The sequence below is a fragment of the Amphibalanus amphitrite genome, unplaced genomic scaffold, assembly GCF_019059575.1.
Source record: "Amphibalanus amphitrite isolate SeventyFive unplaced genomic scaffold, NRLGWU_Aamphi_draft 000007F_arrow, whole genome shotgun sequence".
Classification (NCBI taxonomy): Eukaryota; Metazoa; Arthropoda; class Thecostraca; order Balanomorpha; family Balanidae; genus Amphibalanus; species Amphibalanus amphitrite.
Window position 1 is genome coordinate 1,840,767 of NW_024881503.1, and position 59,856 is coordinate 1,900,622.

General features: G+C 49.5%; 4 protein-coding genes across 11 annotated transcripts; 3 read left to right on the plus strand and 1 right to left on the minus strand.

The window, feature by feature from the left end:
• Positions 1–1,173: 1,173 nt before the first annotated feature.
• On the plus strand, positions 1,174–19,217 carry LOC122379033 (nascent polypeptide-associated complex subunit alpha, muscle-specific form-like). Its single transcript, XM_043360892.1, has 9 exons — positions 1,174–1,285; positions 8,216–8,282; positions 8,488–8,626; positions 9,165–9,352; positions 9,761–9,863; positions 10,193–10,318; positions 10,702–10,858; positions 11,532–11,710; positions 15,116–19,217. The coding sequence occupies exons 2-9, from the start codon at positions 8,217–8,219 to the stop codon at positions 19,033–19,035; spliced, it is 4,878 nt and encodes a 1,625-aa protein (XP_043216827.1). The 5' UTR covers positions 1,174–1,285; position 8,216; the 3' UTR covers positions 19,036–19,217.
• A 6,019-nt stretch (positions 19,218–25,236) lies between these two features.
• Positions 25,237–36,240, plus strand: LOC122379038 (prenylcysteine oxidase-like). 2 transcript variants are annotated; one of them, XM_043360912.1, is made up of 10 exons: positions 25,237–25,356; positions 26,015–26,095; positions 26,615–26,753; positions 27,777–27,844; positions 31,376–31,550; positions 31,723–31,836; positions 32,239–32,336; positions 33,494–33,628; positions 33,959–34,152; positions 34,505–36,240. In XM_043360912.1, exons 2-10 carry the CDS (start codon positions 26,026–26,028, stop codon positions 34,946–34,948), a joined length of 1,437 nt encoding a protein of 478 aa, XP_043216847.1. In that variant the 5' UTR covers positions 25,237–25,356; positions 26,015–26,025; the 3' UTR covers positions 34,949–36,240. The 2 variants fall into 2 exon arrangements, with proteins under 2 accessions (XP_043216847.1, XP_043216840.1); XM_043360905.1 differs by having other exon boundaries at positions 25,261–25,278; positions 26,013–26,095.
• Positions 36,241–38,510: 2,270 nt separating this feature from the next.
• LOC122379052 (dynein intermediate chain 3, ciliary-like) lies at positions 38,511–46,392 on the minus strand. The gene is made up of 15 exons (XM_043360925.1): positions 46,222–46,392; positions 44,885–45,032; positions 44,538–44,647; positions 44,006–44,167; positions 43,695–43,844; positions 43,136–43,250; positions 42,578–42,831; positions 42,041–42,289; positions 41,577–41,680; positions 41,132–41,267; positions 40,763–40,909; positions 40,491–40,584; positions 40,229–40,350; positions 39,841–39,967; positions 38,511–39,473 (listed from the first exon to the last, which is right to left on the minus strand). The coding sequence occupies exons 2-15, from the start codon at positions 44,955–44,957 to the stop codon at positions 39,058–39,060; spliced, it is 2,259 nt and encodes a 752-aa protein (XP_043216860.1). The 5' UTR covers positions 44,958–45,032; positions 46,222–46,392; the 3' UTR covers positions 38,511–39,057.
• A 386-nt stretch (positions 46,393–46,778) lies between these two features.
• Positions 46,779–58,860, plus strand: LOC122379057 (probable ATP-dependent RNA helicase DDX47). 7 transcript variants are annotated; one of them, XM_043360948.1, is made up of 12 exons: positions 46,779–46,832; positions 49,930–50,053; positions 50,485–50,578; positions 50,899–51,063; positions 51,320–51,486; positions 51,810–51,929; positions 52,957–53,073; positions 53,423–53,539; positions 55,860–55,966; positions 56,528–56,700; positions 57,645–57,733; positions 58,019–58,860. In XM_043360948.1, the coding sequence occupies exons 2-12, from the start codon at positions 49,973–49,975 to the stop codon at positions 58,163–58,165; spliced, it is 1,377 nt and encodes a 458-aa protein (XP_043216883.1). In that variant the 5' UTR covers positions 46,779–46,832; positions 49,930–49,972; the 3' UTR covers positions 58,166–58,860. The 7 variants fall into 7 exon arrangements, with proteins under 7 accessions (XP_043216883.1, XP_043216874.1, XP_043216892.1 ...); XM_043360939.1 differs by having other exon boundaries at positions 46,799–46,870; XM_043360957.1 differs by having other exon boundaries at positions 46,799–46,842.
• Positions 58,861–59,856: the final 996 nt, after the last annotated feature.

Genomic DNA, 59,856 nt, shown 5'->3' on the forward strand with positions numbered 1-59,856 from the left:
AGAAGGAAGAGCGCGCGGCGCAATGATTGTGGAGCACAGCACACGATTAATGTGAGGCGCATTTAAGCGAGAAATAACTTCATTGAACAGAAATGAGCAGAGTACCAGCATTGAAACTGCACCAGTACCAGCATTGAAACTAAATATAAGATATCTCAGAAGGTTGCGCTTTTGGGGCCGAGTTGTGGTGCTTTACGCCGTACATCATGCTTAATGAATGTGACCGTCGTGTTTGTGGGATCCCCGTCGGTACTAGTCAGCCCCACGAATCGTGGTAGATCATAAAGATAATCTTCGCCTCCGGTTATGATTTTGATATATCTACGAAACGGGTGCTGGGTGGTACACGAAAGCAGCTTTTTCAGGTGAGTTGAAAGGGGAAGAGGTTCTTTGAATTACCATTTCGGACCATGGTTCTAAAAAGCGCTAGTTTAAAACTATTGTTATAATTCCTATCGTAAACCATCGGACGCTCGACGCTGCATTGGCATTGGTACGGTGTGCCGGTAATCGCTTCGCTCGCCGAGAATGATAGCGTGGCAGGTTTACTGATATGTAGGATTATCAAATAAATGTAATAGAAACGATATTAAATCCACTACCTCTTTAGAAGCTCTTGAAATAAACCTGGCTATCTGGTTGTCGAAGCCAGGCAAATTATATGCTTGGAATGGCTAAATGTCCATTGTCCATGACATCATTAAATTGAATTATTTTCCTTCTTAGCACTTAAAATACATTTCAGCGACACAAAACTCCCAAAAGTCTGATATCTTGCCCGTGGTATCTTGGTACGATCGGCGAGAACCTAAACCTTCCTACGCAATGTCCATGGCTATGCGAAGTCTAAGGTTGGCCTACATAAGCCTTGGGTTGGCCTGTTTATCCTGTTTCATATCGTATCTATGATAATAAAGTGTTCACGATCGCATAGCCAAACTGAGAACAAAATATTTATTTGCAAAACTCCAGCAATACCCCTCGCTTGATACTATAAAAAAATATTGCACACGATCATGCGAAGCCGTGAATCCTACCGCCTTTATTTAGCGCCGGCGTTCCCGCGTTAATAATTTCTCCTGAATCGGAGGACCAATAATCAGCTGACGCACCGTTGTTTTGATGTCGGCGGACCGTGCCAGCCTGCATGCGCCATGCATGCGCGCTCTGCTTGCACATTTTTTGAATTTTTAGTTATTTTGGGAACTAATCCTCAGAGCCCTCAGAGGATGGTTCTCGTGTAAAAGGGAGGCTTTAGGAGCGTTCAAGTTGAAGTGTGATGGAAGTGAGTACTGCATGCTAGGGAGTGAAGCTGAATAGGTACCTTACCCAAGCTGGCTTACCTTAGGTGTGCACGGAATTTTGAGGCCTATATATAGGTCTCAGTCACTCTCAAATAGCTTTCGCGCTGATGCCAATTTAACTTAATTGACTTTCATTTAATATTTTTATGTAGCAAGCTAGCCAGACTGGAAAAAAAAATCCATACCTACACTACGCTAGACACCCATGAGACCCTCATGCCCCGAAATTCGGCGCAAGCAATTCTGCGCTAAAATTCCTGCATAATTTGCGCCAAAAATTGGGTGCTTTTTTGCGTTAAAATTAAGCCACTTTTATGTAAAGCACATGTGCACATCTACCCACCGACCAAGGCTCAACCAGATGGAGCGTCAACCAACCAGATAGAGAGTCCCAGGGCCTTGGACACTCCCCTTGTTTGAGCGTCTGAATAAGTTTTATTTTTGCGGAAACCCAATACTACAATACGCTTAGTGTACTGTAGAGTCATGCTGTGAAGCAAGGCCCTTGCTGGAAATTCCAGGCCCACAAAAATCGGTGGAGCAGGAGCGGTGAGTATGAGGCTGGCGGGTGCCAGCAAGGGCTGGGCAGCGGAGTAGCATGTGCCCCAGCACATCAGCCTTTTCTCAGCACACGGCGCAGGGCAGCGGGCACCGCTTGTCTGGGCACTGCCGACACGCCTCAGGGGGGAGACGGCCGATCCGTTGCAGGTACTGGAGCGAGCGGTGCCAGTAGCCTGCCCTCACCTGGTGCACCGAAACGGCGTCCTCGGACCCCTCCGGGGATAGGGAGCGGCGGCGTGCTCCCGAGGCGTGGCTTGAATAGTGACTCGGACCAGTTGTCGCGCCATTGATGCGAGGCCACACAATAAACCATCCGGGTCAGCGTGCGGGCGTCAGAGGGCAGTGCGGCTGCTTGTTTCGCCAGGTCGTCCGCGCTCTCATTCCCCTCGATACCACAGTAAGCAGGAACCTGACTGCAGCATTATTTCATGACGCTCTGCGACATTAGCGTCGCCACGGGGGGCAAGCGGGGCAGCTTGCCCCCCCCCCCCCCCAACCTCGGACCGGGCACCCCCTGAGATCGATACAGATCCGATGAGATTTTGGAGTCGGGAAAAATGGGGGTACATTTCTGAGAATGCCTGTGAGGTCAGACTCGGTTGGAGCGTGAAGTTCAAACCAGAGTCGGAGTCGCAATTGCCAAAATCTTCAAGACTCCGACTCCAGACCCGGAAATGTCAATGCTGTGATTCATTCCTTGTTCCTAGTTAGTTCTGTATTACATTTTTTACTTGATTTTCCTAAGTTTTGGAGTTCTGGCACATAATTTTCGTTCAAAGCGTGACACGAAATCTTCAGGACCTTTCTAAACTCTCGTCAAATGTCTGCGACAGGCTCAAGTACCGTTCAAGTGCCGCATGGCTCATGAGCTTGCTTTTCCCACAGGCTCCTGAGGAGCTCCACTGAGCTCTAAGAAGCTTTCAGAGAGCCCAAACTGGCCTCTGAGAGTCCCACTGGTGTCCATGTTCTCTGAGGGCCCATACAGGAATCTTTGAGGACATTATATATACGTAGACCTCTGAAGGGCCACACGAATCTTTGAGGATGCTTTCGAAAATTTCTGAGAACCTTAACTGGCCTCTGATAGTTCAGCCAAACTTTTGAGGCGACAGACTTTGCTAACCCCAAGCCGGCATCTGAGGGGTCACAGCTCACGTGTCCCTCTGAGGGCCGCGAAACACGTTTCTTATGTCCCTACGTAGGGTCCCGGACCCCGAGGGTTCACAGTTCACACTTCACACTGTTATCCGAGGGCTCCAGGCTCAACCTGGGCCTAGTCTCCTAGCGCCCGCCGCCCACACTGGGTGCTGAGGGCCCCACCTTGGGCTCGGAAAGCCCTAAAGCACCACATACACGTAAATATTTGGGGTAACCCACGCCGATCTCCGGGATCCTAAGCAGGCTTCTGAGAGTCCACACTGAGCCTGAGTGGCCTGAAATGGCCTGGAAGCCCCAAGCCTATCTCTAAAGCCTGAAACAGACTCTTTTCGCAGTCAGGAAATCGCATGCGAGAGCCTATTCAAATACATGGAAGCACGCTCGCATCAATCGCACGCACTTCCCGCAAGCGATTGATGCGAGAAGAATTACAGGGTGGGGCAGAAAGATTTACCTCTTGATTTTTGAAAATATTTCGGTCCAGAACTAAGATATTCAAATGATTCTTGATACACGTATTCAGTAGCATGTACACATCTCAGCAACGGCACTATGAACCAATATGGCCACCTTTGGTCTTCACCCCTGCCCCGAAACCTCCCCCTGCGGAGAGGCGCGAGCGCCGCACGGTGTCCTCGTCGAAATTCGACCATACCGTCTCGATGGCCAGTTTCAGAGCGGCGATGCTGCTGTGTGGTGTTGCGCACATCTCGCTCTCCAGGATGGCCCAGGTGGTGAAGTCCATCGGGTTCAGGTCTGGACTTGATGGTGGCCACATGTCCTTGTCCCAGAATCCAGGCATGTGGGTCTTGCACCACTGTTGAGTGAAGTTGGCCGTATGAGACGACGCAACGTCCTGGACGACGACGTATCCGTCTCGGAACGACTGAGGATCCAAGGCAGAGCATGTTCCTCTAGCAGATGGACATAAACGTGTGAACTGACTTTCACACCCGCCTCGATGAAGATCAAGCGTCCTTTTGAGCCGTCGGATGCGACGGCAGCTCAAATCATGACACCAGCAGGGTTGTGGCGACCAAAACTGGCCTGGATAGCAGGATTAATGCTGCATGCACCATCTGCCCAGATTATGTCGCCTTGAGAGTTCATCTGGGGCTGAACCGTGGAAATATTTTTTATCAGATCAGAGGAAGACCTTGCTACCGGCGCTTCTGATTTCCTCCAATATCTTTTGGGCCCTGTGAAGCCGCCTCTCCTTGGATGCCGCCGAAATTAGGTGTCGACGTTGCATCGTGTACGACTCAAGGCTCAAAACGTCGTTTATGATTCTTCTGATCGTTTTGGGCGAAAAATCGAGGTCCTTTGCCAGTTGCGCATGTTTCGCCAAGGATTTCGAGAGGCATCTTCTGTACGATATCAACCAGCTTTTTGGTGCGGACATGTCTTGTTCTGCCTGGGATGGGCTTCGTCGACACTGTACCTGTCCCTTTAAGGCATTTCATTAGATTGTTAACAGTTTTCATGGCAACACCGAGCTGTTTTGGAACGCTTCGGACGCTGTGGCCAGCCTGCATCGGCGCCGCAATTTGGGCTCTTTTTGTAATCTTCGCCGTAGCTCATAAACAACCACGACGGAATTAAAACCGATCAGAACAATTATACACGTGTCAGTTGGGAAGCCGCATGCAAAAGCTTACTAAAATCTGTCCAAAACTTTTTGAGTTATGGGCTAAAAACAAACAGGTAAATCTTTCTGCCCCACCCTGTATAATGTATTTGAATAGGCTCTCGAATGCGATTTCCTGAACGCGGAAAGAGTCTGTTTCAGCCTTAAGGGATCCCTTGCCGCTATGCCGTGCGCAACTTTTGGTTCCGTTATACATTTTTTGTTCGCGTTTGCAGCGCTCCCCTTCACACGAAAAAAAACGAGAAACTTTTTGTTCACACTCGAGTGAACAAAACACTTCCTCTCACTGGAGCAAAGATGAATTACTTCCGATTCACACTTCCGACATTCACTCTCCGCCGAATGCCCAACTTAGCTACAATCGGTGGCTGTTGTTGTTGTTGTTGTTGTTGTTTGTTCCCCACGCAGCGGTCGCTACGTAGCCTCTCGGCTCTGGAGGTACCTGGCGGCTGGCGGCGGCCCCCAGGGCCGCCACCACACCGCTGCCTCGGACCTCCTCCTCACTCGGGTGTATGTTGCCTAGATGTCGTAGGCGTAGTCGCATCAGTGCTGGGCAGCGGAGCAGAATGTGTTCCGGCGTGTCTGCCTCCTCTTCGCCACAGCAGCGGCAGCCGGCCGCCCGGCACGTCAGCGAGTTGCACTGCGCGCAGTCCCGGCCGGGGTTCCTGCCGATCCGATGCAGGTACTGCGCAGATCCCGACCAGTGACCAGCGCGCAGTTGGTGCACATCAACCGCCACCTCTCGTGGAGTAGTGCTGGGCAGCGGTGCGGGTAGGTGGCCGTCCATCAGCCGCCTATACCAGCCGTCTGGCCAGTCGCTGATCGCCTCCTTTCTGGCCATCCGGGACGCCGCACGGTACACTGTGCGGACGTCAACCGGGACTCCCTGCTGTGGGAGGGCGGCGGCTTCCTTGGCGATAGCGTCCACCCGCTCATTTCCCTCCAGCTCACAGTGGGACGGCACCCATTGGAGGTGGACCCTTCGGTCCCCGTCAGCCACCAGTGCCGCCATGTGCTCCCAGATGGCGGCACCTAGAGGGGACGTCTGGGCCGCTGGTCCTCCTCTCAGCGTCGCAAGTGACGCCTGTGAGTCGGAGCATATGATTATATCCTGTTCGAGGGGTGGGTGCTCCAGGAGATGTCGCACTGCCGTCTTCAGCGCCACCATCTCAGCCCGGTAGCTAGAGCATATTTTTTCCGCCGCCTCTCGCAGAGCTTCCGTCGTTCCGTCTGGGTGCTCGATTAGGACCCCGGCACCGCCATTCGCCACTCCGCCGGTCGCCGACCCGTCGGTCCAGGCCCACAATCGGCGGCTCGGATAAGCCCTATGCATTTCACGTAAAACCTCTGCAATCTGCATGCATGCGTGATTGGAGGTTTTAGCATGGTGATCCGATTAAATGGAGTGCTTTTCACCTTTTTCTGGGTGATGATCATGAGCGACGAGCGTCTGCAGAGGGGCCCTCTGCAGTGCGTCGCATAATGTCAGCCACTGTAATTTTACCGGTCATTTTGTCCAGAAATTTCAAAATTTCGAATTTTTCTGTAAAAAAGCTATATGTCATAGCCAGAAGGAAAACTTTGCCACCATCGGATTCTTCGCACCATTGCGCGTCGAATGATATGTAAAACAAGTGAGTACCGACTGGGGAAAGGCAAGATTTAACACAAAACTTGGTTTTGCCCCCCCCCCACCGAAAATCTCTGGCGACGCCTATGCTCTGCGATGTTCAATAGGTCTTTCATACCCACATCCGTCCCGAGTGTGGAGGCCTCACCTGGGCCGGGGCGGCCGCTCCTCCGTTGAGTAGACTCTGGGCGGCTCGCCAGTTCGAGGCTCAAGCAGTCGACGACCGAGGCGGAGACGTCTTGTCCCGAACCCTCTCCAGACCCGCCCGCAGGGCGCATCTGCTGCTAGATTGACCAGCGTGCCGAGTGACTAAATTCGGTGACCGTCATTCACCAAAAAATTATGCGGCCGCCCTGTGCCGAAAAATTCTGTTGCCGCCATGCGCTGAGTTCGGCGCATGCAAAGTTACGCCGGACGTGCGCTGAAATTTTCGGCGCAATCCCGCCACTACGCCGGACATATTCGGCATAACGTGTATTTTTTCCCAGTCTGGCAAGTTAGTCTTTCCTGGTTCACATTCCATGAAAATAATATCAACCCATTTCAAGATTTGTATCCGAGCGAATCGCATATTTGGATGTATTCTTGTCATGAGTGGAGTTGCTATGACCTGCTATAGATAAGCAAGCAGGGCACCACATGATTGGTAGGTACACTGTACTTTATAAATCAGCACTACTACCATAAACCAGAACTGCAGTGGAACCATGAGGATCCACACTACACCGGCTGAGCGACTGTCTTTTTTGCAATGGTGCACTTCCCATTGAAGCTGTAACGAATGCTAGGTCACGTCGCATACTTTTACCACTGCAAAATCAACAATGTCAAAGTTCTTGGGTCAATCGTTTGCGATGCCCTTCTACAGCACATGAGCACAAGTGGGCTGCTCAACAGCACTCAGCACGGGTTCCTCCCCAAGAGATCCTGCGCCATACGCCGGCTGATATTCACTACACCATTCAGCCGGGCGCTAGTCCAAGCTTGGTGCCAGTTACGCCGGCCAACATTCACCACACCACTCAGCCGTGCGCTGGTCCAAGCTTGGTGCCAGTCACGCGCAGACAGGAGAGATTCAAAATTAAGAGAGGCCAACTGGTCTTCACCTCTTCAAAGTTGTTAAATGGCCATGCAGTCTTGTCCTTCAGACAATAATTATTTAGGCCTATGCACCACCCGGCATTGTAGGGTGAACGCGACACCCGGCGTGAGAGGGGGTGTGGGGATTGCCTCCTAACCCGCACGATAAAGAACCCATGGTGTAGTTCGTGAAGAGTAGGCCATGTGCCGGCACCATGGCAAAATTAATCCCAAATCGAATTTATTGTCTTGATGGAGGACAAAGTGGTATCTTAACAACCCTTTAAAGTAACTATAACGTAAAACTTATTCTAACAGTAGGTAAAGTAAGTCCCAGGATCCCACTCACCTCCCAAGAAAGCCACAACGCGTTACCGAGCACTTTAAAGGTCAAAATTTTAGAACTCACACACTTAATTAAAGTAAATGAGCACTTGCAATATCAAAATTCTAGCAATTCGATATTTTTCTAGCAAACAGATTCTTTACAGGCGGCCGAATGTCCAATGGACAGGGACGCCTTAAAACCTCATTTTCACTCACTCACCATCCTGCGCCACTCAGCTGATGGAAGCCTTTGAGGAATGGAGCTCTGCTCTCGAAAACGACGAAGCGATTGACATATACCTGGATTTTGCAAAGGCCTTTGATTCCATGCCACACAATCGTCTGATTCACATGTACGCTTACGGTGTCAGGGTAAACCTGCTGAATTGGATAGCGGCTTTTCTGGTCGATCGTCGACAGAGGGTTGTAGTTCATTGTTGAATTGTATTTCATTCCAAGCTTGTAATTAGCTGATTCTGATAGCATATTTCTCGTTCCCTGTTACAGAATGGCGGAGGATCAAGCAAGTCTGAACAGAAGCAATAGTCTCGAACACTCGGGTGGCTTTTCGGAGGTGAGTCAGTGAGAAGGAACGACGTATGTGTTGTGTTTGTATGTGTGTGGGAAGGGCCGGAGGGGGGAGGGGTTCGCATAATCTCTGCGAGAATATGCGATAATAATATGCCTTGCGTACCTTTTGGAGATAAACCCAACAATTTGTAGTTTCGGCCGGCTTTCAACTCAGCGAACGTTTGTGTAACCGACATCCGTTATTTCAGGCAATGCTTCACTTTAAGAGGGCAGCAGTGTTCAAACGGAAGCTGGAGCCCAGCTACAGTTTCTGCCTGCACAAGCACTACTGTAAGGCTGCCAACCGAAGCAACAAGATCCACTGCGACTGCGGCGAAACTGAGGATGGTAAGCTTTTCACGAATTAACGCAAAATCCTCATGATGGCTGAATTATGTCGTTGCTCATGTGAAACCGTCTGCTACGTAGCTTTGATGGTAAAACATCGGATTCCTGGTTGTGCGAGCCCGAGTTCGAGCCGTTCTGTTGATGGATATATGAAAACTTCAGACGGAGATCGTCTGCACTTTTTTAGATCAGCTGCAACCAGTTGAAATCAGTTGAAGTGGATAGGCCACGTCCTTTGGGCTCCTTCGTTCTTGGCATCTAAATTCCCCCGTTACCCGGCATGGCCCGATCCGACGATAGGGAGAGGACCTTCGCAGCAACCGCTGCTTAGGATGGGCTCCGGCGGTGTTAATTTGTCCATAATTGAAACATTAAGCCATATTTACAAAAAGCTACTAGTTTTAGCGAGGTGTTTTCTTTATTTTTATTTTCAATGAACTCTGACAGTAAAGGCTATGATCAGGGTCTAGTTATTGATCCCCGTGAATTCTGCCGCCCGCTACCCCACACTGCTGACCGGTATCCGTCTATCTCTCAGACCCGCTGGCGTGGCACTGGGACCGCGGCCGGTCGACGCGATCGGCCACCTTCCGTCCCACGCACGTGGCGTGCCACGAGACGCTGTCAACGGGCACGGCGCTACTGGTGGGAGACACACCACTGGAGGCCGGCGGTCACCACTACTTCGAGGTCAAACTGCTGACCGACCTCTACGGTACAGATACGGTGAGAGCCACACTGCTGACCGACCTCTACGGCACTGACACGGTGAGATCAAACTGCTGACCGACCTCTACGGCACTGACACGGTGAGCAGGCCGCATGGCTGGAAATCAATTCGCTTATTGGGCGTCGTGGGTGTGCTTTACCTTCTACTGATAATGATGTTTGGTGTATGGTGATGTGTTTTTCATTACCACTATACTGTGACCTTGATTGTAACAAAACCGTATTTTTTGTTACAGTCTTGTTTTCGTGTTAATAGTTAGTTTCGATGGCTCATCCAAACAATATTTTCAAGGCATACTGAAGGCGATGCAAACAAACTCCGCTACCCAGTACCCATTATCTACTCACTCACTCACTCACTCACTCACTCACTCACTCACTTCTCTCCCCTCTTTCCCCCTGCAGATGGTCGGTGTGTGTACGGACCAGTTGGATCCGGCGGCGGGCGAGCAGCGCTTCGTCAGCCTGCTCGGAGCCGACAACCACTCCTGGGGACTCTCGTACCACGGTAAGTACCCCGGCCCTGATTCACTCTCTTGGTGGAGCCTCGTCCTTAGGAATAAGTCGTGACAGTAACTGATGCTCGGTGGATCATGCTATATAGTGATCCATCGTCTGTGTGATACATGAGTCACAGCAGTGACCCTTTCCCATGACCGTGGCTGCGTTATCCATTCGCCAGACACTCGGCACCCCTGTCGCATGTTGCGTGACCTCCAGGCTCCAACACGTTGTCGTGACGTGTGACGTATTTCCCGTGACCCTTGCTCGTGAGATCTCATAACCCTAAACCGTTCTTAGCTCCCTGACCTGGGAGTGGGACCGCGTGTTCCTCAGGTAAAGCGCAGCACGGCGGCACCGGCTGGTCGTACGGACCAGAGTTCGGCAAAGGCTCCATAGTGGGCGTGTATGCCAACCTGCGCTCCGGGCAGCTTGAGTTCTTCCTCAACCGGCGCTCGCTCGGTGAGTGCTTGCTTCCTCCGAGATCAGGGTGGGAGACCGAGCCTCTGCTGTTGGCACTAAGATGGTCGCTTGGTTAGGGAGGGTCGGTGGCACATGGTGTGGAAACAAATCAAAGGAAGTCGAAGCATTGGTAGTAGGGATATTCTGGATGAACACATTGTGGTTGTAACGAGAGTCGTTTGTTGTTTGAAGTTTTATTGGTTCGTTTTATTTTTATTACCTTATGTTTTGTTCTTCATATATAAGAATTAAAGTCCTATCTGTTATACAGTGCCATGAGGATAACTTAGTCAAATGAAAAATTTTACCGATAATGTGCAGTTAACTAGCGCTGTGTCTCCGCGATGTAACGATCTCTGACACTGTGCGCCTCACGCCCTCAGGTGTGGCGTTCACCAACCTGCCGTGCGGGCCCGGCTCCGGCGTCCGCCTGTACCCGGCCTTCTGTACCACGGCGGCCAACACGTGTGTGCGCCTCGTGTCGGCCGCCTCAGTACCCGACTCGCTGCAGTTCCAGGCCACGGCCGTGGTCACGCGCAGGTGAGCCGGTTGAGTAGCATTGGGAAGCAACTTTCTGTGGGCTATGTATTTTTTTATGTGTGCTTGATTGCGTCACCATCCCCTTGTATTTACTTTTTCACCTACTATGACACGAACTCAAGAATAGCCATGTTGTATGGATGAGTAAGTGTTCAATAAACAATAAACAATAGCACCGGGAGCGCACTATCCTCAGTCAAGTCAAGGCTTACCCCTTCCATTAGTGTCTGGGCCTCGGGATGGGCCAGTAGGGTCGCAATGATATATGAAAACTGAAATCGAGTGGTTTTAACGCGATTCCCGCTATCGTCATGCTTGCATTATGCGCAACCTACATCTCTAATTCTTTGCGACGACTTTCTTTCTGTTCTTCGAGTGCCTCTTCAACGACTTTCTAGTTCTGTCTGTGGCATTCAGATGAGTTTTATGTTTATTTTGGGAGATACGTTGATTACTATACCTACAATCGTCAATTTCTTCCAGCGTGATGGCCTAATATCTATGGCTAATATCTAATAAATCTATGGCTGAATGGGTATCTCCGTTCAATGCAGCAGTAATATCTTTGCTTTTCCGTGTATCTGGCGTTGTCAATATTCCTCGCCCTAATAAATGCCTTGTGCCTCACTGTGTCAGCGTCCTGCCGCACTGACCCTGTGCTCCCCCGCCGCAGCCTGCCGCGCTGGTCGCTGGCGCTGCCGGCCGCCCTGTGTCGGCTGGTGCGCCGGTTCGCCTGGCTCGAGTACCGCCAGCCGGCGCAGGCGTCACCGGGCGATGACGCCGTGCAGCTGCTGGATGACTCCCCCGCCCAGCAGCCCGTCCGGCCGCCACCGACGTTGGCGGTGACCGCAGGTAACACTGCTCAACTCTCTGTCGGCACAAGGCTTTACTTATTACCCCAGTTTCTCAATAATCGGTTGCACATGCATAAATTTGTTTCATAGATAGATAGTTTATTAGATGCCTCCACTGGCATGGATTTTGTGGCATGCACGTCAATCACACAAGATAAAAGGTAAAATACATGACAACCGGTAAACGACCTTGAACACACCATTGTAAACATGCATAAAAGGAGATAAAAACAAAATGCTATAACACTAAAAACACAAATAAAAGTATATACACTACACAACACACGACCATAAATCACCTATTGTTCCATGTGGAAATCGCGCGATACGTAAAGCTGCGCCGCGCAAACTCGGTCCTCACTCTCGGTAGCTGGAGCAGGCCGTTGGCCACCGCTCGGGTTTGGCGGCCCGAGACATCGCTTCGGTGGATCAGCTGCCCAGTCAGTGCCTCAGCCCCACATGCAGGGTTAAGAAGGCGACATATGGCAGCGATGTCCCGCTCATGCACCATCTCATCGACTGTGGGCCATCCCAGCTCTCTAAGCGCCGGTGTCACGTGGTCTCGCCGTGACAGTCCCGAAACGATGCGAACGCCAAAATTGATAGCTTTTTGAACTCGTGCTTTAAGTGAAGCCGAACAGCTGCCCCACACAGTCAAACAATACCGAATATGAGGAAACACAAGCGCTTGTACGAGAAGTTGCCGTGTACATTTTGGTAGTTTGTGCCGCAGTCTAGCGATTCCTATCAAGATCATGTTACAGCGCTGGACGACATTGGAAACGTGCTCGTTCCAGGCCAAGTGCTGGTCTAAGGTGACGCCCAAAATTTTGACGCTGTCAGAGGGCAAAATTTCATCATCGCCAAAGCAAACAGAGAAGTTGGTGTTCACAGTCTGACGTCGAGATTTTAAAATAAGCATCTCAGTCTTACTTGGGTTGATTTTGAGACGATTTTGAGTGAACCAGGCCAGGACTGTTGCGAGGGTGCTTTCTACACGACTTTTTAGCGTTTCGGTCTCAGAAAAGGTTCCAGCGTCAAGAAACTGGCAGTCATCAGCGTACGAAACAAGTTTACAGTGAGGCACGTGTTGTGGTAAATCGGAAGTAAATATAATAAATAAAATCGGTCCTAAAATTGATCCCTGGACTACACCGTGGGTGACGTTCAAAAAGTCAGGAGCACCAGTCACAGTCTGAGATCGATCGCTCAGCCAGGCTGCAAACCACCGGCTGTCGATCCCGTACCAGCCGAGCTTGTCCAGAAGACGGCCGTGCTCGACGCTGTCAAAAGCCTTGGACGTGTCGGCAGTGACAAGTGACGTCACCAGGCCCCTGTCGATGTTGTTGACAGTGTAAGTGACAGCGTCGAGCAGGGCCGCCTCCGTGGACAAACCCGGCCGGAACCCGTACTGTTGCGGACAAAGCAGATGGTGCTCAATCAGATATGACATGAGTTGCGTGCATACAACGCGCTCGCACAACTTTGACACGACTGGGAGCACACTGATCGGGCGATAGTTATTGGGATCGTCTTTAGCTCCCTTCTTGTGCAACGGCACGACTGTGGCAACTTTCCAGGCACGAGGTAGGTCGTAATGACTAATAGACGTGTTCACAAGTTTTAAGAGGTGAGGACCGACAACTGGAAAAGTCATTCTCAACATCTCTATGGTTATGCCGTCGGATCCACAGGCGCGGCTAGAACTCATGCGCTGCAGCGCCACGGCGAGTTCGGGGAGTGTAGCAGGGTGGGGCGAGAATGCCCCGCTGCAAACACGCGGCGGTCGGGGCGGGAGCGGATCGCCTGAGTCCCGTTCGGCCAGCGTCTCCGCCACATCCGGACCGACCGACGCGAAGAACCGGTTCAGCCTGCCGGCCCACTCGGAATCCACCTGTGCAGAGCTCGTCGTCCTCGGCTGAGCCTTCTTTGACGATACCAGGTAGCGCCTGATGTGTTTCCACGTTAGCCCGCGAGGGTTGCGGAATGATGTGGCAAAGTAGGTGGCGCTGGCTCTGTTCAGCGCCACCTTCACTGCATTGCGCCGAGTTCGGAACTCTCTCTGGGTCTCATCACACGGGGTACGATCGCGGTCGAAGCGAGCCAGGTCCCGTGCAGCCATGGCCTCCCGGACGGCCTCATCTTCAAGCCATGGATAGCACCGCTGCCGAATCCTGACCGTCCGTAGCGGCATGTGTCGATCCAATATGGGGCGCCACGTGTCAAGGAAACCGTTCCACATGTGACTGATGGAGTCGGCTTCATACAGGCGGGACCAATCGGCCAGCAGAAGTTCTAAACAGAGTGCATCCTTGTTCACTCGTCTCGCACTCCGAACCGTTATAGTCTCCGGCACAGTGGGCTCCCTGAAGTCGGAGACCCTGGCCGTGATCAGGTCGTGATCCGAGATGTTGCACGGGATGACGGCCACATCAGACGCGCAGTCAGGCCGATTCACTACCAGGTGATCCAGTAGGGATGGACTCTCTCCAGGGCGCGTCGGCTCGGTCACAAGCTGAGTTAACGCCAAGTCACGCAGCAGCTGCAGGTAGGGCGTGACGCCGGGCTTGCTGGGCTGCAGAACGTCGAAGTTTGTGTCGCCAAGCATGTAGATCGGCCGGCCGCGGGCCAGGATGGCAGTCAGCTGCCGGTGCAGGTCTTCAAGCGACGCTGCTGCTGGGCAGGATGGCGGACGGTAGACGGCGCCGATGATGATGCTGGCTCGGCCGGTGACCTGCAGCCAGAGAGCCTCCAGCGCCGACCGCGGGGCCGGCACCCTGAGCCGCTCCACGCTCAGAGAGTGACGGTAGAGCACGGCCACCCCGCCGCCGGACCTTCCAGTCGGTCTGTCTTTCCGGCAGATGGCGTATCCGGGAAGCACCAGCATGGAACTGTCGACGGACTCGGTCAGAAAAGTTTCGCTGAGGCAGATTACATCCAGCCGCTCGTTCTGAATCAGGTGGCCAACGTCATCCATGTGAGCCGTCAGTGAACGAACATTAAGGTGGCCCACTTTCAGTGTGTGGGTCACTGGGCTCCTTGTACGACACTCCTTGCGACGCGGGCTCCGCTCAAGAACGTGTCGCGCCCATAAGCTAGAGCATTTAGGATTTCGTTAACGAGCAGACTCCCGAACAAGCCTCTTACCAACCGCCTACACCCGCGTGATGATATTTTCGGCGACCATACTCACAAAACTCAAACGCAATATGGTAGTGATATGATTTCGGTTAGGCTTAGGTAGGTAGCGTCTGTTCTACGGTCTGTCAATTAATAAGCGAAGTTGATATTATGTCCCACCGTTTGTTGTAAGCTGTGGTGTTGTAAGTTGTAACTTGTAAGTGTGGTGTTGTGGTCTGAGTTGTTGGTGTAGCTGACTGGGGCATTCCCGTCTCCCCGGCAGCTCGGAGCGGCGGCGCCGGTGACCGGCTCGGTGGTGACGGCCCGGACCTCGGATGGTCCCCACTGGAGCCGGACAGAGACACGGACTCGCCTCCGGTAGCCGTGGTGAACCGCGCCTCGCTGCCGGCCGCCGCCGTCGTCCCGTCGCGCCGTCTGCGACTGTACGTCTCCCCGGAGGAGGAGCCGCGGGCGGCCGCCGCACCGCCGGCCGCTGACGCCAGCCCGCCGCTGCGAGAGCGGCCCCGCGCGCGAGTGACGCTGGTGGCGGAGCGTCGCGGCCGGGCCCGGCGGAGGAGTGGTGCCGCGCCTCCGCCGGCCGTGGTGGCGCTGGGGCCGCCCGGCGGACTGAGTCCCAGAGTCGAGTCGCCGATTCCAGCGGAGGAGCTGCTGGATGTGGCCATGGTGGGATCACCGTGTGAGCTCGAAATATCGCTGGCGGCTCACCAGCCGATCACCGACGGCGCAGGAGACGGTTCTGCCGTGAACATCGCCTCTGCCACTGCTAGCTGCACTGGGAACATCGGTTATGCCACCGCTGCTGCGGTGGACATCTCTGCCGTCCATCAAAGCACTGAGCTGAGTCAGGCGGACCCGGCCATCACCGCCGTGCAGAACGCTCATCATAGCACTCCGGCCTCGGATGGGAGTCGTTTGGTCTCCGACGTAGCCCCTGACACGCTCCTTGTCAGGGGCTCCTTGTACGACACTCCTTGCGACGCGGGCTCCGCTCAAGAACGTGTCGCGCCCACTGACAGGGTCGTTACAGTACACTGTGTATCGTCCAGTGACGGGGCCATCGCTCCAAACCGTGATGCGCCCAGCGGCGATGGGAACATTACTGTGGACCGTGCCGCAGCCAGTGAGAGTAACATCGACAAGAGCTCTGACGTGCTCTGTGATGTAGACACTGCTGTGAGCGGTGACACGCTCCGTAACGCGCCCAGTGACGGGAACGTCTCAGCTGCACAACGTGACGGGCCACATCCACCAGCCGACAAACGCGTCAGGCGGGCGTCTACCGCTAGCTGCGGCTCTGTTACAGCGCGTAGCACCACTCGCCGGAACAGTGAGAGCCGTGAGCCGCCTGCTGGAGACACGGCACGGCCTTCCCGACGGAGAGCATCGAGTGCGTTTTACGCCGGCCGTGGCGAAGTTCCTAATAAAGAGACAGACATTTTGCGTCCAGTGGTACAGTCGCATTCGCGTGAACTGGCCGTGGCGGGCACTGTGCAGCCGAGCCAAAAGTGCAGTATTCCAGTTAGCGGAACCGCGGTGAAGTGCGATGTTCCGGCGACCGGCGACAGCTCGCGGGTATCTATACGGGTTGGTGACACCAGTGACCCTGTTGTGGGTACGGGGAAGGCTCCACCGCGACGTAGTCGGCGTCTGTCGGGGTTCGTGGCTCCCATCAGTGCCACTGTGCTGGGACGTTCCGGTGGGACCGGATCACAGGGTGACGGAGACGGGTCGAGCGCTGGTGACTTGGAGCGGTCGTCTGCGAGTCGTGGCTCCGAGGAGAGCCGTGCTGGGGACATAGCACGCTCAGGAGTTGTTGAGGAAGGTAGCAAGGCTGCTCCAGTGGCTGTGAAGACGAGACGACGGTTTACAGTCGTCAATGAGAGCATCAACGAACCCCCAGCTGTGAAAACAAGGCGACTTTCTCTGGCCGTCAATGAAACTCACAGTGAAGTTCCACGTGCCAGAAATAGTAGGCGGCGAAGCTCTATCGTAGTATCGGAAAGCAACGAGCTCCCAGTGGCTGTGAAAGCTAGACGACGCTCTGTGATCGCCACCGTAACCACCAGCGAGGCTCCAGCAGCCGCAAGCACCAGGCGACAATCTGCAATATTCAGTGAACGTGGCAAGGATGTCTCAGCATCTGTTGTCAAAACAGCAAGGCTTTCTTTAGCCACCACTTCAAGCGACTGCGAGTTTCCAGCTACCGTCAGCACTAGGCGACGATCTGCAATTTCCAGTGAACACTGCAAGGAAGTCCCAGCATCTGTTGTCAAGACAACACGACTTTCTTTAGCCACCACTTCAAGCGGCAGAGAGGTTCAAGCAGCCGCAAGCACAAGGCGTCGATCTGCAATTTCCAGTGAACGTGTCAAGGATGTTGCAGCGTCTGTTGTCAAGACAACTCGTCTCTCCCTAGCCACCACTTCAAGCCGCTGCGAGGTTCCAGCTACCTCCAGCACCAGACGACGATCCGCAGTGTCCAGCGAACGTGACAAGGATGTCTCATCATCTGCTGTGAAGACAAAGCGATTCTCCCTGGTCAGCACGGAGAGTAGCGTTGAGGCCCCGGCTGCTGCGAGAAGCAGGCGGCGCTCTGCTATCCCCAGCGAAGGTGGAAGTGATGTTCCAATTGCGGCGAAACCTAGGCGACTCATGGCAGATACCAATGTAAGCAGCAGTAGCGTCCCAGATCCTGCGAAAACTAGGCGACGCTCTACAGTCGACAGCGGAAGTAGTGATGACTTCCCGGCAACTGTGACGACCAGACGTTCGCTCGCCTCCGGTGAAGGTGGTAGTGGGGTCGCTGCCACGCTGAAGAGAAGGCGGCTATTCCTAGACACCACTGAAGTTGACAGTGATGTACCTGCCGACGTGAAGAGCAGGCGGCGTTCTGCAGTTGTGGGTAAAGTCAGTAGTGATGTTCCATCCGCCGCAAAGACCAGACGACGCTCTGCAGTCGCTGTCGTTTCAGCAGATATCGCGGATGCCTCTGCCGCTGTGGAGAACAGACGACGCTCTGCAATACCCAGAAAGGTTCCAACTCCTACCGAGAAGGGGCGGCGCTCTATAGTTCCTAGCGAACTCGTCAGCGATGCTCCGGCTCCTGCGAAGACCAGACGGCGCTCTGCAGTTCCGAGCGAAATCAGCAGCGATGGTCCGGTTCTTGCAAAGACTAGGAGGCCCTCTGCAGTTTCGAGCGAACTGGGCAGCAATGCTATAGTTCCTGAAAAGACTAGGAGACGTTCAGCTGTTCCGAGCGGATTGGGCAGCGATGGTCCGGCTCCCGACAAGACTAGGAGACGCTCTGCAGTTCTTAGCGAACTCGGCAGCGATGCTCCAGGTGCTGCGAAGACTAGACGGCGCTCTGCAGTTCCTAGTGAAATCAGCAGCGATGGTCCGGCTCCTGAAAAGACTAGGAGACGCTCTGCAGCTCCTAGCGAACTTGGCAATGATGGTCCGGCTCCCGAAAAGAATAGGAGACGCTCTGCAGTCCCGAGCGAAATCAGCAGCGATGTTCCGGCTCCTGTGAAGACCAGGAGACGCTCCGATGTTATTGGTATGGTCAGAAGCGATGTTGCTACAGCTGCCAAGACTAGGCGACTCTCCGATATTCCTGCTGCTATGAAGACAAGACGACGCTCTGCAGTCACCAGTGAGATCAGCAGTGAGGTTCCAGCTGCTGTGAAGTCTGGACTAAGTGCTGAGGCTGACAGTGACGAACAGGCTCCCACGCAGAAGGCAACAGTCGCCGGTGATGGCAGCGATGATGTACTTACCGCTGCCTCAGAGTCCACCAGTAAATCCAGCGAAGACGTGCCAACCGCTGCTCAGTGCCTGGATGTCAGCGAATCTCTGACCGAGTCTGACGCAAGCCCCGTGATCGGTCAGCGATGCTCTGCGCCTGATGAAGCTGACTCGTCCCGGGAGCGTCAGGTGGATGTCGCCAAGAGACGCTCGTGGTCAGGCGGTGCGGCGGCGAGCCGGGACTCGGACGGCGGCTCAAAGGATCGCCAGAGGCAGCGGCGGCGCCGCTCCATGGGTCCCGAGGAGCTGGCGGCCAGTCTGGCGCAGCGCGGCCCGGTGGCGAGACGACGGGTGCACCGCCCGCCTCCACTGCTGCCATCCGTGCCGGAGGAGTCCCTCTCGGAGTGGAGCTCACCACCGCGGGAGTCCGGAGTGTGACTCAGCGGGTGGTGCCGGCGCGTGACTCGTGTCCAGGGTTGAGAGTGATGAGATCGGGTGTGTGCACTCCACTCTTATATTTCTAGTGCCACGTCTCGTTATAAGTGTTATGTCGTTTTGTTTTGAACCGCTTAGGTTTGGTAAAGATGTATGCGATGGCAATAAACCTTTTTTAAGTCGAACTTGCCGGTGGTTGAGAGTTTCTTAGTGTTACTCTTACTTTTTAGTTTCTGCCCTCGGACCGTGTAGGTATAGTATGTGCGGTGGAAGTCGATTTTACCGAGGCCTAGACCTCGACTCGGCCTTACACTCGCGAATCCAGCGCTGCAATAGGCGGTGCAGGGGTGGAGTAACGCATTGTTGAAAAGTGTGTTGACAGTTGGCATGTGTTGACCATTTAGGTCCAGGGGAGGGGGTCAGAGGGCTGTTCACGGGCACCGCACACTGGTGCGTGCGGTGTGTGAGGTGGGTCCAGCAGGCGTGGGGGTAGGGGATGGGTAGGCGGTTCTGACGTCACGGCTGCGTACGGTGGACGGTTTCCTGTGGCGGACCGGCCACAGCGGTCGCAGTGTGCGGTGACGTGACGGAAGGCTGACGGAGGGACGCAGTGGGCGGAGCTTGGAGGCTGTGTGCGGTCCGACCGCACACAGGGCCCGTGAACAGCCCTCAGAGTCAGGGCTCGTCGTCTGGGTTGTCCAGATTAACGCGCAAGTTCCGGAGACCGGAACTCACCCCGAGGCCCCGGAAATATAACCCGTAAGCTTAAAGGGACCCTCCCACCTTAACATTAGTTTTGAGTTGAGATAGCCAAATTGGTGGCCATGGCCTGAAAATACCGGTTTAGGCATTCACAACATCGAAAAATGCTTTAATTGGGAGATATGGAATTTCAAACTTGCAGTTTTCGGATTCTAAGGGGCTAGTGCATTGGTATGCCCCCTTAGAATTTGTGACGTCAGCGGAGATCTAACGATTTTTAAATCTTTTACTAAAACGTTTGGCAGCACGCGGTGGTATATGCTGCTTTGCGCGCAACAAATGCCGCACTTTCAAATAAAGTCGCTAGGAACAGCGGAGATCCCAAAAAGTAAACAAAAGTAAAAGTCTAATATCTTGAAAACCGGTGAATATTTTTCGATGAAATTTGGTAGATATTCATTTTTGCTCTTTCTGAACCGAGCGACATCACTTTCATGCCAATTCATTAACTTTTTTGAAGGTGGGAGGGTCCCTTTAATCCTTTTTTTAATCCTTTTTTGGTCAAGGATTTTTCAAGGGGATAGACGTGTTTAAAGATGCTCCGCTATTTACCGTGTTTCATGCGGAAGGGATTCTAGTTTAGTGTTAAAATGTGTATGTAAATGTTGTTAATTTAACGTAGATTATTTATATTGTTTTGTTTTAGCACAAAAGTGAAAGCTGTGCCTGCTCTAACTCTTCAAAAATTGCATTTTTCTTACTTAAGAACATATTTTCGTATTTGTCGAGGTGGGCAGCTTGCTCTTGATTTTTAATCTGCACACTCGTGCACTCAGCAAGTCGAGGCACTTCTGCGCCTCTTGCTCTACTTTTTGAAATGGCAGCAAATGTCAAAACAGGTTGTGCTATAAGCACAATCAATCTATCTGACGACGACTCGGATGACTCCATTGGAGGATATGACATGGACAGTAAGCAATGGATCATTGCTAGAAAATCGAAGAAAAACAAGAAAAAGATCGTTGGATCCATACAGTCGCCTAGCAGCGAACCTGAGACAGTTGAATATGCTAATGGTGAAGAGATTAAAACGTGCAAAGGAGGATCTGATAAGCGTTGTGGGAAGCCGATAGAAGATGACAGTGGTGCGCTCTGTGTTACTTGCGGCTTTCTGTTCCATGCAGACTGTCAACAAATATGCGGGCCAGCTATGCAGGCACTACAAAAGTACAGTGTCCTATCCTTTGTCTGCAGCTTCTGTAAAACTGGCAAGATAACTCAGGACAAGATGAGGCAGAACTGCACCGCCATCGAAACCAAGATTGCAAACTTGGAGCAAGCTATTGAGAGCAACACGAAAGCTCTCAACAAATTATTATCAGCCCACGAGCATGAAGTCAAGCAGGCAGTCTCTGCAGAAGCGCCCACACTGCAAGCAAAAACGTATGCTGAAACAGTTCGAGGAACTTGTGACCAAGTTCTCAAGACAGTTACAGACAAGCTCAAAACCCTGACCAAGGAAGATCAGTGGAAGAGAGAAGAAAACATTATTTTGCACAACATTCCGGAAAGTAGGGCAGCTGACCCAGCGGCGAGACAGAGATACGACGAGGACAGCTTCGCAAACATAGTTCATGCTTTGCTAGGGGAATACCAAGATATCCAGACTGTCAAAGTATTTAGACTCGGCCGAAGGAATGACGCGGGTCAAGTTAGAAGAGATGGAACCCACACAGTCAACACGACAAAACCGAGACTACTTCTTGTAAAGCTGACAAGCAAAGACGACGTGGAGCGACTGATGAAATTGAGATACTTTCTCAAGAACTCAGGCTTCGCGAACATTTATATGAGTCGCGACCTCCCACCTGAGGAACGTGAAATTCAACGCAAATTAAGGGAAGAGCTGAACGTGAAAGGGAAGACCACCCACCGTATATTTCGGGGGCGTGTTGTCCCCAAAGACCAAAGAGGAGAGGAGCTCTTTGAAGAAAGACAAGGAAGACGTTAAAGGAAGACAAGAAAGGGTCTGTGACAGCTTAGATAAAGACCCTGATGGTTGCAAAAATGTTCAAAGCTCAAGATTATCTTTCAAACTCAAAGTTGCTTTCACAAATGCTGATGGGATTGGTAACAAGTTACCTGAATTACATCTGTACCTGGAATCCTTTAAGCCCGACATACTAGCAATTGTTGAGAGTAACTGCAATATTGACCTGCCAAACACACTGTTAAGGAAACATGGGTTTCAAATTCATCGCCAGGATAATTTGGAAGAAAGACGTGGTGGAATACTGGCGTTCGTAAAAGACGGGCTTGAAATGAAAACTTGTCACGAACTTGACGATTATGCAAGTCAATTCAAAGAATCTTGTTGGGTCTGGATAAAGGTGTCAAGAACCACCAGAATGCTTTTGGGTATTGTGTACAGAAAACCAAACAGCTGCCGAAGAAATGATGAAATCTTGATAGAATTGATTACCAAAGCCTCAACGTTAACAAACAACCTGTTAATATGTGGTGATTTCAACCTTCCTGAGATTTCGTGGAACGACTCGTCGTCTAAGAATAAAAACAATGAGGGTTTCAACACACCAGTTGAAGTGCTGAACGTATTGCAAACAAATGGACTACACCAGCACATCAGGCACTTTACCAGAGCAAGGGGATCAAATCAACCCAGTCTTTTGGACCTACTGATAACAAGTCGAGCAGATGACATTGAAGGCGCGGAGGTATTACCTCCCTTCGGCAAAAGCGATCACGGCGTCATACAAGCAGACCTACTTATTCCTGATGTCAGATGTTTGAAAAATAATCAGCCTCTAAAAACGGTGTGGAACTACATGAAGGGAGACTATGAAAAGGCAAGGAACATGGCTTCCCAAGTTAACTGGACTGCCATGCTGTCAAACAAAAGTAGCGATGAGCAGTATGATTTACTGGTTGAACACCTAATGCAAATCCGGAAAGAATGTGTTCCTGTGAAAACGATGTGTAGGGGCAGAGATAATAATAAAATGTGGTTTAACAATGAAGCAAAAAGGAAGATTGCAAAGAAACACCGTGCTTGGAATGCCTACATGAGGGCAGAGAGGTTAAAGCTACCAGAGTTGGAAAGGTATAGAAAGAAATACATCAAGGCAAGAAAAAAGGCTCATTATGGTCTACGTAACATCAAAACAAAGCACGAAGAAAAACTTTTTCATCAGATCAAAACTAATCCCAAGCTGTTTTATGCGTACTGTAACTCCAAAAACAAAGTTCGAGAGCCAGTAGGGCAAGTTACCAAGGCAGACGGAACCCCATCATCAACATACGAAGAAACTGCCGCTGCCCTCAACCAACACTTCAAGAATGTGTTCACGTTAGAAGATGACTCTGACTTGATTTACGCCAACGAATTCTTCTCCTCACTGTCAGACGAGCAAATGTGTCCTTTCACCCACTGTCGGCATCCAGATGTACCCGAATTACATTCAGTTGAAATGCCTCTTCAACATATCATCAAGCTACTGAAAGAGCTTAAGTCCTACAAGTCACCAGGGCCAGATGATCTTCACCCACGTCTCCTAGCTGAACTCGCAGAAAATGTAGCAGTACCTTTGAGGATCATATTCAAAAACTCGATGGACACTGGACATGTCCCTCGTCTATGGAAAATGGCATACGTCACAGCAGTCCATAAGAAGGGATCAAGAACTGAAGCCCAAAACTACCGCCCAATTAGTTTAACCTGCATATGCAGTAAAGTGATGGAAAGAATCGTCAATGAACAAATAATGAGTTATATTTTGCAGAACGACATTTTGAACCCACGCCAACACGGATTTGTTTCCGGAAGGTCGTGTTTAACAAACCTCCTCTCCACTTTGGAAGACTGCAGCCGCAGCCTTGATGAAAAGGTACCTACAGACATTGTCTATCTAGACTTTGCAAAAGCTTTTGACACCGTACCACATGCAAGACTTTGTCATAAATTATACCGATCAGGGATTGGCGGTCAGCTGCTTAACTGGCTTGAAGACTTCCTCTACGATAGGAAACAGAGAGTTGTAGTCAACGGAGCCCACTCAAGCTGGGCAAAGGTAGCAAGTGGCGTCCCACAGGGCTCAGTGATCGGTCCCACACTGTTCCTTCTGTTTATTAATGACATGCCGGATCAAATAGTTAGCCAGGTGCAAATTTTTGCTGATGATAGTAAAATCTACCGACACATCAAGTCACATGAAGATGTGGAGCGCTTACAAGGGGATCTCCAAGAGATTGAGCACTGGTCTCGTCAATGGAAACTATGCTGCAATGCTTCTAAGTGCCAGACCCTTCGAATCGGCACCAAACAAATGATGTCCGACAGACCAGTCTACATGCTCGGTGGTACTAAGCTGGAGAACACCAACGAACAAAGAGACCTGGGTGTTATTGTTGACTCCTCGCTCGAGTTCAACAAACATATCAACAAATGCACCCAACGAGCATATGCCAGTTGGGGCATGGTAAGGAGAACCTTTGAAAAGCTGAGGCCGGCAATGTTTAATCTCACATACAAAACATTTGTTCGCCCTCACATTGAATTCTGTCCCCAAGTGTGGTCTCCATATAAGAAATATAATATCAAGAAGATTGAAACAGTTCAAAGAGCAGCTACAAGAAGAGTTGTGGGACTGCAAGGGTTAAATTATCCAGAGCGGCTGAGACAGCTTAAGCTTACCACCCTAGAAGAGAGAAGAGAACGGGGAGACTTACTTGAGACCCACAAAATCCTCCATCAGCTCCACGAGTGTGACCTCACCCAATTATTTAACGTTAGAAACCGAACAGAGCGAGATTACCTCAAACTGTACAAGCCCCACCACCGGACGTTGAAGAGAGGAAGATTTTTCTCACAAAGAGTTATAAATAAATGGAATTTGTTAAGCTCTCACACCAAGATGGCAAAAACATCTAACCAATTTAAGTCAAGATACGACAAACATCGGGCAGACAGACAAGACTGACCGAAGAGAAATCAAACTGATATAGAAAAACGCGTGATTCAAAAAAGAAATGGGCTACAACATAGACCTCGACGTCTTCTTCCAGAGCCCAAACAACCTTGATTCTTGATTCTTGATTCTTTGCTCCTTTTCAGTGGCCCTATCCCGATTCCCGTCGGCTCTGATCACGATCAGAGCCTTTTTATCCATGGCCTGTTTCAATATCTTTCTTATCACACTCAAAATTGACCAACGTCTCAAATATACCCAAATAGCAACAACTTTAGAACTTACGAAATTTTATTGTTTCATTCAAAATAAATCTTCACAGTTAGATTTGGTAGCATTACAATTCTGCCGCATTTGAGACAAGCATGGCGCCAGCCAAGGGACGCCAGGGCGCCGGAGGGCATATTAGTCACGTGACATTTGGAGCTTCTCCCCCTCCAAGGGCCTTCAAGCTGCTAAATGTCACGTGTGAATTTCACGAACCTTGATCAAAACGCCCCAGGCGCCCTGTTTTCACCGTCGTCCCAAAAATGATGCAAAGCGAGACGTTTCGTCTAAGATAAACAAAAAAATATTTTTTAATGTTTTATTTGGTAATAATATAAAATATTGTGGAGTTAAGCTCGTCTGTGCAAAGGTGCCTGGTCTTTTTATTAATTTAAATTGGTGATGAAACCAGCAGTCGAAGTTTTTCATCTTGCGCTTTCTCAGCCTTTTCAAAGCCTTTTGTTTTGGCCACTTTTTGTTTTGGCTCAAAGCTCAGCTTGAGCTGTTCCGTGATGACATCAACATTGGCATGGCACAAGATTAGCCGATTTTGCAAAATGGATATGTTCCATTATTACATTTAGGCATCATGCAAAAATGTAAACATACGATTATGCGGTAGCTAAAACCATATATACTCATTTTTTGCATAAGCTGAATAGCATCAAGAAAAATACATGTAAAATTTCTCTAAATCGATTTAGACGTGTTTGTGATAGAAACGTAATGAATGAGATTGCTATTTTATGAGTGTATTATGAACCCTCTCTTTAAGTGGGCTTGAATGTGTATATTTGAAGAAAAAACAGTAATGCTAAATCATTGTTCAGACTTCAGTGGTAGCTGAAGTCAAGGCTATGCCGAAGTCATGCAATCCATTTCATTTGATGTGTGAAAAAGAAGTAGAAAAGGGGTTCATATTGAGATGGATATGGTAAAAATGGTCATTGACAGATGACAACATCATGTATTTTATTACAATTTCTATCAGATTATTCAGGCCTATGTTAACACTTTATTTTTTACAGGTGTTTATGCAATGAATCATTGCCATTGGATTGCCCTAATTTTGTCATTAGTGGCTGCAAGAGTAGCTGCTGTTAAAGTAGGTGGGTAATCATTAAAATACTGTTAACAGAACAGAACGTGCATAGAATCTCAGGGCAGTGCTGCTGTGCAATGGCAAACATGATTACGTCAGGTCAGAGATCATTATGTCAGACTCAGGCCAGAGGTCACCAGAAAGTAATCATTTTTGTCTTTGCATGGGAGAGTGGTAGCCATTTTATCCAGGCAGCTTCTCAAAGTCTTTTTACTGTTACTGTACATTACTGTACTGTACTGTACTGAACTAAGGACATGCAAGGGCTGCCAAAGGAGGCTAATTATGTCATGAAAATAGAGGTGCTGTAGAGTTGTTTGCTAAGGCACATTTCTTCCACTTTTGCATTGTTGAATGCTTTATAACAGTAACTATTTATTAAATCTAATCTCTTATTTTTCTGTTGCTGACATGCTGTCCGGAGGATGACTTTACCTAGGTACCATTAATGTCACATTCTAGCCACTGGTGGCAGTGTTATGGTGCCACAACACAGTCCCGAGCTGATCGTGCCCCCCGCTGTCAGGTATCGTCGGTGGCGGCATTGGGGGCGCTTCCACCGCTCTCTACGTCCGCCGGCTGTTTGGCGATGACGCCGACATCGAGCTGTTCGAGATGGGCCGGCTCGGCGGCCGGCTGGCGGTGGAGGAGCTCGACGGTCACCGGTCAGTGGTGGCCACCCCGTCCCGACACCGCGGCCAGGAGGGTGTTTGGTGATCCTTCACCTGTAATGACACTGGTTATGTGGATACATTCTTCTCTTCACTATGGCGTTTGTCATTGTAGATTGGAGTGGAGCTAATTGAGTGTGACTAAATCTGGTAAAGTTCGGGTTTAACCCTCGCCCATGTAGGGGGGGGTTGGTGCAACCCCCCCCCCCCTGAGGTTTTTCGGGAATAGTGCAAAAACGGCGGCGCGCAGCGCCGCCAAATTTTGGGTACCTTATGGGGCAAGCCTTGCGCATCTTTTGATAAAAAAAATTTGACCGGGTCAGGTCAGGTCACGGAGCTATGGCGTCACAAGAGGAACAGCGTCCGGTACTATTTTTGAAAAGCGCCCGAACCACTATTTTGCTAATTCTTGTCACCTCAATGGGAATATGCAGCAATATTAGCTTCTATAGGGAGCAAATGGACCTCCAAAATCCAAAAATACAATCAGATTTCAAAAATTTAAATTTTGATTTTTCGAATTTCTGCCGCCGACTGTGACCTTGCCGACTTCCGGCGCTCCCAACGCGCCATTTTTAGAGCTAGGGAAACGAAATACATACCAAACGATAGAGAATTGATCAAGGAACACGATAGTGAAGGTTTCAAGTCGATATCTCCTACCGTTTTGCCGCAATTGCCGCGGAAATTTGAAAAAAGTCTATTTTTCCGAAAATTTGACCTTTGACCGGTCAAAAGTAGGTCAAATGTTGACCTAGGACCAAAAAATATACCACCAATCGCGAGATCTCGGCGAGAGCAATCCGTTGGTCTTTTCCGCTAAGCTCTACGACGCTCCGTTTTCAAACGCCAAGGGGGGGGGGGGTCGCACCAACCCCCCCCCCCTGCATGGGCGAAGGTGGCAGATCGCCGTTTACGGGCGAGGGTTAAATAGTTCATTGCGTCTGTGGCGCTACCGCTGCGTGCTGAGACGCTCATGTCTCGATAAATTAACTGCCATTTGTCTCTTTTCTGCAGATACGAGGCGGGTGGCTCAGTTATTCATACGAAGAACAGGTGTATGATGGAGCTGATTGAATCACTTGGTGAGTACAGTACCTACCACAGTCGACTGTCATATTTTTATCCGCTTGATCGTCGTAGTACCTATTGGTCGAGTATTGCCTGCTCGAGGAGAACTAAAGACGTTTTCACTGTTAATTGTATTCGTCGGCTAGATAAAGAATGTCGGGAGCCGATGGATATAGGCCAGGTCGTCGGACGTCGTTACTTCTCATCACCAGATTGTAGCATCGAGGCTCTGCTACCTTGTCGCACGCCCTGTATCGATAATGCTGTAACCGCTACTGAATACGTCTTTCGCCGACTCGTAAGCATGCTGGCCAGTGTTCCATTTTTGGGAATTTTGGGTGGAAAATCACACCTAATGGGCAAAATATTTTCATCCCCAAAACCAGGTAAATTGGAATTCTTACATCTTTGAAAAATGCTCAACGCATGCTCAACAATTAACAGCCATATTACCAGATACACCTAGCAGCGCCATATAGACAGTTAGAACTTACAGGTTTGCTCAATAATACGCAATGTCCATGAAAAAAGATGCTAAATCAAGGCACAAACCCAACAACTCACCCTGACTGACAACGAAAGAAAATAACCTTGCACACTTCCAGCTGTTAATAACAAATATGCGTTGAATGACCTTGATCACCTCAACTGTTTGTAAAAACCAGGCTTGTGTTCTGAATAAATGCTTTTGGATATTAATAACAACTATGATTGGTGGTTTGCTGCCAACGCAAAACGGATGAGCCGCTGCTTGTGCAAATTAAACACTACCTCTGCAATTCGCTTTTGACTAAGTTACGCAGGATACGCCTACAAAATTTTCATCTTTGGACCCGCAGTCAGCTGGGCACACCCTGGCACACCCTAGGGATGAATTTAAAACTTGGTGGGCTTTAACTTGTTTCATATACAAAATAGGGTTATAAGACCGATATCAATTTATTCTACATTCATTTCTGATCCTGTTGTATCAATTTCACCACAAATTATGTCCGTCAATGGCTTCTGGAAGACTTTAAAGCTCGATGCGTCGGGCCTGGCAGAGGTCCAAGATGAGAAAAGCCACCCTGCGCACACCCTAGGGATGAATTTAAAACTCCGCGGTCTCTGGCTGGTTTCATAGGCAAAATAATGTTTTGAGACCGATACCAATTTATTCTGCGTTTATTTCTGATCCTATCGCATCAATTTCGCCACAAATTATGTCCGTCAATGGCTTCTAGAGGACTTTAAAGCTCGAGGCGTCGCGCCTGGTAGAGGTCCAAGATGAGAAAAGCCACCCTGGGCACACCCTAGGGATGAATCTAAAACTCCGCGGGCTCTGGCTGGTTTCATAGGCAAAATAATGTTTTGAGACCGATGCTTATTTATTCTGCGTTCTTTTCTGATCATATTATATCAATTTCACCACAAATTATTAACGTTATTAGTTTTTAGATGTCTTTAAAACTCGAGGCGTCGGGTCGGGCAGGGGTTCAAGATGACTGACACGCCACCCTGTCACACCCTAGGGATGAATATGAAACTATGTGGCCTCTGTCAGGTTTCATACGCGAAATGAGGTTATAGGACCGGTAATGATGTATTTTACGTTAATTTCTCATGCTTTTGCAATAATCTTACCGCCAATTATTCATTTCAATTAGTTTCTAGAGGTTTTTAAACACGAAGCGTTCGGCCGAGGGAAAGCCAAGATGAGTGAAAGGATACCTTGGCACACCTCTAGGGATAAATTTAAGATACGGTATTCCCAGATCTGCCCAATACATGTTCTGAAGCTGGTAAATTGGATTAAGAAGGCCCTAGCTTTTTAATAAATTATCCTTCGCCCGTATGGGGGGGGGGGGGGTCGAACGAACCACCCCTCGTTTTTTTTTTCGAGAACAACTCGCGAAAAAGCGGCCGATCGCGCCGAAACTTTCAGGACCCTCGAGTCAATTAATTGGACACCTTCTCTGAAAATCTCATATTCCTGACCCAAATGACCTTTGACCTGTGACCTATTTCTTGAGGCCATGTTTGGCCGGAATCGCGATTCGGCGTATGTCGGCTCGCATTATGTCCTGATGTCCTGATCAGCGATGCCCTCCGTTCCGTTGCAGTTGCTCTGATCAGTGATCACTGATGCCCTCCGTTCTGTTGCGGGTGCTCTGATCACTGATCACTGATCAGTGACGCTCTCTCACTCAGCACTTACCACGTGACATGATACGTAGCTACCGCTCCGTTTCTGTGGCCGGCCATGAGGTCGGTGGCATCCTTTTATCATTTTTTTGCGTCCCGTTCCGTTCCGATACGGATGCCCTGGTTAGTTCCACACTTTTTATTGCGATGTTGCGCATTATGCTGCGCAGTGCACATCGTTCCGTTTGGGGTGCCCTAATCAGTGACCCTTTTTCTAGTCTCATGTAGTGCACCGTTCCTTTCGAAGAGTTGCGCTGACACCGTTTCCATTTTCACTATGCGTAATGAGTACCGACTATCGCTAGCCGTTCCGGCGTTCGGGCCGACAGGTGCAAAAAGAAAATTGAAATTTGACCATGACCTTGTACCGGTTTTTCTGACCTGGTGACCTGACCCAAGGTCACCCGGACCTGAAATTTTCAGGTCATATGTAAAAGGTTGCCCCATAGGCTGTGCCAAATTTGGCGGCGCGCAGCGCCGCCGTTTTTACGCTATCTTCGAAAAACCTTAGGGGGGGTCGCATCGACCCCCCCCCCCTGCCAGGGCGAGGGTTAAAGACCTAGTTCGCTCGCATGATGGAGGATGGAGGTCTGCGGATGATCTTCTTTTGGAGAAATATAGAGGCAGAAGGACCGTCCTGGATCCGTGCCAGTAAGCATGAGTATTGAGTAGGAACTTAGCAGATGCTGACGGTAATATCTGCTGTCTGCATCTGAAACGGAAAGGAAGGCATTGATTTAAGGCTAGGAGAAGGATGGCCACTGGACTGTCATTCAATTGTGACAATGTATTTTGACTTGTGAGGAAAATGAAATCTCACTGGTTGAAGTAGGTATTCATTCTTTGCTGTATAAGAGACAAGGGTGATTCTTAATTTCATTAGTCTCAATCAAACACAAATGTTGGGATAAAATGGGACGGATTTAGAAACACTTGGCGATCAGATGTTAAAGTTATAATTCTGCCGTAGATCCTCCTCACCTATTTGCATCGTCTTTTTCGGTTAGTTTTGGTGGTCAGGAATGGTATGTTCTTTTATTATCAGCCAGCGTAGCGTTACGCCTATATTGCGAAAGTGATATAGGTTTTCACTTGTTTTTTTCTCATCCTAGATTTTTTGGTCATCATCGTCACACCCAACCAAAATCCAATTTTAGAACACTGATGCTGGCGAAACCACTCATGATCTCTCTCTCTCTCTCTCTCTCTCTCTCTCTCTCTCTCTCTCTCTCTCTCTCTCTCTCTCTCTCTCTCTCTCTCTCTCTCTCTCTCTCTCTCTCTCTCTCTCTCTCTCCCTCCCTCCCTCCCTCTCCCTCTCCCTCTCCCCTCCCCCACCTCACACTCCCTCCTCGCCCCGTCAGGCCTCCAAACCAAGCCGGCCATGGGCGGTACGTTCGGTCTATGGAATGGCCGGGAGCTGGTGTTTACCAGCTCGACCTGGTCCGCCATCACCTCAGCTAAACTGCTCTGGAGATACGGGTCGGATGTGTTTCGGCTGCGACGGCTACTATCGGCCACGCTGGCAAAGTTTGACGGGTAAGTGGGAGGGTCATTGCTGCAGTGGTTAGTCTTATGTGAACTGTTCGCATTGATACACGAACATCGTAAGAGAGATCAGCATGCAGTATATCTACCTACTCACGCTTTTTGTCAACCGATGAGTGTCCCCGGTCGGTAAGAGCTGATAACCCTACTCTGCTGTCACCAGAATATACAGCCTACTGGACTCCGGCGCCGCATACGACACTGTGGAGGATCTTATCATGGCCATGGACCCGAGCCTAGTCAAACTCACCGGCCTGCCGCTCTCACAGTACCTAAAGTAAGCGAGCTTCGGCCTTCGATTGACTGCTGGTGGCTTTGCCGCTTCACGTCGGCAGAGACATCAGTAGCTAGTTGTGTGTTGTGCGTAGGCCTATTCCGTTTCAGTGGTTACGCTTGTGTACCTATAGTTGAACAATATTTATTGATCAAATCCTTCTGAATGATGATGGATTTGTCCTCGTTTTGCATCAATGATAGTTTGGATTCCGTCTCCCCCACCTAGTACGAACTAGTTTTTCCGTCATAGCCTCCCAACATTCACCGTATAATTCTCCGCTTTCCCTGTCTACCACCCACCCGCACCGTTAACTGCAGTGTCAAGTCCCACCCGTTAACTCGCTGCAGTGGTGTGCCGCCGGGGCTGCCCAGTGTTGACCTCCCCGCCCCCCTCCGTCCGCAGACTGAGCGGGTTCCAGGAGGGGTTCATCTCAGAACTCGTGACTGCTGTCACACTCAACAACTACGGGCAGCGGCCCGACCGGCTGCACGCCCTCGTAGGTACGAAACGGAGCGCATCTAACGGCTGTGGTGGATCTTACGTAGGGCGTGTACACAGGCCAAGGACGAATGCTTTACCGTTTCAACCTTGTACAGGGTGATTTTTTTTACTTAATAAAAAGGTAATGAGGTCTAGTGGCGTTAAAATGCAAATATATATTGCAAAATTATATACCAGGATGACGATCAGCATTCTGGGACATTTTGATTTCATGCAGACACGATGTGAAGGAACGTCCATCGTGTATTTTACTTGTGCTTGAAGTTACCCCTCTCTCACCGACACGAATCAGCCCGCCTGAGCACGTGTTGAACAGCACCATGGACTCCCATACTCATTAGGCGGACTGAAAAGGCTCCTATCGCCCATTTTCAGCTCTGCCAGATATTTCCACTGTTTTCTCATTATATCTGCCATAGATGGGTCCAGAAACTAGAAGTCTAGGGAGGGCAGGTCGAGGATTTTGATACTGACGGCCCTGGTCGTGTCTGATTCGCTGTTTTTCTTTCTCTCTGAAGACTGATTCTTCAGAGTCTGCACTTACGCCAGATAGACCGTTTGAAGGTTATTTATGACTACAAACTTGTTCGTGCGTTATTTAACGTCTTTCTGAGGTATCTCCTTGATCATCGTATGCTTCAAACTGCCCCAATGCTTCAAAATCATCGTTTTGTGTCGTTCCTTACTGAACGGCAGTGGACCATGCGTGCCCGATTGGTGGGACATTTTCAGGCTCCATTGGGGCCGAGGCCGTCGGTGAAAAGGGACAAATGATGACACCATACAAAATGTCCCAGATTTATCTATCACGTGCATTGCTTTTTTGCACGCGATTTTTCGATTTAGGGACCATCATTGACGTTTACTTTTTAACAGTTAAAAAAAATCACCCTGTAGACTGGAATGTTGCTTAAATTGCTGAGAAATATCGGGTACCAAAGCCAATCCATCTACACATCTAATATCAATATTAATGCCAATTTGTTTGTCTATTCATGTTCCAAACAAGAATAAGTGAGGATTATCAAGAAATACCTTTGTTAATTCACGAAATTTTACTCCCCTCCCTCATGTGCCCACGACGTATGTATGTACTATGCACCGTTTTCCAGTCGGCACGTCTTGTCCCCCGCGTCTGACCCCCCCCCCTTGTCAGGTCTGGTGGGCCTGGCTGGCGCTGGAGATGAGCTGACCTCGGTTCTGGGCGGAAACTACCAGGTGGTGGAGCGGGCGGTACAACAGTCGGGTGCCAGCCTGCGCAGCGAGCGGGTCCTGACGGTGGAATTCATAGGTGGGTCTCTAGACAAAAACCTCCGCGTTGTTGAGCATGCAAGCTGGTTTATCCTTTCATCTGTGCAGTGTGGTTTACACTTTACAGTGAGGTCGTGTCTTTGCACGGAAGGCCGAGTCCTGATAACTAGTCGAGTTCAAAGGCGGTTTTGTGGTTTTGACCGTCCCTGCTGACCTCAGCCCAGCGTCCGTTGTGTTATTCACTCGTCGGTGTTTGTGGCTTGGTGACTGCAGTGGCGCGGTCCTATGTCTATTTTCTGCGATATTTATGTCAATCCTAACCAAGTCACCGCCTCCGTGTTTGTCATTTCTGACCACCCCTCCCCGCCAGGCGAGTCGTTTCTGGTGACCACCGGCTGGGCAGCTGAGTCGGACAGCCGTCAGACCCGGTCGTTCGACATTGTGGTCGTGGCGGCGCCCCAGACCGAAGACCAGCCGAGCCGGGTGGAGTGGCTCGGCCTGCCGGCGCCGCTCCAGTTCCCCGGCACCTACCACCAGCTGAGCGTCACGTTTGTGGAGGCGAAGGTGAGGACTACGGCGGCGCAGACCCGGCAGACGAGACTGTCGGTGTGTTGTGTTTTCAAAGACCGTTCGTCAGTGTGTTGTTTATGTAATGTATAATATCAGATATTTTCAATGTACGCTCGTTCGAATGATGTAGCTTATTTCTCTGTGTCATTTGTCGGACTGCCCTCGTGCCTTTTCGTCTCGGCTTGTGTCTGTTTAAGTTTTGCTAATATTTTGCGTCTATTTATTTGTTTTTCTGCGATTGCTAATCTGTTGATGTCTGCTTTTATGACTGTGCATATGTCTATATTTCTGATGTTCTCCCCGTCCGCCCAACCGACGCGTCGCCATTTTTTTTTTTTTTTTACAGCTACGCGGTGATCCCTTCTCTACATCCACCGTACCCGACGACATCTTCTGCACTGCCGGCTGTTCGGACGAGCTCAACTCGATAGGCTCTCAGACGCCTGTGAATGAGACTTCCAAAGACGTCCTCGGCGACCTCAGCGTACACAAGGTATTCTCCAACTCTGCTCTTGGGAAGGAGCTGCTACAGAGACTCTTTGTGGACCCTCAGAGACAGGAGGAGGTCTCCTGGAGGGCCTATCCGCAGTACAACCCCCGCCTGGGGCCGGCCGGGCTGGGGAATTTCACCATCATCAACAATCTGTACTATCTGAGCAGTGTGGAGCAGGCTGCATCAGCTATGGAGATGTCGGCTCTGGCGGCCCGTAACGTGGCCAACATGGCCTATACGAGGTGGTACAACCGCTCACCACCCGATCTAAGGAAGATCAAACACACGGAGCTGTGAGAATGGGTGAGAGAGGCCGGTCCGGCGAGTGAGAGTGGCTGCTGTCCGACGTGGGAAGTGTGAGAGGGGGTGAGAAAATCGTCCCGGCGGCACGGAACTGTGAAAGCAGCTGGTGAGAAGGATCGGCCCAAGCGACCGAGAGCTGTGAGAGTGACCCGTTCCGGCGGCACGGAGGAGTGAGAACGGCAGGTGAGAATGACCGGCCCGGCGGCACTGAGATGTTAGAATCATTGGCTGATCGACCAGCAGTATGCATGTTTGCTTACTTGTGTGTGCCGGGAATTTGGTATATTGCACTTGGAACGTATACTAGTCGCGACGTTCATTGAAAAGCGCGATGCCTTCACTTTTGATGACCACAGTAAGTCCTCATGATAAATGGAGGTAGTTTTGTAGGTTTTACTTGGATAAGTAAAGCCGAGGCTGTTGGGATTTTGGCGGTATTAAAATGTGATAATGTTACGTGCCCCAGGCATTGTGATTGTGGACTTTGACGTTCTTACATCACCGGATCATGGATGAGACAATAGGCCGGATGTTACGTAACTGAACTATCATGTCTTGAAATTTGGAAAATACTGCACGATAATTGCAGAGTGACGGCATTCCAAGTAATCAGTGCTTCTGGAGCGTGGAACTATGTCCTTAACATCAGCTGATCGTTCATCATCATTAGATTGTCATCTTCATTAGGGATTTTCACATTCTTAACGTTAACGATAATGGTATGATAATGCTCTTATGATAATGAAACACTCGAGGGCCTTGTTGAACAAGGCAAAGGAAGTGTTTGGATCATATTTAGGGTCGAGGTTTGGGTCATTGTTAACTGCATTCAGTGGAGTTAATTGTTTGATTTTGGGCTGTCCTTCGCTTTGAAACCATGCGAGCACATACTGGACGGCCTGAGTTGAATGCTCTGTTCTGCATTTCTTCAGCATTGTACTCATTTACGTTGGTGAGGGAGTGCGGTCAAATTACGTTACGTGCGGTTGCTAGAAACGTTCAGTTCTATCAGTGACGCCATTTAAAACAAAATGAAGAATTGAAGACCCCACAAAGTTGTGACTTTCATAACTGATGCTGCACGGACGTGCATCCATTCCTCGCCCCCGAAAGTGTGATTATCCCTACTTATAAAGTATATAATAATTAGGAAGGTTTCGTCCCCGCGTACTTGCCACAACACTGCTCAGGTTAATCGGAAGAACGTGTCTTATTTTTCGGCCTTTGTGAAGGGTAACGTGTTATGCAACATATATTACGCTTTGACAAATAAAGGCGAAATATTATGCTGTCTTTCAAACGCGTGGTGTCAATTTTGAAGAACTGAGGGTCAGTGATGAAGGTAAACCTTATTGCAAATTTGCAATACCTGCTGAATTACTGTGAAAATGAGAAAGGCTCGAGCGAACTGATATGATTGTATTGTTCAATATCTTATTTATTCAAAATGTAAAAATGAGGAAACACATGCAACACATTCCAATCATAGCTCTACGGAAGGCCTAAATATCGGTGTCTTTGCCTATGCTTACATTACATTCTGGGTTTGAGTGATCCACAACTACCGGTAACCTTAGTAAAGCCCTGTTTGAACCTGACTTTGTCCTTCACTTCGTTGAGTCCTACTCTTATTTCGGGAATCGGCGCCTGGTTAACTGGCGGTAGCCGGCAGTGCTTGACTATCCGGTCCGTCAACCTGGCTGAGAATCGTTCAAAGTTAATGCATCAGCCTGAGGACTAATTCATACAAAACATAACTCACAATCCTAAGGTCGATAGTCCGCCCCACGCCCGGCTGAATTCCGCCTTGCTTGGAGCTACTCTTCCTGGCCGCCGCAGCCCCCATCCCTACGAACGGAGCTATCCATCCCACCTGCTTACATCCCAGCCCAGTCCAGTACGCAGAGCTCAACGAAACGCTCCGCCGCTCAAACCTCTACATCCCACCCACCGCCGCAGCCCCTCCTCCCTCCGGATCTAGTCCGGCTCGTCCGGCTCCACTGCCGTGTCGGCGGGGTCCGCCTCCGGCTCCGGCTCCGGACCGGGCTCCGGTATAACCTCCGGAACGGCTGGAGGAGGGGACGGAGACCCGGGCGACTCGTCAGACGCCCAGCTGGAGTCGCTGCTGTACTCTGTCGGCTGACGGACGGCCGTTGACTGGCGACGTGACAGGCCTGTTCGGACAGAAAGACCAGACAATCGTCAGATGCCGTCCCGGCCGCCCTCTCACTTCTCGTTGATTGAAGACGGGGCAGATTTAACGACCGTCAGACGCCGCTACTGGACTCTGGGGATAAATTTGTGGTCGTTCTTTTAATCCCCCTCCTTCGCACTCATTTCTTTACGTCCTTTCGTCACTCTGGCTCTGTTTTATTAGAATCATGTCATGCCCCAGTCAAAACCGCTTGATGAACTATGGTAGGTAGACTGTACCGCTGGACACACGAGCATTGCGGGTCAGTATACCACCACAGTGAACTGCGGCGGGGACCCTCTCCCGATGCTTGCTAAAGCTGACTACACGGGATGCATAGCGGGAGACTGGAGAGTGGCATCCCTCAGACGAGAACTGACGCCCTCATACGATCAAAATGGTGGTGACACGAAAAGCCAGACCAAACGGACCGGCCGGCCTGGCCTGACGGTCTGGTCCCAGACGGACCAGACGTTCAGTCCTCAGACAATGCGTCAGCGTGCCACCTCTTTGACATTATACTGACACCCCTATAACACTCCTAACGCCCATGTGACACTCCTGACACCACTGTGACACACCTGTACCCCTTTATGATACCCCTGTTACATTCAGAAACATACAAATACGTTTCCACCTACCGTGCGTCCCATTGCTCCGTCCCTGCGTCGGCCGCGGCACGGGCACCACCACCTCCCCCTGCTGTGACTCTCCTGTGGGCTGGTCGGTCCGCAGCGGACGCGCCAGGCGCTGGGCGGGGGCCAGGGGTGCCTGTAGCAGCCGAGAGGCAGCAGGAGCGAGCGATAGCCCAACGGTAGAGCGGCGGACCGGCGCCGGAGCGGCTGGGGGAGGAGAGGGTGGTGAGAAGTCAATCAGACACTCTTTACTAGCAAACATGTTACGACGCTCAAACAGAAAACAAAGGCGATCGGTTGTTGTCTCGTCAATGCTAAGAAAGAAACGATCGAATATCTATTGTTTCGGAGAGAGCAGTCCATACAGAAACGACACCACAAGATTCGATTCGAAGTTCCTACGAATTTCGATTCGATTCGAAGTTCCTACGAATTATCGATAGTCTGTTGTAAGTTTTCTAACGTTATAGCGATCGAAAAAGACTGGTACAATGTGTACCACTTAGCTAAACAAAGTGCATGGCTGTAGGCTGCGTGAATGAAGCCCGGTTCCTCAAATGGCTCACCTGTAATCCACGAGCGTCGAGCGTGCATTCATCCTTCACGGTCGGGCTCGAAGCTGTGCGGGTCCAAAGGAGCTCTGCTGGATTGGGTCTACTGCATTAAACTTTGCAAATCGTTCTTCTGAACAGTCGTGCATTCGAGTGAAGTGAAACACATCCGGAGGTGAAAGGAACAAAAGTTGTATTGAATGACAAAAGCATGCAACAATCAACGAGGTCGGTCCAATCCCGACAATTTACCGTGCATAATTGGTGATCAATATACATGCGGAATGTCGGCAAATAAGTAACATAACTGCACAACAAACATAGAAATAATGCGAGTGCGACACAAATATGACCGGCTCTGTTTAACATCATCGATTGCTGCACGATAATAGAGAACATCACATAAGTTTGTGTGGCGCAAGACATTTTTTGCTCACGTTATGAAGCACGGTTTTAGGCAAAATGAAAGACTCGGTGTCATTACAATCATCCGCTATCCCTTGAATTTCAGCCCATCGTTTCTATTAGGTGTTTGCTATTTTTGTAAATGGCAATGCGTGAGTCCACAGTTCATCTTTCTGGGGCTATGAGAGCGGCAACTGGTCTGAACTGAACCCAGTGTTCCTCTCAGCCGTTCAATCGTAGGCTGCCCCTCTCAACTGCATCTCACCCTGCTCGGCTGAGCCCGCTGTTCCCCAGCCAGTAGCCGCTCTACCTACCCATTTACGACTCGGTCTGTTCCGTGCTCTGATCCTCGGTAGCTCCCGTCTCCTCACTGGTCGGATCCAACAGATCATCCACCGCCTCCTCCAGACTATCCACCACCCGAGCGATCTGCTCTGCCACGGACAGCGCCCGGCCCAGCGCCGCCGGGTCATCCACGGCCGTCACCAGGCTCGAGCTGCCGGCCGTCTCCGTCTCCGTGGCGTCAGTCGGAGAGGTGGTCTCCGTCTCCGACTCCGGAGCAGGAGCTCCAGTGGAGGACGCCTTGGTGGCGGCAGTGGAGGAGACGTCCGCGGTGGCGGCGGAGGTGGAGGATTTCTTGGCGATGGTGGAGGATCGTTTGCCGGTGGTGGAGCTGACTTTGGTGGCCGACTGGCGACTGGCGGAGCCGGGGACGGCGGTCCCGCTGACGGCGTCTACAGGACGGCGGGGAGAGGATAGTGAAAGGGACGGGAATCAACCGGGCAACATGCAGGAGGAAATGAGGATATACACTGCCCTATAGTATCCTGAAGCCGATGTTTATTTTACGGAATAAAAACGTTCTATTCTGTGTGAAATTTTGAAGAAAAAAAAACTTCCTTCCATATCAAGCATTAAAGGGTCGCTTTAGATCAATGACATGCGCTCATAAGCATACTGTGCGCTTAACAAAGTAACATGAGCTACAAAAAGCTCAGAAAACGTGCAAGAATTGCCACTGTGCCGTGAAGTGCTCCAACAAGCAGCTTTGCATCCGGCAGTGACTTGAAGCCGAGAACCATGATGGCTGGCCGAACTCACCTGGAGGCTGGTCGGCGTCGTCTGCGGCGGCCAGATCGGGAGCCTGGAACTCTGCCCCGTCCAGATCTGCGACCACTCCCTTCTCGGCCATCTGAGACATCTGAACGTCCCGACGAGCCGACTTCACCTGCAGGAAACGGATGGCGAGTCAGTTACACGGAGTATACAGAATCGCTGAACCTACAAGCATTATGGGAGGAGAATCAGTAATGTATTACACAATGGCTCATCTACTGACACCAGAAAAGGGAAGACAGCGGGCTATCCACCCACAATTTCGTCCATCTAAGTATGCATAATGGAAACAGCTCTAACCTGGCAGACGGTTTCGTATATAAAGGCAGCAGTGCTCTGACCTGACGTCAGACTCTACATCATATGCGCCCACCTGGCAGACGGTATCGAAGAAGGTGGACTGGGCGTCCTCGATGAGCTCCACCTCCGTCTGTTCCTTCTCCAGTCGGGCGCTGGCCGTCAGACCCGGAGAGATGGTCGACGAACGCTCCGATACTGAACGACAGAACAGAGAATCGTAAAACGACTGAACTTTCCGACACTGGACGGCACAGGGGCGGAGACCGACACATAACGACCGCGAACCGACACTAAACGGTCGAAAAAGAGAATTTCGCAAATTACTGGCCACCGACCTGCCGAGTTGCCCTCCTTCATCTTCTTGAGCAGGCGTGCCTCCCTGTTCTTTCCCTCGAGTATCTTCTCACGGCGTGTCTCCCGCTCAAACATCTACCAACCAGCCAGTCGCGTCAGGACACTGATGAAATTCACATCCCACAAGTGGATACACAAGGTTTTACTCATCAATCTATATGATGTTATCATGCTATACCTCGACCAAGAAACAGCGTGGAAGTTTACTAATAGCTGAACGTTACATATGGAGCCCACCGCGTGCAGTACGTACCGCAGTGAGCACCAGCCGGTCGTTTTTGCCCGAATTGACCAGCGTGTCTGACAGCTCCAGTAGGGTGATCTGTCCGTCAGCGCTGCCGGCAGCCAGCAGGGCGCCCGCCTCCTGGACACGCAGCGTCTCCAGCGGACTGTCACCCACCTGAAACGGCGCGACAGCTATAGATATACCCTCATCAGCGCACGGAATTACGTTGAAAAAGGCAGCACGGCTATAACAACTAGCCTGTGACGTGACGAGAGGCTGTGTTCTATGCCTGGCTTCGGCCTGTTAATTGCGAGTGCGGGCACTGCTGTAGCATGACCGTACCATAGTCTGCGCCATCTACTGGCCTGTAACGACGAGGCTGTGTTATCTACGAACCTGTATGGTGAGCACGGGCAGCCGCTGCTGGTACAGCACGTCCCACACATCCACCGTTCCGTCCGCCTTGCTGGTGAAGAACACCGACGGCCGACTGGGACTCCACGAGCCGCCCGTCAGACGCACCTCACCCGGACTAAAACGGAATACAGAGAAAACGGCACAGTCAGAATCCAGAAACCGCCCGTCAGTCGCACCTAGCCGGGAATGGAACATGATACAGAGTACATAGTGCAATCAGACTGCAGACCGGACTCAGCCGGATACTGGCCGCAACAGAGAGCACATGGTAACAGTCATACCTTTCAGCACAGTGTCCCCATATATTTCTAAAATAATGACATGATCGAAATACACGATACAACAACACGAGCTTCCAGCTCGACTCACGGACGTCAGCGAGTTAGAGAGAAGAGCCATCACCCGACCCGATACCGTTACCCACTTGGTCCAGAAGATGGCACTCTCCTTGCAGTCCTCTGACCACACTTTGGCAGACCAGTCGCCGATCGTGATGAAGTTCTTCAGGAACGCCGGGTTACGCTGCACCTGTGTGCACCAACAAACGAAATAAATGTGCGATAAAACAGAAAAAAGCAATGGCAAAGTCACGACATATTCCAAAACGCTAACATACGTATATCCATTCATGAAACCCGAAACAAGTGCACCTTTCGGCACATCAAAAGTTCAACATCAGACGGCAATGCTATAGAATATTGTGACGGCGTTAAGTTCATGAGCAACGCAGTGCATTAGAACGGTGAAAGAATTCTGGAAGTCATACACACTTCTATGCAAGAAACGACAGACATGCGAGCATGCAACAGGTGGATTTTTTCGTCTGTAATTGATCCCAGTTCATACGTCCTAGCCAAACGTCTTCTATGCGACCCCGGCTGTACCCACCTGTTGAACGGGTCCCAGATGCGCCTGATACACGGCAGCGATCTTTTCCGTCTGCGTCTTGCCCTTGCGGTTACACTGGATGACGGTTCCCTGCTCAGTGCCGATCATGAACTTGGTTGGGATCGTGGTCTCATACTCGAGCACTGTAGCGCCCTGAGCGGCCCGCAGTGACGGCTCTTGGGTCTTGTTGACGTCTAGGATCAGAGACTCGATGGGTTCGCTCAGCTTTCTGGTGTCCCACCAGAGCACCTGTTGGTGTCAACGGAGAGTCAGGGGACGGCCTCGGTTCATTGAAAGAAGGCGGGACGGCATGAGCGGCAATTCTATGGCATTCAATGGCTGCTCAATTACAGATCAGTAAACGATGTGCCATGGATATGTTAGGAAGTTCAACTACAAAAAAGCATCGACATAAATGAAGGAGCTACATATGCAAAGAAACATGGTAACAGTCAGATCATGAGTCACACTTTTCAGACCCGTCCGTCATGTGCGGCGTCTACGCTCGCAGTTCGCCCGTCCCGCCGCCATTCTCACCATGCCATCCGTGGAGGCGGTGAATATCTCGGCTCCCGACTTGGAGTTGACCCAGACGGTGCTGTAGACGGGGTCGGCGTGTCCCGTCTCCAGCGGACTGAGGTCGACCGGCAGCGCGCCGCGCCGCCGGTCAAACACGCACACCCGGCCGCGGTACGTGCCGCCGGCCAGCACAAACGACTCCTTCGGGTTGAACTCGAGCGAGACCAGGCTGTCGGGAGGCGTGAGCGTGTAGTCCGGACGGCTCGGGTTCTCTGTGGGAGGCACGCAGACGGGTAATGCGATTAGACATATCCGTAAGTGAAGGGCATTTCACGACGACTACACAAAAATAAACGGTGGTGAAGTTTTGAGCATACCCAAGAGTCGTTACGGAAGGGAGTTTCGGTTTTCAAATGAGACACACCTGAACTTAAAAGCTAGGCAGACTGAGCTAGATTTACACACGGGCCGAGCTGGAATGGAAGCCTACTCAATTAGACATTAGACAGCCACGAGGAAGACTTGAAGAGCAACCCTTTCCCAGCCTCTCCACTCTACCGTCTCCTTCCAACTCACCCACGTCCCAGACAAACGACTGCACGGGCAGGTCTCTGGCGCTGGACTGGAACCGGAGGCTGGTGTAGGCGGCGGCCAGCCGGGTGGCGTCCGGACTCCAGCTGAGACTGGACACCTGCAATTGGACACGCACAGACACGGCCGTATAAGTGCTGAGCTATGCTTCAGGAAAACACTACGGCAACTCGGCGTGTCTGCTTTTTTAATAACCGTGTACAATGTTACAGATGTTGAATTTATAACATTTAAATACCATCACTCACATATAACGCGCAGTTTTTGTTTTAAATATAACGTGCATAATGGTTCAGCTTCTAAACACAATATTTTAATGTTGGGTTACGAGTATACAATAAGGTTCATAGAGGCAGAGCCGTAAATATTGACTCGGTAGAAAATAGCATCGAGTATCAAAGCGTCCCGAGATTCTTGTAAGGAGAGTGATCGCCATAATGCTATCACAATACCGTAAATCGTTCCTTGTTGAGGGAGTTACGTTACGTTCCGCTTCACATGACTCCGCCCAGTGCAGTGGCGACCACGCTTGAGTACTACGTACCGCCCGCCGCTGAGGGCACGGGTCCCTGAACACGTTGACAGTCTTGGCACCGGTAGCTCCCTCGCCAGCCGGCCCTCCGTCCTGCTGGCCGCCAAAGTACTCCTCGTACATATCCAGTGTGTTGTTCTGCTTGATACAGTGCTCCATCAACTGCAAAAAAGAGACGGCAGCATCATCAGAGGCGAAAACCAAATAAGCGGCAAGCATCTCTCAAGAGGCACCTCAGGTAGTCAAGACATCACTGTCCACAGACTCTTGACGATCGAGACTCAACAGTCTACACCCTTCGCCAACCGCTCTCGTTCACTCACCGCTCCGAGCTGAAGCACCGACGACATGTACATGTCGTCCTTTTCCACCTTCTTCTTGAAGCGGGTGGTCTGCTCGACGTCCTGCGGGTTGATGTCGCGCGCCCAGCCGCCCTCGGCGTGATTGATGCCTGTCGTGGCGAACTCGGCACGGTCCGTGCTCACCTGAACGGGAACGGTGAGTTAGTTTGGAACTCTGGAGGCTCAGTTCTGCGATCGGCGCAGAAACGGTAACGGTAAACGGTTAGTCCGGTAAAAATAAAATGTGCCTCTTACCGGTAAGCCGATTTGACATCCAAAGAGGCATAACACGTCATATATTCATTACTCGTAAGTGGAATTGAAACCACAGCATTACATAACTCCACTGCACTGTAACAACAACAAAAAAAATATCGCTAACGTCTCGTAAGTCGTAAGGTCCTAAATTTCTATGAATACATTTTTATATAAACGCAAACCGCAATAGGCACACACGCACACCCACACACACGGCGCGATTGTGTAACTCAAGATTACTTTACGCGTAACTTACCTCGTGTTCGGACATCTCACATCCGACCTGCGTGCCGCGGTGCACGGGATTCACGTGGATGAACTGGGCTGCCAGCTCCGGGTCGGGTGGAATGTCACAGCTCAGAGCGCCTGTCGACATGGAGGAGATCGTGCCGTTAGCGAACTGTAGAGAGTTATCCATGAAGACCAGAGACGGCTCATAGCTGATCACTAGGGGTGTTTACGATGAATGACTTTATCATGACATGCATTGATGATACCGACATAATCATCGTTATTAGTACTATCGTCATATGGTTCTAACATTACGATTGAACGGTATACGAAGACCGACAGGTCTCAGTAAAACTTCTTACGTATCCGTACCTGGTTCACTGGTGAAGAAGCATTGCCGCCCGAACTCGGACCGCTTCTTGATATAAACGTACTGGAACTCCATCTTCGGTTTATGTTAGTACTTTCGATAATTAAACTGCTTCTGCTAATAAAGAGAACTTAACTTCATGGCTGAGTCCTGGAAACGTACAAAAGTATCGTCAGTTGAAATAGTGACACCTTTGGTTAGGTAGCGCACTGCGTAGTGAAATAAAATCACCGTTTATCGCTGTCCTGTAGGCATGAGCGCTTTACCCACGCCTACCGCACATTCCCACTATTCAGTGCTTTCATATGACATATCTACGCTCCAGTCATGTTCATTGAAGCTTATCGTAGATAGTAGGTACCGAAAGCGCACATGTAAGATCGACATCAATGGCGATCCAGGAACCCTTTATGCGGGACCAATGGAGTTTTCCATAGCCATTTAGTTAGTGTTGACTCCGATGACTGACAGCTGGGGGTCGGCAGGTTCACATGCAGACGCAGTGGATTCCCTCGCGCTACGGCGTTGAAAGCAACGAGAGAGAGAGCCGACACCACATTGCTAGCGATGCGGGCGCCCCCCGACCAGACTCAAGTCCCATTGGACGTCCAAACGGCTCACGGCCACAGAGCCGCAGCCAATGGCGCGGGTCCAGGCCTGGCCGACCGGATGGTACCGACGGACAGCTGACGGGAGGACGCCACGCCCTCCACAAGTCACCGGCGTCCGGCGGAGACCGATCGCCAGCGTTCAGGACGTCCACCAACTTCGAGCCGGCCACCGGACCGGCTCCGCCCAGTGGCACCACTTAGGGTCGGGCTGGCACCCTTCCCGTCGGCGGGGTGCGAGCAGTCCGGTGACCGGCACGGCGTCGTAAGAGCTGCACTACCACGTTCGCAAACCGTTTAACCTTCCCGAGTCCCGACCCTGCCAAGTTATGGCCTGGGGAAGGAGGTGCAGAGGAGCGACATCGTTGTAGCACTCAAGTAGCACTGAGGCCGAGGGTCGCCCACAGGATCATCCAGAGCTGTACGGCTGTCGGCTACGCATCGACAGTAAGGCGAAGGGAAAACAACAGCGGCGGCAGCGACGAAATGACAACAACAAACAGCCATCTCACTTACAGTGCAGTTTTCACTTACCGTTTGGTGATTTTGAAACTACGCAGGGAAGGGATGACTGATAAGTTGTAAGTTACAATGAGCACACATCAACATCGACATATTTTTACAGTACGCCAAATCCAAGCTTACGCCCTCTCAGCAGAAAACCCGCAATCCGTGGACACTTTGACAGCAGTTCAGTTCACTTCATACAGATGAAGAAATAAAGGTCTTACCCGGGTAGTGTTGTGCCCAAGGCCATCTATCTATAGAGTTGTGCCAGCATTTGTTCAGGAACTTATGGTTACTTCACCGGTTATTTCATTTATTCATGACATTTATCACGAAATAAAACTAAAGTCAACGCTAAATCCGAGACGACGATCGCCACCTTCTGGTTGTCATAGCAACCAGGCAACCGTGGCATTCGTAACGTGTGGAATCTTATTATTTGAAATGACGTCATTTAAAATGAGGACTTATATTGTATGTCAACTATTCATCAAATATAATTTTTTTTTATTAAATTCATATCTATTTTTAACATTAAAGTATAAATATGAAGTAATTGAATTCATAATATAACATTCTATTGCTAGTTGAATTTGTTGACTGCTTAAAACGTCATTTGCATCGACTTCAAGACGCTGAAAAGGGAGGCTATCGGAAGAGACTGTTCCCTAGCTTCAGCTGGTTCTGCATAACAGTCAATGCTAGGATTCCATTGGATAGTTTTAGAGCGCCTTGCAAAAGATCACTAACATACAAATTCTCAACGATAAGTGAACACAGCAATATGCATTTGCGTATTGTTGGCCGCGCGTAACCACGTGTGATGGTCCAACGGGTGTGGTTGTGTAGAATTTCTCGGTTATTTTGTGTATTGTGAGCATATAAGTGTTCAAGTGACTATGAGGATTCTTTCAATCACTGCCAAACGAGTTTTTGCCCATTCCTCAGGGAAATTATGGATTGATTTGATGATGGTAGCCTGAACGTTTATTCTACGCTCTTGATCGCAATTTCTTTTTTTTAACGAAGTGTTTGTCAGAAGCAGACATCATTTGAAGTGCACTGCTGGAACAGGCCCATTTTGAAGTGCCCTCATTTTATGTTTTAATTTTGCTGAAATTACAAGCTTGAAGTCATTATGCATTTACCTGTGGTTTCAATACGTTGAATGTTCTTGTTCTGTTAAATGACTGGTAAACATGGCATTTCAATTGGGAAACTACGAGGTGAAAATCCAAATATTAATTGATCAATGAGTTGATTTTGTATATGGCTATAAATGCAGCCTTCACTATTACAAGTATTAAACAGGGCAACAGGTCTATACTTGTGGTATCGGGTCCACCCATTGGGGAGAAAAAAATGGTAAATGTCAAGATAAAGTCCTAAGAAGTTTTCAACTTTTCAAGGATAATTTTCACAATGATACATTATTTGACTTCCTGAATCCCAGGGCATATTTTAAGCCACTTACTGCGTCCCATTTTGGGACGCAGCCCCCTCGCCTTGGGACGAAGCCCCTGCTGAGTGCTGATATGACCCACTGCGTCCCTGCCCTGTGCCGGGTGCCCTGTCCGGTTCCATGACCTGTGCCCTGCTGTCTAGTGTCTGCCCTGACCTGTACCCGGCCTTCCCTCTAAAATGTCCTGTGCCATGCCCTGTAACCTGCCGTGCCCTACTTTCTGCCCTCCTCAGTGCCCTACTCTGTTCCTTGCCCTGTGGCTGTGCCTACTGCCTTTAGTCGTAGCACGTGCCCTCTTCTCAACTTTGGGACGCAGTAAAAATTTGTTAAAATATGCCCTGCTGAATCCAAAAATGATACTGACATGGCTCGCAAATAAAAGAAAATAACAATCAAACCTGATGACCTAACCTTACCTACTTACCTAGAACCAACCTGCTAACCTACAACCTAACAACCTACAAACCTAAACTTACAACCTAAAATTTCCACTGTTTCATATTCGTTTCAACAGAGCAGAGAACCACAATTGTAGATCAAACCTTATCTTGACAAATAGGTACAGAAAAACTATTTTCCTTGGGAGATAAAGTAATGAGTGAATACTATAGGAAAGTTGGAGAATTCACTCAAAAATGGTGATTAAAGATGTTTTTCTGAAGAATCTGGGCAGTGGCCAGTGGGTGTCAGATTTGATCAGCAATCAGCTGGTTATTCCATAAATTGATCAGAGGCCAGTTTTACCAACAGAAAAATAGCCGCCTGCCGGAATTTCTTGCCTAAAGACCGCTTCGGCGCTTCACATTCACATACCGTAAAATGGGGTGTTAAGGGACAGTTGCATGGGAAAAACTTTGAGTCATATTAACTTCCTTATTTGAGAAGGTTCAATAAAAACTTCAGTGTGGTAGTTGACACTGTTTTGCTCTTAACCATAGGACAAAATGGTATTGTTTTTCATGCAAGTGATTTGGTTCAAAAATGGAGTTGAAAATCATGCTACATTTTCACAAAATTGAAACATCTCCAAAACTCTGTGTGTACCACATAAACTAGTGGGTGTACAGGGAAAATGAATGCATAGGTGTATTGTCACATGTATTACACATGTTTCCTGAAAAACTTGTGCAAATCCCTCTATTCATTCATCATCCTCTTCCTCTTTTCTGGATACATGCATATTTTGAGGTGGATAGGGACAGAGAAGAAAAAAATAAAAAATAATATATAAATATAATTTCATTAAGTTTTCTTTCAGTAGGCATGGAAAACACCAAATTCCACATAAAATGCTGGCAAATTCATGCTTTTATCTCTAACATATCTTAAGTTATGTAACAAAACATCTCACACTCTCTTTTACAATGATGGGTCAATGGAAACTGATGTAGGTAAATGTGATGTCATCATAAAAAGGCTAAAACAGAGAGGGCAACATAATGACAAGTGACTAGCTTCAACATGGGTTTTTATTGATGACAGAAGATTACTTTTTGGTTCTGTTTACCTTATAATTAGCACATTTTCCACAAGCGTAAACTGCATTACACGTAATTGGCTAAAAAGGTCATTAGTGGTGAATGAACCTGACTTATTTTGTGACAGAATATGCAAAATATTTCAATAAATAAATTGTGTTCCCTTCAACACCCTAATTGTGGGCATTTGATGACCATTTCTTGGAATAATATAGGTGTCCCTTAACACCCCACATTGGGGTGCTAAGGGACAGTGATGAAAAGTAATAAAAAATAATATGCAGGTATAAATCTTAAAAACTTTAATGTGGCAGGCATGTAAAGCACCAAATTCCACATAAAATGCTGACAATTTGATGCTTCTATCTCCAACCCTTCTTGAGTTATATAACAAAACACCTCAAAACTGTCCCTTAACACCCCGTTTTACGGTACAGATTACAGAGTGTAAACGGTAAAGCCCTCTCCGCTTACGTGCCCATTGCGTTTAGTGTTTACGCTCTGTATGTGAAGAGGTCATTAAGCAAAACATTCCGGCAGGTGGCTGTTTTTTGGTTGGTAAGACTGGCCTCAGCAGCACTCTGAAAGAAAATTGTTTGAACATCAACGACAACATTCATGGCAATATGTAGATACAGAAAATAATAATTTCATAATGATGATTTTACGATTAATGGCAACATTACAAAAAAAGTAAAAATAATGACTTTTTAAAACTCTATGCTACTCACTTTTTCTGGCACATCTTCAATCAGAAATTCTGCGGTTGCTCCCAAGACCCAAAGTGAGATTGTTACAAATCAACATATGAAATTGTTAGGTCACAGACAGCTTCTTAAAGATTGGTAGGCAAGGGGATATTACTAATTTTCTTTACTTTTGCATAACATACATATAGGCCCTTTGAAATGCTGATTGTGCTAACTAAGAAAGCTCACAATTCACTTGGGGTTAAGCGCACTACTTTACCTAATATGAATTCTTTGTTGCAGGTATTGTTTACCCTAGAGTTGTAGAATTGTCAAATAATCAAAGATGTCATCTGATGAAGAGCATGAGGATGCACCACAAACCAAAAACCCAGCCTACCAGGACAAGCTGACCTTCAAAGACCTGGTGAGTTGGCCCTTGTCTTGGAAAAGGGGCTTGGCTTTTAATTTTAAAGACTTTTCAATTTGTTCAAGACAGGTTGTATTTTGATTTCTTCCATGATTTTTAAGGGCAGTTCAGAGGGCTGTTCACGGGCACCGCAAGCTGCTGAGTGCAGTGTGTGCAGTGGGTGTGGGGGTAGGGGATGGGTAGTCAGTATGACATCACACGGCTGCGTGCGGTGGACCGCACACAGCTAACGCTGTGGCCGGTCCCGACCGACCAGAGCGGTCGCTGTGTGCGGTGACGGAAGGCCGACGTAGGGACGCAGTGGGCAAAGCTTGGAGCCTGTGTACAGTCCTACCGCACCCAGGGCCCGTGAACAGCCCTCAGGTGTCATCAACCAGGTATGATTGCACAGTGTTGTGTCTGACGATCTGCCCCGGTCTGTCCCTCAGGGCATCACAGAGGTCCTGTGCACTGCTGCGGAACGTCTCAAATGGAGCAAGCCCACGCAGATCCAGTGTGAGGCTGTGCCGATCGCGCTGCAAGGTAACAATGGGGAGAGAGCTGCTGATAGGAAATGCCGATGCTCATGCATGTGTTCTGTACTGGCTGCAGACAGATGTATGTATCACAAAAGTATGTATGACAAATACACATCAGCAAAAGTTTGTACTTTTGCATACGAACATTTGCATATGTACTTTTGTCCGACGTATTTTTGCAATGCGTACTTTGTCCGTGAATCATTCTGTTAAACTTTTTGACTTGCACTACCAAGTACCAACCTACACTGGTGACCGCTGGCCATGTACTATGCAGTTGACCTCTGAACTGACCTGTACCGCTGACCTCGCAACAACCGGCAGGTAAGGACGTGGTCGGCCTGGCCGAGACTGGCTCCGGCAAGACGGGTGCGTTCGCACTGCCGATCCTCCAGCGTCTGCTCGAGTCGCCGCAGCGGCTGTTTGGCCTGGTGCTGACACCGACCCGTGAGCTGGCCTACCAGATCTCCGAGCAGTTCGAGGCGCTAGGTGGGTGAACGCATGATAAGTGGTGTGGATGGGAGTGGCTAAGGCGCCGTAGTGTTAGCTTCAAACATGATCATTGATCATGTTCTCGCCTCTCATTCATACAGTTGATTTATTCAGAGCTCCGTTATATCTCGAGCCCGAAATATTGTTTCTCAAAATGTGTTTATTAAAGGTAAAGTATAGTCGCAATTTGTTCATGGCAAATGATGCGTGTATTTAATGTCTATTTTTACATCACGATGTTCGCCCGCCGCAGGAGCGTCCATCGGCGTCAAGTGCTGTGTCATCGTGGGCGGCATGGACATGATGGCCCAGAGCCTGATGCTGGCCAAGAAGCCGCACGTCATCATCGCCACGCCTGGTCGGCTGGTCGACCACCTGGAGAACACCAAGGGATTCACACTCAAGTCGCTGAAATGTTTGGTAAGGAGCTGGGCTGCTTCACGGTGTGGTGACATCTGTGCGGGCCTGCATGACGGCTGGACGTTATGGTTCTGTCGCTGACAGTGGGCCCGTAGCAGTTCAACCGTATGCATTATGCGTATTTGTTTGGTTGCCTGGAAGCGTTTGGAGCTTACGAGTAGGTAGTTGAGTGTGCTTTCACCTGTTAATAGCATGTGTAGGCAATTTACGATCTTACTCGTTTCTGTCGGCTTATCTAGTGTTCTGCTATCTGTCGACTCGACCGAGATCCATAGTATGAACAATCGCCGGCCATTACTTACCTGAGCCGCTGTTCCTCGCAGGTCATGGACGAAGCAGATCGGATTCTCAACATGGACTTCGGCGTGGAGGTGGACAAGATTGTGAAGGCCATCCCGCGCGAGCGGCAGACCTTCCTCTTCTCCGCCACCATGACCAAAAAGGTGCGAGAGCGTCTTTGAGACAGTGTGACCGAGCCCAATCTGCGACAGAGTTCAGTCTGTGAAGCCTAATAACTACGTAGCTTATTAAAGGGACCCTCCCACCTTCAAAAAAGTTAATGAATTGGCATGAAAGTGATGTCGCTCGGTTCAGAAAGAGCAAAAACAAATATCTACCAAATTTCATCGAAAAATATTCACCGGTTTTCAAGATATTAGACTTTTACTTTTGTTTACTTTTTGGGTTCTCCGCTGTTCCTAGCGACTTTATTTGAAAGTGCGGCATTTGTTGCGCGCAAAGCAGCATATACCACCGCGTGCTACAAAACGTTTTAGTCAAACATTTAAAAATCGTTAGATATCTGCGCTGACGTCACACATTCAGAGGGGTATTCCTATGCATTAGCCCCTCTGAATCAAAATGCTGCAATTTTGAAATTCAATATTTCCGATTTAAGGCATTTCTCGATGTTGTGAGTGCCGAAACCGGTAATTGTGAGCCAGGGACCCCATTTTGGCTAGCTCAACTCAAATCTAATGTTAAGGTGGGAGGGTCCCTTTAAACAGTTATTGGACACCAGTAATGTATCTATACACTTGGAAGCTTTCGGTGGCTTCTGCCTCCTTCATCAGCCTGCTAAAGATATTCCTTAAGATACGTAGATAGATACGTAGTAGTACGTAATATATATGCAATAGATACGTAGTAGATAAAGATACGTAGGTAGCTTAGGTTTTGGGGCTGAACTAATCTGACTGAATTCTTATCATGAGTGATGTCCCATAAACAAAGTCATTTGGGGACATTTTGTGACTGAGGACAGTCCTTACCTGAGGTCCACTCTACTTATGAGGGATGTAATGTAACTGACTCCCTCGTGTCTGCGCCCTCAGGTGAAGAAACTGCAGCGTGCGTCGCTCCGTGACGACTGATATATTGACTGGGTTCCTTCCGTTTCACAGGTGAAGAAGCTGCAGCGGGCGGCGCTCCGTGACGACTGATATTGACTGATTTCTTTCCGTCCCGCAGGTGAAGAAGCTGCAGCGTGCGGCGCTCCGTGACGCGGTCAAGGTGGAGGTATCGAGCAAGTACCAGACAGTGGACAAGCTGCAGCAGTACTACCTCTTCATACCGGCCAAATATAAGGTGAGTGATTCAGCCAATTTAGCTTTATGCCTACTGAAGATTAAGTAAACGGCCGTAATGTAGCTTCACATCTGCCAAATGCATGGTGATTTCATCGACTAACATGCTGAGGGGAGAGGGGACAGGTTGCTAGTGCGGCACTGGACGGATTACAGCATACGATATGTATATTCTCTGGTGTGTGGTTGCGCAGTTAGTTGTCAGAGTGTCATCTGCTCAGTGCTGGATCCGCCGACCAGCGTGCAGCCAGACTAGGGGCAACATATTAGGATGTCTCCATCTTTTGTGCCAGCCAGTGCCTGGTAACAGTTTTTGTCCTTTCTAACGACCATCTGATTTTTTTTTTCAGGACGTGTACCTGGTGCACATTCTGAACGAGCTGGCCGGCAACTCGTTCATGGTGTTCTGCGGCACGTGCAACACCACGCTGCGGCTCTCCTTTCTGCTGAACGCCCTCGGACTGCCGGTAGGTGGCGCTGCCGGTCCAGTAGAGTGGTCTTCGGGTACGGGGCCCGCCAGAGACTGTGCAATGTATGATATTCTAATCTCTATGTCCCAAAGGCCCATTCACTGCTCATTTTGCATCTTTTTACGTCATAACGTCGACACAACTGTTCTGTAACTTGTGTATTGGTGACCATTTTACGTATTCTGTTACTGGATAGGAGATCACTTGTGATTCAGGGTTAGAGACCAGTGACCGCATCTGTCAAAGTATTATAAATCAGGCTTTTCCCGCCACTTAACCGGATATATCGCTAAGGCAAGCTACACAATGCTTCGGCGCGAATGGCATCCACCAAGTGGCTAGTGGGATTGCCTTTGGGCTCCTGAAGCGACCATGGCCCTTTCAGTCAAATTTCCAGCGAAGCTGATGGTGTGGGGATGGTTTAGCAAGCAGTGCCTTTTGCACCAATCCTTAGATTCTGTTACTCACTGCAAGACTCTACCGTGACACTTCGCCTATAAATTCTGCCAAGCACCTGTAGGTTTACGTTATGGTTATGCACTGGTGCAAAATAATTTACCGCTGTGGGTTAGCTAATTACGAAATCGGTTTTTATTCTACCTAGCTAGGTATTTTGGTACTACAAGGGGCCTCCGACTTCACACGCTCATAGAGCAGCAGGATTTCCCTCCGTGGAGTGTAGATCTGTCGTGTAAAATGTAGTAAGATTACTACATTTTATTTATACACACGATTTCGTACATAGACATACATTACATACATTCGATTTCGAATACGCTGAGAGCTGCGGGCTTTGATCAAAATCGGCGTATAAGATATTTCATGACATTTGTAAGCAGATGTATTGGCCTAGTTATCACTCACCCGCATATTGGTTTCAGTTGCAGCCTGTTCTTCACTTTCATCGATCGGACTATTGGAATTATTACTTATCGTGTTTCTTATCAGTTTATTCGTAATTTCTGTCCTCACCTTTGATTCAGTTTTTCATTGATTCCTTGTTTTTCCTAACCTCCCTTCCGTTCCTTCTCATGTATAAGACACACAGAAGCTTTACGAGTAAACGAATCAGAATCAGGGAGTGGGGGCGCTCCCCATGTAGTCGATGTTTACAGCAGCGTATGATCGCCAGTACAAGTGCTATGACTAGTGTTCAGCGTCATTTATGCTGTGTTTCACCTTGACCGTTTTCCTTTGCGCTGGTACTAATTATTGTAGTTTTTGTTGCCCAGTATTCTAATTGGTGTTTGCGACGTCGGTAAATTTTCCTGCACAGGATCCGGTCCATGAACGGAAACTTAAACATCGTGTTGCGCAATTTATGTGTACAGCGTTGCCTGTGACATTTGCATACAAATGCTAAACTCAGTCTATCTTAATCTGATACATATTAAGCACATCGCATTGTATCAAACTTCCTGTTTCTCAGATCTTTGTGATGTCCTGAAAGAAAATAAGTTCACCGTAGGTTCCCGTCAGAAAACTGCCACTGAAATTGTTGATCGGTATCAGTTTTCGTTTGTGCTATCTTGATCATTTAGCTCGGCCTAATCGTCAAGACCTAACAACTGGCTTCAGATACATTTGCACTTTGCACAATTTCACTGGTATTTTTCCAATGTACGACGAATCTGGACATTTCTTCCAACCTTTTTTACTTCTGAGACACCAAAGCACTGACTTGCAGCAGTATCGACCAAGCCCTATCTTTTGCTCTTTATTGAGAACGTTCATGGTTTTCATCAACACCTAGGGTAAATAAGAGTCGTGATGTGTATTTTCCTTCTCACATCGGGAGTAACCGGCCTTTCCAGGCATTTTATCAGTGCGATGGCGTCAACAAATAATCGTCCAATTAATATGTGCCATTGTTCTTCTCCAATTTTGTGTAGCGGGAACCAGACAATGGAATATATTTTTGGGCGAATTGAATTGAAATGGTGTCGAAAGAAGTGAGTAGCAAGTTTTATCTGAGAGTGGTCAGTTTCCCGGAGCTTGTCGCTCATTTATTCTCGTCAAGCGGTGTTTTCGGCTGCTAATTTTCCGGTCCATGGGCTTGTTTCTGTGTTCATCACACTGTCATGAGTAGAATCACAAGGGGTACAACTTTTTATGAAAACTTGCAAAAGCAACGAATTCTTATATTGTTAGTAGCACGCTGTCATAGCGATAGACATAGTGGCATGCTGAAAAAAGCGAAAAAATGTATTTTTTCATCGTCTCCTCTCTTTCTTGCCATTCTTTCTCCTTTTTTCTCCCTCTCTTCACGCGGAAACCTTGGCTCTACCACGGTCGTTGACGCCATCTTTATTCGCAGGCCATACCACTTCACGGACAGATGAACATGAACAAGCGACTGGGCGCCCTGAACAAGTTCAAATCGAAAAATAAGAGCATCTTGTTAGCAACGGACGTGGCCAGTAGGTGAGTTCTGCACGCAGTGTTTGGGGTCTGGGAGTGACAGCGGCATGTGTGCTGCTCTGTTAGATTTGGCGAAGCGTTATGCTTAGCTTAGTGGTCATCCAACACTTTCTTTTTATGTGATCTACGTAATCAACCAACAATTCAACGAACAATTAGTGTGGACGCTTATTTATTATTTCATTATGCAAATCTTATTCAGTTCTTACCAATTTTCTGCATTCAATATATTATCTGCAACCACCATTGTTACCATTATTACCACTATTACATTATTATCAACCACTTTTCTGCATTCAATACATTATCTGCAGATACGTTAGCTTATCAGCGTGTTTTCTCGCTGCACTGTGCACCGTCAACGCTAGTACCTATTAGGCTATCAACATCGAATCTGGACGTATGTAGGAACGTTTTAGGAACATGAAACTTCAAAATCTGATTGATACGGATGTACCATTTTTTAGCACACTTCATCCAATTGAGATTAATAAGCTAGTCTACACTGTAAAACTGCTCAGTCCGTCGTTCACCCCAGCTAACCCACCATCCCTCTTCCGCCAGGGGTCTGGACATCGAACATGTGGACGTGGTGGTCAATTTCGACATCCCGACTCACAGTAAGGAGTACATCCACCGAGTGGGCCGGACGGCGCGCGCCGGCCGCGCCGGCCGCTCCATCACCGTCGTCACGCAGTATGACGTGGAGCTATATCAGCGCATTGAGCACCTCATAGGTGAATACCCGGAGAGAGGTGTGGTCACAGCTTCAGGGTGGCAGCTGTGGTTTTTGGCGGCGGTTGTGGGCGAGAGAAAAGTAAAGTTATGTTGGGCTAGAGTTGTGTTTTCAGACTTCAGAGTCGCCATGCTATGCGCGGCAGTAGGAAGGAGCCGTGAAATTAGGCTATCAACATCGAATCTGGACGTGTATAGGAACGTTCAAGGAACGTGAAGCTACAAAATCTGATTGATTTGGATGTTCTGCTTTTTAGCACACTTCACCCACTTGAGATTAATAAGCTAGTCTGACACATATTAAGCGTTGTAGAGTATATGTAATTGGGGATGCCCCTTTCAACAACCTCCAGCTTCAGTCTACCTCCCGTCTCCAAAACCCGCTGCTGTCGGCCGCGTGGCCGTGCCGGTCGGTATCTTCCCGGCCGGCCGGTCGGCGTCTGTCGGTGCTCGTCGCGGCCCATTGTGGTGTGCGTTTTTCGGGAACGACACTTTCCTGAAGAGCGCCGGCGTGGGCCGTCCGCTGGTAACGCCGGTCGGTATTGTGGCCGTGGCGTACCGTACCGCCCGGCCCGGTCCAGTGCTAACTGCCCCTGCGGTTGGCGGTTTTTGGTACAGCAAGGGATGGAAGGTTCAGGTGCTAGGCCTAAGACATAGACATTCGGTTGTTACTTTTCAGCAGGTTTGTGACAGAATTTTGATTGAGTGGCATGTCAGTAGTAATCAAGTCAACGTATATGTACCAATTTATGTGACTTACAACTGAGCAGAAAATTTTCGTTCGGGGTCCGTATTATAAGCCTTAAAATGTTTGCTTCTCGGTACCTTTCCTACCCCTACCTTTTGCCTGGGATGTGCGTCTTGGACCCGAAGCTGCCACAGTACCCGGCCGCTGATCTGTGGCCTGTGACTGTCTCTGACCTGTGCCTGTGTCTGTTTCCCGTAGGCAAGAAGCTGCCGCAGTACCCGGCCGCAGAGGACGAGGTGATGATGCTTCAGGAGCGGGTCATGGAGGCCGACCGGCACGCCAAACTGGTGAGTACCACTTTTGTGACCGTGTCAATACCGTGGTGTTACCTTGTTCATGGTCTGTAGGAGCTCCTGTTACTGTGACGCATCTATCCGTGTGTTACCCTGACGCTTTCTGTATGAATTGCGATGTCTGTAAGACCCCTCCCCCCATCTGTTCTGGGTGTGAGAGCTGCAGTCATAGCGAACTGTAAGACATGTCCTGTTCATCATGCCAGCTTTAGGAGCTCTGTACGAGCTTTAGTCCTTATAAGACACCTGCTCGTCTATTAACGATGTCTCTGTGCGCAGGAGCTGCGCTCGCTCGGAGACAAGGAGACGGGCAGGAAGCGGAAACGGCGGCCGGACGGTGACGATGAGGATGGAGACGATGACGGTGACGCCGCCATCCGCCGGCGGCTCCACTCCAAGAAGAAGGGACGCGGTGGCCGGCGGTGACGGCCTGGTGAGCGGAGAAAGGGTGACGGCGGGAGGACCGCGGCGGCGGGGCGGCGGGGGGCTGACTAGAGCTCATGAGAGTGAGCTGGGAGGCCTCAGCGATCACGAGAGCTCATTCGGCGCTCACGCCTCACTCACGCCTCATTGCTCGTCGGAGCGGCTTTACCAACGGAGACAATCCACGTCCTGCGCTGGCTGGCAGTGGAGTGTGGGATGGTTGGCTTTTGCTGAAGGTGGTGAGTCTGGACATCATAAGTCTGACACATATAAGTTGTGAAGTTACAGCAGACGCCCTGCTATGAGCTGCAAGAACGGCTGGTCTCGCATATGATCGCCACCAGTGTCTCCGCCTGGTGTGACTTGACTTAGCCAATGCTACCAACAGCATTGACTTCTCAGTCCAGCATGGTCCCCATGAATGATGGTAACGACACGTGGAGGTTTTGTTTGAACGTTGAAACCGTTTTGACAAGGGACGTTGAATGTGTGCACTTTGCATTTGTTGTGACTGCTGCATGGGTCTAATGTCGCGGCATTGCTGAAGAGATCAGATGGGTGTGAGATGGATAACTGTTTCACCATTCAGCGTGTTGTGTGACCTGTTCGGGTCGGGGCTTTTTTGGGGGATCGCATTGTTCACACATGTGTACGTTACAACCGTCGTAGAGTGGTTTAGAATACATGATCGAACGTGAGCTGTTGTCTACGCAGGACGAAATGATGACGTTTGCAACGTCCTGTGTCAATATTTGTGCGGTAAAAAGACACCGCACAATTACAAGAAACTTGCAGCCAGCATTTCTTGGGACTTCTTACCGATCGGAATTTATCTGCAAAGGAGTATCTTGAAGCTTTACCTACCCGGTTCGCAAGTTGCACGCTTGATCGTACGTAGTTATGAAGTGAACAGTAATAATGTTTGCATATATTTATGTGTGTGATCATATGTTTATCTACTATTATAAATCTTAAAAAGTCCGCCGCCGCCCACGCCCACGCCGCCGTCGGGGTTACTCCCAAAAACGCTTATTGCGGCGCCGTCGATTGACGCAGGATGGTGAAATTTTTACCACTCGTGGGTCACGTAAATGAACAGGTCGTATCAAATTTTGGGCACGATGCGGCCGGGGGTGCGCCCGTGGCGCGTGCTCATGTGCGCCATAGGGTTAGCATTAGAATCGGCAAAAACAGGCTATGGCTCGGGAACGGTAAGGGCTACGGGGGTGAAATTTTCGCTGTAAGTCGAGCGCGTGCACTCATTTGTCGTATTAAATTTTCGACGGTGTGGGTTCAGCGGTGTGCACGTGGTGGGGCCGCGACCAGTGCCGAGCAGAAGGCACGTGCTTTAGGCTCAGTTGTTCGCTTAAAAACCTGAGTGAAAAGCATATCGGCAGGTCGTTGACCTTTGACAATGAATACCGACGCTGGGCACCGCTCGCCAAGAGGATTCGCCAGTAAATACAATTAATTTATTTTTGCAAAATCTCAGCCGTTTCTGGGCCGATTTAGCTGAAACTTGGACTGTCGGTGGTAGTGTAGTGTAGGGTAGGGTAGGGTAGGGTAGGGGTAGGGTAGGGAAGGGTAGAGTAGGGGTAGGGGTAGGGTAGGGTAGGGTAGGGTAGGGTAGGGTAGGGGTAGGGTAGGTTAGGGTAGTGTATGGGTATGGGTAGGGGTAGGGTATGGTAGGGTAT

What these genes read in the sequence shown, in the direction of transcription:
- LOC122379057 (XM_043360948.1), top strand. Translation starts at nt 49,973, where the DNA reads ATGTCATCTGATGAAGAGCATGAGGATGCACCACAAACCAAAAACCCA. An exon ending in CGAGCAGTTCGAGGCGCTAG is followed by an intron (nt 51,064 to 51,319) that starts GTGGGTGAACGC and finishes CGCCCGCCGCAG; the next exon opens with GAGCGTCCATCGGCGTCAAG. An exon ending in CCGCCACCATGACCAAAAAG is followed by an intron (nt 51,930 to 52,956) that starts GTGCGAGAGCGT and finishes TCCGTCCCGCAG; the next exon opens with GTGAAGAAGCTGCAGCGTGC.
- LOC122379038 (XM_043360912.1), top strand. Translation starts at nt 26,026, where the DNA reads ATGAATCATTGCCATTGGATTGCCCTAATTTTGTCATTAGTGGCTGCA. An exon ending in ACGCTGGCAAAGTTTGACGG is followed by an intron (nt 31,551 to 31,722) that starts GTAAGTGGGAGG and finishes TGCTGTCACCAG; the next exon opens with AATATACAGCCTACTGGACT. An exon ending in CCGCTCTCACAGTACCTAAA is followed by an intron (nt 31,837 to 32,238) that starts GTAAGCGAGCTT and finishes CTCCGTCCGCAG; the next exon opens with ACTGAGCGGGTTCCAGGAGG.
- LOC122379052 (XM_043360925.1), bottom strand. Translation starts at nt 44,957, where the DNA reads ATGGAGTTCCAGTACGTTTATATCAAGAAGCGGTCCGAGTTCGGGCGG. An exon ending in CTTCTTCACCAGTGAACCAG is followed by an intron (nt 44,648 to 44,884) that starts GTACGGATACGT and finishes CCATGTCGACAG; the next exon opens with GCGCTCTGAGCTGTGACATT. An exon ending in CCGCCTCCACGGATGGCATG is followed by an intron (nt 42,290 to 42,577) that starts GTGAGAATGGCG and finishes TGACACCAACAG; the next exon opens with GTGCTCTGGTGGGACACCAG.
- LOC122379033 (XM_043360892.1), top strand. Translation starts at nt 8,217, where the DNA reads ATGGCGGAGGATCAAGCAAGTCTGAACAGAAGCAATAGTCTCGAACAC. An exon ending in ACTCGGGTGGCTTTTCGGAG is followed by an intron (nt 8,283 to 8,487) that starts GTGAGTCAGTGA and finishes CCGTTATTTCAG; the next exon opens with GCAATGCTTCACTTTAAGAG. An exon ending in ACGGCCGTGGTCACGCGCAG is followed by an intron (nt 10,859 to 11,531) that starts GTGAGCCGGTTG and finishes CCCCCGCCGCAG; the next exon opens with CCTGCCGCGCTGGTCGCTGG.